This window comes from Eschscholzia californica, unplaced genomic scaffold (assembly GCF_041429995.1).
Source record: "Eschscholzia californica isolate CP2 unplaced genomic scaffold, dmEscCali1.0.p SCAF_6, whole genome shotgun sequence".
Classification (NCBI taxonomy): domain Eukaryota; kingdom Viridiplantae; phylum Streptophyta; class Magnoliopsida; order Ranunculales; family Papaveraceae; genus Eschscholzia; species Eschscholzia californica.
Window position 1 is genome coordinate 25218041 of NW_028238483.1, and position 71541 is coordinate 25289581.

The following is a 71541-nucleotide window of genomic DNA, read 5'->3' on the forward strand; positions in this document are numbered from 1 at the left end:
AGTATAGGTCATCTCCACTCATTGCCAATTGGTTTTGAGTTGGATGGCCACAAACTCAACAATCCGCTACCACCACGATCACTATCACTCTTCAGCCTTTTTCTTTCCTTTATCTTCTTCCTTCTCTCTCTTTGTTCATCATTCACTATCTCTTACTTCTTCATTCTCTTTCTCTACTTTGTAGTTCTAGCGGAGGAGAAATCCATTCATCGAAATCCTCCCAGATCCTAAATTCCAGACGAATATGGAATTTGGGAGAAAATGTAGACGAACAGTTTGTCTGGGATCTAAGAAACCCATACAAACGGTTCGTATAAAATCTAAACCCAAAATGAATTGTTATTCTAGGTAATCTGGTATATACAAGGATTTTGGGAAGGGAATCCCTCTTCTTCGACACTATAGAGTGTAAATAAAGAAACTGAGCGAAAGAGACAGAGAGAGAGAGGAAAAGAATTGAGAAACATAGTAGGAGACGAAGAAGATAGAGAATATTGTGGTGGTGGTGGTGATGGTTGAAGGAGAAGAGAGAAGAACAAGCAAAAAAATATTGTTTCATTTTTATTTTTGAACTTCTTGGAATGGGAAGTGTCGTCCGGGCATCGTTGGTGACCCTTCTCCTAAGACAAAAAGAGAAGATAAATCAACCCAAGATAAATAGGTTAGAATATTTGAAAGAAAGAGTAAATAGAGAAAGAATCAGTCAAATGTTAAAATTGACTTAATTAAATTGATTAGCGAAAAAACTCAACAGGGAGTCATATTAAAGGTTGTTCATCTTTAAGGGGTCATTTTAGAAAATTAATCATATATAAGAGGCCAAAATGTAATAGTCTCAAAAGAAACCATCTGTGGAAAATCTCATTGTTTATATCATGGACCGATTAGACCCTTGGGGTCTTGGAGTAAAGACATATTAGTAATAAGTTAACGAGCAATCTCCGCCGACCTAGCTAACCGAGGTGGATTATAGTAGTTGCCTAGAATTACTTTTTTTTTCTTTGCCTAGAATTACTTATCAAAGTTAAAGTACTCTCAAACCAAGTTGTCCTTAAAATAGTATTTCACATATCTTATTTGTATATAGTTTGTTTTTTTTGTTGAAGGAATTGTATATAGTTTGTTTGTAGTAAGATGGGACTTACAATAATATGTTTGTCCATGTCAGTAGGAGTCCAGTTACTTCTAAAAGGAAGTCGATTAATATGCTAAAAGAATGTCAGTTTCTCTCTGGTGAAGAGATGTGTTTTATTTTAAATTTGGTTCACCAGACTCAAATAGCGCAACAGTTGTTCAGTCCTACTCGATGGCGATGCATGTGTTCCTGCAACTAGATAGATATTTACCACGACCACCTTGTAGTGTGCTAGATGGTATTGTTTGTATACAATAACATAAATTCTGCCTAGTTTTTTTTTGTTGATATAAATTCTGCCTAGTTGGTAATAGAAAAATAAGTAATTAATGATATTGTTGTTTGTTAAGAGATTATTTTTGGTGTTTGCTTGACATGTACTCCATACAAATAATGTAAATTCTTCCAAGTTGATAATAAAAGAAAAATAAGTAATTATTTATGGTCCAAACAATTTACATATTTCTGACTTATTTACAAAAGATTCTTGTTCTTCATTTTCTAGTTGTCTGAAAGGAGATCTGTTTGGATGTAATCAAAAATCCTAATAAAGAGTAAAGAGTAAAGACTAAACTCTTTACAGATGTACGAAAACGAAAAAGAAGAAGGGGGAGGGCTTCAATTGTATGAAACAGTAAATTTAGAACCCATCTAAGTCATCCTAATAAATATATTGATCCTTTACAGATGTATCAACTTTTAATTTAAGGATAATCTTATGGGGGTTAATGAGTTAATCAATCGAGTCCAGCCCCAACCCTACCTAGAGAAAGTCACTTTTATGAGGCTTTTTGGTTTGTTAAATGGTTTCTTTCACTCTTTCTTCTAGGTAGGCATGCAAAGAATTCTATATTTTATGAACAGTCCATTAAATTGAATATATTCATGATGCTCCCTTAATCTTTAACTTTTTTAGTTTTTCTTTCACAAAAAAAACTACTCCATTGTAAAGCATATAAACTGATATTTTTGTCGTTTGAAAGGTTGACTCCAATTCAACGAAGTCATTACAAAAGCATTTTTACATCATCAAGATGTGATAGACACGATAACTGTCTGAAACTAACCTTCACTATGAATCAAACTTGAGACCTCCAGAATTTTGAATAAGTCTTAGTGAAACTAAGGTAAAATAAAATCCTTTTGTTTTGTGTATTTGATGGGATTTGATTGCTATATAGCACTGGTTGATGTAGAAAAGATATCAAAATGGAGTGGTTCATTAAATTAGCTTTTCTTTGTTTTTGTTGCAATTTGATTAACTTAGCTTGAAAATGAAGAAATCTTGTAATGGTGGACTAAGTGCTTTTAATGGCAACTTTATATTTTTGGTGGCATTGTCTTTTGGATTTTTCCCATGTTTAAAGTTGAGGTTCATTTTAGAGTAGATTTAGGGAGTCAAAAAAGTACTTCAGTTGTTGAATGTTGTTGTAGTGGCAACCAATTAACTAACAATCACTTCATAAGATTGATTGGGTTGTGTTTGGCTGTAAATACATGCTTTCCAGTTAAAGAAACCAAAATATAATCACAATTTACCAAGAGGTTCTCCGGCCATTGACTATTTTTTTTTTTTGACAGAAAAGCTAATTTCATAAATAACATCCTGAGGATGACAAGAGTACAAGCTTATAAATCCAAAAAAAGGATCAAACATAACATTCAGACAAAGTTATGGGTTCAACAGGGATTGCGCCAACTCATGTGGGGCAGAGTTAGCTTCTCTGAGACAGTGTTTTATTGCCACCTCTCTATCCGTTAGATAGCCACGTATTCGATCAAGATCATTTATCAATCTCCAAGGGGAAGCATCTCGTCCATCCAAAATTAGGTTAACCAGGACCAAGGAGTCCGTCTCTATTTCGAATCTCTGCAGCCCCAATCTCTCAGCTACAAGAAACCCTAGCTCCATTCCCCTTAGTTCACTATGAAGAGATGAAACCGGTGGGAAACTTTGTACTTCTGAATCTATCGTCTCTCCTCTCCAATTTTTTGCGACTGCTGCTGCTGCTGCTCTGTCCCTCTTGAAAGCTCCATCAACATTGATCTTGATTCGTCCATATAATGGTGGGTTCCAAGCTTTGTCCTGTAAAATATTCGAAAAAGAAGAAAACACAGATAATGAAGGAAATCTTTTGAGGTCTAAAGAAATGTTGTGCCAAGTGCGATGCAAATCGAAATCTTGGTTTTGGAAGTGCTTTTCATTCCTGGCTTTCCACCAATGCCACAACAGATAAGTGTACTTGTACCATAACTCGTTCGAATCCTTTCCTTTATTTAGAATTTCTTTGAGGTTTTGAATAGGATCTTCTTTTAAATCTGTGAAATCGATATCCTGCAACGAGAGAATGAATGCTTTAAATGTCTTGCATGTCCCAAATAGATGGGTATTTGATTCGATCTCATCATCTGGACACATCTTGCAATTTTGATTCGTCTGTTGGATTATGTGATTCATATTTGATAAAGTTGCAATCCCATTATGTATTAACCTCCATATAAACAATTGTACCTTCGGATCCATCTCTTTCTTTTTCCAGAATTTCGACCAAGGGAAATCACCAATTTCATTCGGTAATATTGGTCTGACTTTAATGGTTGTATAAAACGATTTTGTTGTGAATCGTCTTTGTTCTGTATTCTTCCAAATGAGTCTGTCCCTTTCACCTGTTGAAGAAATTGTGATGTTGGTTATAGCAATGATTGATTCTGTAGTGAAAAATTGCTGTAGCAGATTTATTTTCCAAATTTTGGAATTTGTATCAATCAAGTCTGCGACCCATGTTAAATTTTGTGGTAGATTCTGAGTGAGTGTTGGAATATGTTCTCTCATTTCAGGAATCCATCTATCCTCCATTATTCTAGTGTCCGAACCATCTCCAATCATCCATATGGTGTTATTTTGTAAAGTTGTTCGAACTTGAAGCAATGACTTCCAAAATGGTGATGCAGGTGAATTTTTATTTACACTCCAATAGTCTTCCTTCTGTAGGTACTTAGCACTTAATAATTTAACCCATATTGCATGTTTGTTTGTGAGAAATCTCCAAGCCATTTTTGCTATAAGAGATTCATTGACCTCCTTTAAAGATCTTATGCCTAGGCCTCCATGCTTTTTAGAACTTGTTATTATATCCCAATTGATAAAATGTATCTTCCTATCATGTATCCCATGTCCCCATCAAAATGATCTTTCTTCCCTCTCTAATTGATTAAGTACACCTTGTGGTAATAGTTGATAGCTAAATGGATACACACAGAATGGACTTAATACTGATTTTATAAGTACTGTCCTACCTGCCTGTGATATAAATTTTTGTTTCCATCCTGCTAGAGTTTTCTTAAATTTGTCCTGTAGCCATCAAAACTTTTTATTCTATTACCTGGTTTTAGAATTAGAGCTCCAAGATACTTTGCTTGGTCTGTCATGATGGGTGCTTTCAATGTATTGACAAACTGTTGTTTGAGATCAGGAGTGACTCCAGAGCTAAAGTAAATGGATGATTTTTCGTAATTCACTGTCTGTCCTGAAAACCTGGAATATAATTCCATAAATTCTATAATAGAAGTGAGATTAGCTGATGTTGCCTTACCAAAAATTATCAAATCATCTGTAAACAGAAGGTGTGAGATTGAAGGACAAGATGAATTTATTTTGTATCCTGTAAACAAACAATTTGACTCATAGTAATAAATAAGAAGGGAGAGGGCCTGAGAGGTAAGAATAAAAAGGTAAGGGGATAAGAGGCATCCTTGACGAAGGCCCCTTGTGCCCCTGAAATTACCATAAAGTCGACCATTTAGCTGAATGCTAAATTTAGGTGTTGTGATACACTGTAAAATGAGATTGAGAAAGGGGCCAGACAGGCCCATGGCTTTAAGCACCGGCCATTGACTATTAAGAGATCATTGATTGTATATCAATTTCTTCTCTCTTTTTTAAAATTTTGTATTTTCTCTGATGGGTTCTTCAAACGAAAAAGCGCTTAAGAATTTTGATTAAACTCATCCTGATGTTGTCAGATTTGGGATTTATTTTTTCCTTAAAACATGATACCTAAGATTTGATTTTTCCAAATAATGAAATTGAAACAATCACAAGAATTAACATTTTCAACAATTTCATTTGCTTTCTGAGCTTCTCCTTATATAGTTTCTAGTTTCCACTAGATTTATAGGCGAAGAGCCGAAGACCTCCTATTAAACATGAGTATGACTCGTATTACTTAAACCTATCAAGCTAAAGCTAACCAAATTACCAAAGACGTGTGCCAACAAATCCAATGAATACGAATTTGACAGATATGGGAAGTAAAAGATGTTAACTTTTTTTTTTTTTTGTTGAAAATAAAAGATGTTAACTTGAAAATGAAGAAATATTGTTATTGTCCATTAAATGCTAGTGGCACCTTATACTTGTTGACCTTTTTGGAATTTTCCCATGTTCCACTGGTCTTAAAGGAAACTTAAGTGGTTAAATGATGTTCTAATAGCAACTAATTAACAAACTTAACAACCACTTGAAATGGGTCTCTATCGAGTTTTTCTAAGGGTTGTGTTTGGCTGCAAAGATATGGTATACTCAATCCAGTTACCATCCATGTCTTTGACATCTCCGTTTGGGCTAAAACATTTCTTGATTCCCGAGGTGCCTTTATAAAAAGTGATGGCGCCCATACAATCTCGTCTCCCATTTAGAAATTTTGATTATTGGTTTCATATCCAATGTCAAAATGCAGAATGGGGTCATCTGGTTTGGCCTAGGCCCACTATAATGAAGAAGTTTGATGAAACCTATAGGTTACCCTGTCTTCTTCATACACACATGAGACAAGAGATGGAAACACGAGTCCAGCTGAATGGGTTCATGAGTTTGTTTGGAAAGAATATGCTCTAATTAGCTTCTTTTTGTTCTCTTTGGTTATTGGCTACGTTTCCAGTATCCTTGTTGAGTGCCATAAGACTGTTGGTGCTGTCTTTACCAAACCCAACTACACTTTCATGGGTGTTATTGGCTCTAACCTTGGTAATTATTTTTTTCTCTTTATGTTCGACCGAATCATCTACTTTATTTATTCTAATTTCACGAAGTTATAGAAATTTGGAAGCAATCTGACTCCTTCGTGAAAACAAAAGAAAATAAATATAGGATTTCGTCTTCTCTGTTAGATGAAGAGGAGACCCCTTTGCCAAATCCAACAAACATAATTTTTTTTGAAGTTTTAGAAAAAAGATGAGGAAGGAAGATAATTTTTCGTTTTGATTTTTTAACATTTTAAAATATTTTACTCTTACTTCAAATGTCCATTGAATTAACGTATTTAGAAGTCGGTCTCCTTTCTAATAAGATCAAAATTTAGATGATCTCTTTGAAAAAACAACACCAACAAAATAATCGTCGCTTTCCCAAAATCCATAAATTTATTACAATTTGCAAACAATTGTTTATACAATTACCAAATGTTTGGAAGTTGTTTTTGCCTTCAAACAACATAAGTGGTGATTTTTTTGACATGAAGAGATAGTATAAAAAATACATTAAGATTCATGAATTGAGTAAGTTTAGATTGAAAAAGTTGTTTGTAAATAGCAGTCAATTTAGTTTTTTTCTTTAATACTAACTTTTAAGTGGTTATAAGGTCAAATCTTGTGGGCTACCAAATACACAATTACAACTTCTAGAAGCATGATGTGAGATTATCTCATTTATTAAATTTAAATGATAAAATTTTGATTAACTAATAAGTTCAGGATTACTTTCTTCTAATGTGGTATTTAGGGTAGCAAAATTCTCGAATTATTTCCACAAGATCGGGTGAAAAGGACTCATTTGACATATTTAGCGTATGCATGATAATTTGTGGAGTGGCCAAAATCATTTTCTTTCAAATTCGAGACTTTAGTCAAATGCCACGGTAATCTACCGTTTCTACAGTCATGTCATTTATAAGTTCAAAAAAAAGTCATGTCTTTTACTTAAAATACCATTAAAATGGGTTTTGGAACCACTAAACTTGCATGTGTAATTTTTATTTTTAATTCTATTCCTACTAATTTGATTTTTTTCGAAACAATAATGTGCGAAGGTTTACCTAACGCTTAGTTGTTGATCAGGAAGAGGAGAAACGAAAACCAATCTTATAACTAGAACGAGCACTGGAACTGCAATTCGGCCTCCAAATATTAGGGAAATGATGCAGGGGCACCCCGCATGGAGACTAATTCCATGACCGGACCCGGTCATGGTCCAACCGGCCAAGGAGAGAAGACTTAGAAAGTTCTTATTTTAGTATGTTTATTAATTAATTTTGGTTTAGGAATTATGCTATTTTAATATTTCCAATAATTGGAAAGGTCCAGAGTTAGTCCAGTTATTTAGGCAAGTTGCAGTATTTAATTATTTAGGAATTCTAATTCAAGTCTATCTAGGAAAGTCCAAAACCCTATAAGAGGGATATCTAGTTTGTCTATTATTTTCAGATTTGAGAAAAAAACCCCATTGAAGTTTTAATAAAGTTTATTATTTAGAGTTATTTGATCTTTAATTTCATTGTTCTTATTTAGTTATTTCATATCTTTAATTCCGCTGCGTTTCTACATCAAGTGGTATCAGAGCCATAATTTTTTTTTTCTTCATCACTTTTATCATCATGGTTAATACTACTACTACTACACCAACTAAGGAGAAATCACCAACTTTCTCTTCTGAATGGGACAACATTAAAGAAGGGCTATCTGCAGGAAGAAAATTGGAAGAAGGGTTCAATGAGTACAAGAAGGAAACAACAAAAAAATTCGACAAAATCGATAAAAGATTCGATCAACTCAATGACTCAATCACCATCATCTCCAAACAACATGAAGGTATGTGTAAAAACCAAACTCCACCTCCTACCACTATCACACATCAACCCTCACCACTAACGGGCACCACCACCACCACAACCACTCGGTTTCCCCCTCTAGGTTTCTCCTCCGAACCGACGACACCACTCTTCGGCCACACCATTAGCCACCCTCCACCGATTATAACACCACCCTTCACCACCTCCTATCAGGGCCGTGGCTGAGAATTTCGGGGCCCCGTGCGAAATACCAATTTAGGCCTTTCGTACTACAAAAGATAGTCCAATAAATCGGCTACATAGGTAAAAAAATGCTATATTTGAGTATGAGAATGTTTCGATCTTAATATAAATCAAACATGACCATGGGAGAATGAGACTTTTAGTGAGTTTGACTGGTTTACAAGATATAAGAAAATGATTTCTCTGTACAAAATATAGGTTAGAATTTAAGTGTTTTTTTACCACGACATCTTTTATGTATATATACATATTGTCGAAATTTTACAAACATCTTAGATTTTTGTTTCTTAAAACACTTTAAAAGATGAAAAGAATGCATATAAAATAATGAAATAACTAAGAAAAAGTTCAACATAAATACAGTACCTAAAGTTCAACCATGAAAACTAGGAAAAAAAGGAAAAAAATGTGTCTTCTTTAGGCCTTTCGTACTACAAAAGATAGTCCAATAAATCGGCTACATAGGTAAAAAAAATGCTATATTTGAGTATGAGAATGTTTCGATCTTAATATAAATCAAACATGACCATGGGAGAATGAGACTTTTAGTGAGTTTGACTGGTTTACAAGATATAAGAAAATGATTTCTCTGTACAAAATATAGGTTAGAATTTAAGTGTTTTTTTACCACGACATCTTTTGTGTATATATACATATTGTCGAAATTTTACAAACATCTTAGATTTTTGTTTCTTAAAACACTTTAAAAGATGAAAAGAATGCATATAAAATAATGAAATAACTAAGAAAAAGTTCAACATAAATACAGTACCTAAAGTTCAACCATAAAAACTAGGAAAAAAAGGAAAAAAATGTGTCTTCTATGTGACTCGAACCAGGGTATGTATCATGGAAACCCACCTGGTTACCAACTGAGCTGCTAGAGCTGCCGTGATAATCTAGATACCTTTAACTATATACATAGGACGGATTTAGGTAAGAGAAGAGAAAGTGGGCCCTTTGTGGTGGGGGGCCCTGTGCGGGCGCACAGCCCGCACCCCCCCATCCACAGCTCTACCTCCTATTCACCAAACACATTTTTTCCAACACCTAGCTACCCCCCCTATACCCACTTTTCAACACCACCATCATTCTCCTTCCCCGAGTCGACGACAACACCACACCGACCACCACCCGAGAGCCACCTCTCGGCCGATCACAATACCCTCACCACTCCACAAACCAACAACCGAAACATCACCAACCTAACCCAACCAATTGGCCCTTTAGGAACCGTTACGACCCAACAAGATCCACGTACCCTTTACCTGTATAACCGATACCCATCATTCCCAACAAACCCAATCGAAACCAACCAACCGTACCATCAACATCACTACCAATACAACCCTCATACCGAAACACGATCAACCACCACACCTTTTGATCCGGTCACACCACCTTCACAACACCGTCGCCCCCTTGAAACCGAACCACACCACAACCTCCCTTTCCAACCCGACAACACTACCAACCAACGTCATCAAAACCACCCGGTCAACCGAAACCGAGACCACCTCTCCACCAATTCTCTAAACCGTGACCTTACTACCACTCTCACCCGTCCAACCAACATACAACAACGACAAACTTTGGGAGTACAAAGCAACCAAACCGAACGTGATCACTACATTCCACCCACCGACATCGAATCTCCAAATCCTAGTTCATCATACCGTATTCGAATGGAGGTACCTTCATATGATGGTTCGATTAATATTGAAGATTTCTTGGATTACGTCTCTAGACTTGAGATATTTTTTGATGTTATGCAAGTTGAAGGCCCTGAACAGGTACGTTGTGTAACTGGTTATTTATCTAAAACTGCTCTTACTTGGTGGAAACAGGAATCTGAGAATCTTCGTTTATTAAACCTTCCACCTATTTCTTCATGGTTAGAATTGAAACCATTAATGTTCTCCCGTTTTCTCCCTCCGGATTATGAGAACCAACTATGTGTTGATTATTTACGTTGCCGCCAAGGAAGACGTTCCGTTGAGGAATATGCTTCGGAATTCCAAAGACTTATTACTAGACTTAATCTCCCAGATTCAGAGTCAATGAAAGTAGAAAAATTCAAGGACGGACTTCGTAATGATATTAAAGATTTGGTTAATTTGAGAGCTTTTAATTCGGTTTCTGAATGTATTAGTGTAGCTCGGTCTTTTGAATCTGATTCACGTTCAATTTTTCGAGGACATAGTACGAGAAATCAAACAGTCAGAACTCTACCAGATGAATTAGATCAATCAAAGCAGGCGGAAGACGGTACTAAATCACTAACAGAAAATCCTTATAAAAAGCCTCCACCAGTTAAATGTTATCGTTGTTTTGAAACAGGCCACTATTCTAATGCTTGCCCCTTTCGCGGTAAAGCTAATTTGGTAGAAAAGAAAGCTGATTCGGATACAGATGAGGATCAATTTGAACGAATTAACACTATTCCCGACAATGGTGATAGGGTTATGTTACTCACTCGACGAGTTCTTTTCACACCTTTCAAGAGGAATTTATCTCAACGAAAGAATTTGTTCGTTACACGGGGAATAGTACTGAATAAAGTTTGTACTATTGTGATTGACAATGGTTGTGTAGAGAATTTGATTTCTACTAAACTAGTCACTTTCTTGGGTATTCCTACAGTGATTAAATCAACACCATATAAAACAGCTTGGATTCAGTCCGGTACTACTACAAGAGTTGATCATGTGTGTACTATTAATCTTTCTATTGGTTCTTCTTATGTGTCTACAGTTAATTGTGATGTTACAGATATGGATTTATGCCACATCATATTAGGACGGCCATGGCAATCTGATGTTGATGCCACTTACCGTGGTCGTTCGAATGTTTATGAATTTCCATGGAAGAAGAAGATTGTGACATTATTACCAATTGAAGATGGATCGGAGGAATTACATTCTCTTCACAAACGGTTCGGGACGAACCTCTTGAGGGAAGAGGATGCTGATGCAGGGGCACCCGGCATGGAGACTAATTCCGTGACCGGACCCGGTCATGGTCCAACCGGCCAAGGAGAGAAGACTTAGAAAGTTCCTATTTTAGTATGTTTATTAATTAATTTTGGTTTAGGAATTATGCTATTTTAATATTTCCAATAATTGGAAAGGTCCAGAGTTAGTCCAGTTATTTAGGCAAGTTGCAGTATTTAATTATTTAGGAATTCTAATTCAAGTCTATCTAGGAAAGTCCAAAACCCTATAAGAGGGATATCTAGTTTGTCTAATATTTTCAGATTTGAGAAAAAACCCCATTGAAGTTTTAATAAAGTTTATTATTTAGAGTTATTTGATCTTTAATTTCATTGTTCTTATTTAGTTATTTCATATCTTTAATTCCGCTGCGTTTCTACATCAGGAAAGCTTCCAAGCACTTGGAGACATCGCATTCGCGTATTTCTACTCGGTCATCCTAATTGAAATTCAGGTACAGACTAGAACGAAATAGGAAAGGTTAAGCCACTACCACCCCATTCGGGATATATATAATGCTTCATTCTGTGCTAATATCTGATTTTCCTCATAAATAGGACACGATTGTGCGGCCACCACCAGAAGCGAAAACCATGAAAAAAGCAAGCCTAGCAAGTCTGACAATCACCACTACCTTTTACATGATCTGTGGATACATGGGTTATGCTTCATTCGGCGATTGTGCTTTCTACAACCCAAATCGGCTGCTTGACATCGCTAATGTCCCAATATTAGTCTCTTTTATTGGTGCATACCAAGCGGACTGCCAACCAATCTTTGCCCTCGTCGAGAAATGGGCAGCACAAAAATGTCCTACGATGGACTTCAACACAAAAGACTTCGAAGTACCAATCCGTGGATATGGCCCTTACGATCTCAGCCTATTTAGACTCATCTGTCGAACCACATTTGCTGTACTCACTACAATTATACCAAAATTTCTTCCATTCTTCGACGACATAGTGAGGATTCTTGGAGCCTTTGGTTTTCGGCCTCTGACCGTTTACTTACCCATGGAGATGTATATCGAGTACAAAAGAAGATACCTAAGTGGAGTACAAGATGGCTTCCCCTTCAAACCCTTAGCCTTGTTTGTCTTAAAATCTTTGTTGCAGCTCTTGCAGGATCGGTCTCGGGGGTGTCATCCTTGATCTCTAGGTGTACAAGCTCTTCAAAACTACCTATTGCTCATGAATTATTATCGATGATATAAATTGTTGATGTTGCAATTGAGTTTTCGGCATAGCTAGATATTAATGCATGCCTTGATATATTCTATGTTCATAACAATAGCTTCTTTAAGTTGTTGTTATTCCTGTTGACTTCTCCGGATGTACTCTGTTGTTGTGCCTATTAAAATTAAAAAAGAGGGAATTGGAGTTTTTCATGTGATATCCAATGTCAGTGGTTTATAATAAATTTACAAGTTAAATTTGAATACATCTTTATTATAGATTATAAAAGCCCTCTAATCAATAATTACTAGCAATAAGGAATTAACATTTCAAACATGTAAGAACTTTGTTACTAGAATGACTGAAGAGCAAGAGCAGCAGTTGAAATAGAGGCATCTGGAAGAACATGTAATAATTTAACTGGATTCTGAACTAATCTAATCATTCATTGATTTGTGATATAAAGTGTATAAATAAAGTTAAGGCAGAAATAAATAGACTTTCAGATCTTCTAGGACAGCTTGAGGGCAAATCCAACGTGGGGCTCGGCCCTGAATTTTGGGAGTCCCGGGACTTTGTCTCAATTCCAACGTCGGGGTTTCCAAATCCAAAATATGTGCACGTGTGGTGTATGCGTGTGGGATTTGTGTTTTAATTTTCACCCATTAAATTATTGGTTCTAATATCGTTATTTTACTTATTTTTTCTGTTTTTCGATTATGTGTTTGTGAGGGAGTTATTATGAATTTGGTTTTCAATCAATGAAGTGTTATTTACAAAAAAAATCAATGAAATTCTATTTCAAAAAAAATTACATCAAAAAAGATTTACATTTAAAAAAATTAAAATATTTTATTACATTTAAGAAAAGAAAAATAATAATAAAAAAAAAAATGGGGTGGGGGGACCCACCCCAAAGTGTACTCCCAACTAGCCGTTGGGAACTCCCAACAGCTACTTTTGGGGGCTGGGAGCCCCCCAGCCCCGAACTCCCGAATTGAGCTACCAAAATTTGAATTTTGGGAGCCCAACCCCCATACACAGGATTTGCCCTTAAGGGTCTTTAAGATCTCACTTTGTACTAAAGTCAAAATCAAATTTATGGTAGGTGATATTTAAATAGAACAGATGGTGCCCAAAAATCTCCTCCTGTTGACCTAGGGTAGGCTGCCAGATCCAATGACAATACAGAAGAGACATTGGTTTGGCCTAGGCCAATTATAATGAAAAGCATAAGGGCCACAAGATCAGCAGGTTCAGATCCACTAGTAAGAAAAATGGATTTAGGAATGTCTTCATAAGGATTCACAATGTAGGTAGATATATAAACCATGATAACATAACCATCACAAACTTGTTACAGGAAAAAAATAGTACATGCTGAAAAAAAAAACAATAAAAACACTTGGACAAACTTAAGTTTTATTCAGTTTTAGCTTGACAAAAAGCTCAATGGGATCGATCTTAACGACCGATGTAGGGGCAACCAGAGTTATTTACAGACGATATTGTCAGATTTGTGTCTCAGTTACGAGTTCGTTACGGGACTCTTTGTTGCCTTGTTAGACCAACGACCTTAATTACAATCTCATAGATTCTATTAGTAGGCTTGAGTTAGGGAGAAGAACCGTAGTTAGAGCGACTTGGTGGAGTTGTTGGAGGTGTTGGCTTCGGAATATAAGGCATAAGAGGAGTTCCATGCTCTATCGGTCCTGCGTGTATGTTAGCTTTTGAACTTGGAGCTGGATCAATCTGTGGGTAATCCTCCACATCAAAATTATTTGCATTATCCCTTTTCTTCTCAGCACTACCTCTTCTCGGTTTCATATAGCTTTTCATGATTCCCTGCAAAAGGGGGAGGGGGGGACGAAGTAAAGACAATTTAATCGCATAATCCATTGTTGTTGATGTCGATCTATACTCGTGTATTAGAAGAACCATATATATGTATATTATACCTTCAATTTTCTGTTATGTTTCAATTTCGTAATCACATCGATCTCATAGTTAGGATAGACAATATCTGCATTAACAAATGCAAATTGTAGTCATTAAAGTGATTTAAGTAGATGGATAGCAAAAATTGTCAATGTACATGGTTAAATTCGTGTTTTCTTTTGGTTGTGTGTCTACTCCAAAATCCAAAGCTGACATTTTTGATACTTGATGGGAATAGAAATCTATCATTTATTAAATTTTATATCAAAAAGTAAAAAAGTAAAGTTAATATAGGAATGAATGGGCTTTCGAACCTCATGAAAATGATTTTAAGAGTCTTTAAATGATCTATAGAGCTCAAAATGTCTTTCATGGAGACAATTATAGTGTTTACTCAATTCATAATGTTTCGTATAACGAGTGTACCCGTGCATGTCCCGTATAAAAGAAAATTACTCTTTTCGATTACTTGTACTAGTTCGGAACCTTAACGACAATTGGGTATTTCTTGAATCAAAACTACCATCCATACCTCAAAATTAGGGTAGTTAGACAAATAAAACTTTAAATAAAGATATACATGTAGTCTAACTTACCCAAAACAACATTCATTAATTTTCAGTGGAGATGGAGAGACCACTTACCATGAAAGGACAAGCTTGTGTTGTTGCTGTTGCTATTGAAGGAAAGAAACATGAAATTTGTTCCTACCAACATGAGCAAAACGCATACCACAAAAACCCTCATTAAAGAAAGTTCCCCCAAAACTAGTACTACTGAAACTGAAAAGGGAAAGGAATAAAGATTCAAACTGGGACTTTGGTTCTTTATTTTGTTCTCTCAGAAACCCTTATCTCTATCTAGATCAAACCCATTTTGGATAAGAGAAACTAAATTCCTAATTCATTTGAGAATTTATGGTTACCACCAAGAAATCAGTGGAGGAATTAACAGCATTTCAGAAATCTCTGATACCCAACCAAACAACCCATCACACTTGTATTAATGTTTTTTTTCATTTGCATTCAATTAGAAGGAGCTTGGTGCATGTGGTGGGTCATCTACTCTCTCTCTCTCCTCCTTAATTCCTTCTTCAATGAAGTGAAGGGACATACATGTGTTTGTGTTGTAAAAACAAGAGAGTGTGAAGAGATTTTAAAGCTTGGGGGTGGTCAGTGCCTCAGTGGTGGGAAGATGAGCCTCTCTGCCATGGATATATGATTAGGCCTAAGGACGTCAGGCTATTTGCCACAACATTTTTCCCCAATAAAACCACAAGATTTTTGTAGACACTTTTTTTCAATGTGAGAGGCCCAAGTCTTACATAACATGTTTATAAATGTTGAGTGAAATATTGTCAACTTTGACCAAGTCAAGAAGTTAAAATATTGGTCAAATCACACACGTAGAAACTATTACTACAGTCATCAAGGATAGATCCGACAGAGCCCTGCCATCTATGACCTAACATGGGAGGTTGACATGAGTTTTTTAAGCGTCTTAACTTCGAGATAAACCAGATCAGTTAGAGACTCTGTTTTAGGTCTGAGAACAATCAGAGAAGTCTTCGGAAATCAGTTCAGAACCTAGAGTCCGTCTTGTCTCGAGATACGAAAAGGTGGATACGAGCTAAGATTTACCTAACCTAAGCCCTGATCTGAGTTGAGGTCTAGAGAAGAAAAAACAATAAAACGAGCCCAGTTCGCATAAGCTTCGAGAAGAGTTTAAACAATGGTAAGTGATGTAGAAGGCTAATGCACGCCAAAAATTGACTTTTTACACACGAATAGTTCAATATGACTTGCAGGCGGAAAACAAACACGTAATTTGTGCCCACACTCGTATCCCTTTCATTCTACTTTAGTGATGGGACACTACTTTGGTGATGAACTCGTCAAGAGTCTGAAATCGGGGTGTTGCTCTCTTTAATTCCCCACCTCTTCAAAATAGTTGATGGAGACCATTAACCAGATACGGGTCTCACAACCAAGTTACCTAGATTTAGGAACTGGGTATTTTAACTGTTTAGGAGTTTAGAGGCTTATTTAATTAGGAGTTTTCAAGTTTTGATCTTTTATTTGTTTCTAAATTAAGATTAGTACCAACCAAGGAAACTAAAGTTTAATAATTAATTCCTTCGCGATTTGTGTTTATCGAGAACAATCTAAAACTTTATACATATAGTCTAGTATGTCCTAGTTATTTACACCTTGAAATATTATCAATCAAGTTTATCGTTTTTATTGTTATTTTATCACCTCATTTAGTTCGTTTATCATAGTTTTAATGGCGAATTTCATTACTATATCAGTTTATCTCTTCCGCAACAATCTACATCATTAATTGACAAAGAAATTGGATGGTGAACAAGTTAGATAGTTTATAATTATGTTTTCATATCCAAGGGAGCCTTGAGCTACTCTATATCCGAGACATGTTTGACAATGTTCGGATATTGCATTGTGTAAAGTACTCTTAACCACAAAGCGCCTACACTCCAAAATTACCGTAAAAAGATTAAATCTCATTTCTTATGTGCAAGAGTTAAGCGGAAATAAATAGTATAAATCACTCGAAAATTAGTCATCATGATCTGAAGGGGGGAATGTCTGAAGGTCCGAAGGACGGGAAAGCATCGTCCCTCTCTTTCTCTCTCTTTTCTATATTTTTCTCCCCCAAAAAACACCGAAAAATCTCCAAAAAAATTGGGGCGAAGAAGAAGAAATAGAAACAACGAAGCTCAAACTCATCGATCAAATTAGGTCAACTTCATTTTTCCCCTTTTCAGTTTTTTGATTCAATTAGTTGATTTCTACATTGTTTGATTTGGGGTTTTCTTTCTGTTCGTTATGTTCTCATTCTCGAAATTTCAAGCTTTTATTTTTTAATTTCAGAATCTAAATTAGAGGTCTAAAATTATCATCAATTCTTACTTCTGTTTAGTGAAGTTATTATCAAATTGAGCAAATATAGTAGTTCTTAGGTTTATGTTCTTTTTCCCCCATGTTTATTAGTTCATAAATTACTTGGATCATGTTGCTAAATTTTTGTTATTTTGTTTCAGAATTCACATATCAAGCAAAAGAACAGTAAGAATTTTAGCTGATTTGACTGTTTTTCATGCAATACGCCTCGCTGTATCAATTTTCAGAAACTAGGGTTTTGGTACTCTGATCGGAAAAGGAAAGGTGAAAACCCTCATTTCTGGGGTAATTTTTGGGTTTCAAAAGTAACTTCATTTTGATGATTTTGAGGTGTTAGATTCGAAAATGTCGTTGTCTAGGCAGTTTTCTAGGATTGACACTTCAGAGCTTAAAGCTCGAATCATCAAAAAATTAGGGCATCAGAAAGCAGAAAGGTACTTCCATCATCTCAATAGATTACTCAGTTTGAAGCTTCGGAAATCTGAATTTAATAAGCTGTGCATTAGTATAGTTGGAAAGGAGAATATTTCGATTCACAATGAGTTTATAAGATCAATTATCAAGAATGCTTTCATGGGTAAGTCACCGCCTCCGAAAGGAAGTGATTTACAAGTATCATCGAATGTTAAAATTGCAAATGGGTATCGAAGTAGTAATTTTCAGTCGCTCAATGTAGACGTTTTTCCTCCATCACCTCGCAAGGTGAGGTCTTCAAATCTTCGAAATTGCAAGTTTAAGGATCGTCCGAGTCCTCTTGGACCCCATGGGAAGTCGTATAGTACCACATGTGATGAGTCTGTTCCTAGATCACAAGAACAGCAAAGTGCTACTGAATTGGTTTCTCTCACTGGTAGACCGCCAGTTGAGGTTTTCTCCGTGGAAGAAGGAGAAGAGGTTGAACAAAGTGCTGGTAGTCCAGCAGTCCAAAGTAGAAGTCCTGTTACGGCTCCATTTGGGATCCCCATGAACACGGGTTTGGCGCGGAAATCCATTCGTAACATCTCTATAACTCCATTTCATCCTGAGACTTGTCATAATATTTATGAGCTACCTGATTCCAAGTCTTTGAAGAAAAGATTGGAGAAGAAGTTGGAAATGGAAGGTCTTGGGGTCTCAATGGACTGTGTTAACCTATTGAATAATGGTTTAGATGTATACTTGAAACGGTTGATCAAGCCGTGCATAGAATTAGCTCGATCAAGGCATTCAAATGTTCACCCAAAGCAACTTAACGGTCATATCATGCAGGGCTTAAATGGAGTTCGGCGCAACATATACATGGAAAGACAACCTCAAGCCATTTCCGCATCATTGATTGATTTTCAGTCATCAATGGAGTTAAATCCACAAATACTTGGCGAAGACTGGTCTATACAGCTTGAGAGGGTTTCCTTGCGGACATCAGAAGAATAAAAATTTCAGAAAATCTTCACCTTGGTCTGTTATTCAATTTTTACTAGCAACCCAAACAAATAAGTTAACAATTGCCGAGGGTTATTTATGATTCACAACAAAGGGTTGCATACAAGTACAATAGAGATGATTCCTACTCATGGAATGGCAAAATATAAACCTCAGGATTCAGGTATAGCTCTAGAAGTCTTCATTAGTTAAATTTTATTTTTCTCTTATATTGCTCATTTGTCGAATGCCGAATCAGTTCATGTAAATAAGGTTCTTTATGCCTTTCTCATTTACATTATATCTTTGAACTTTTCTTTTGTAACTTTGTTTAGCTTGATAGTGGCAGTAACAAGTATTCTTCATTCGGATGTCCAATTCTTCAGCAACTCTTAAGGAACTGCTCATGAATATTGATTGTTGTTGTTGACCTAATTCTCTTGAATCATTTTCTACTTCTCTCTGTTACTTCTCTTTTTCTATCTGGTATTCTGTGACTTCATGTCAATTTTACTAATATTGTAACAATATGGCTAACCCAAAAACAAAAAATAAGCACTTAATAACTGGGACACTTCATTACTTTCAGCTTGCTTTGTTAGTTTCTCCACGCAGACATGCCGTTTAAGGTTTATACAGGATCAATGTTACCAAATACTGTACACTTCTTGCTTACCACGTACTCGGATTTCTGTACTATTTTCGAGTGGGTCTGTGATCCAGTCAGTACTCCAAGTTTGGCGTGTTGGAATCTTTAGTCTTGAGTAACCAAATTTCTTCGTAAAAATATATAAGCTCGATTATTTGAGTAGTTAAAAATCTATACCTCTAGCCGTCTAGTGTACTGATACCCGTATCATGTATCAAAGTGACATGCATACCAGGTAACTTAGAATTGAAAATCGGATTGTCATTTAATAACCCAATTTAGACATGTTGTCTTGGAATTGCAGAAAAACCTACTACTAGCTTTTCATTGGAGCATTTGCTGTTGGATTATTGATTTTTTTTTTTTTTTTTTGTATATATTAGACAGCTATGCCACTCCACAGCTAGATAACAAAACCAGCTAAGAAACTCCTATTGGGCAGTTGTTTTGTGATGGACCGAAGTCTGAAATCTGAATTGAAGTATGTGCATATTACTTGACAATTGAGACTTAGGTTGTGTTTGTTTTTTCTTTGTGAGTCTGAATCTGAACTACTGAATCTGAATTGGCTGAACTGAAATAGCTGAATCTGAAAAATCTGAATTATTTTCCAAGTTTTTCATATCTGAATAGTTAAATCTGAATTATAGGTTTGACATATATACCCTCATGTATCTCTCTTAAAAAAAACCCTAATTTCTTCTTACCTTTCTCATTCTCTTCCTGCTCACTCTCTCTCCTTCCCTTTCTCTCTCTACCCAGCAGATCACAAAACCTAAATAATGAACACATAACCCTAAACCCATCTCTCAAATACGATCAAAATTTGGTCTGACTATGTTCTATTAAGGATTTAGATATGTATATGTAGCAAAACCAGCCCACAATCCCAAGGGATCCATTAAAGCTTTTCATCTATGACCTATATCTCTGGTTGATTGAAAAACCCTAGGGGTCCAAGAAAACCCTCACAGATTCGACGAGTTTTCACATACTTTTCTACAATGGCTTTCGTGGGGTTTCTTGTGGTTGTCTTCGTGGTGTTTTCTATGACGGCGGCGTGGTGGTGGTAGTGGTTTTCGGTGGTGGTATATAGTAGTGATCTGTGGTGGTGGTGGACTTTGATGGTGGTGGACTGTGGTGGTGGTGGTCTTTGGTGGTGGTGGTGGTGGTGGTGGTTTTGTTTTGGTGGTGGTGGTGGTTTGTTTTGGTGGTGGAGAAAAAAGATTGTTCTAAATATATGGGCATATATGACATTTTACATATTTCAGAATTTATGTCTTCATTTCAGACTTGTTTTGAAGTCTGAATTAAATGGGCTCTAATTCAGCCAATTCAGACAAATGCACGATTCAGCTTAATTTTTAGATTTCACTAATGAAAAAAACAAACATCTGAAAAGTTAAAAAAACAAACACAACGTTAGTTTTTTGAGCTGGAAACATTTGCATTAAGAAGAAGACTTGTTTTAAAATCTCTCTCTGTTTGTGGGAAAGATCAAAGCATGTAAAACAACTACATAATCTTATTCAGTTTCAGAGGTCAGATTATTAAGAAAAGCAAACACAACTTTGTCTGGTTCTTCTTTATATAGTAAAACATATAACAGTTGGTGAATATCTTCTGTATATTCCAATTTTGCATCAAAATGTGGTTCATGCTTAAGTAAGTGAATGGTATATAACCTGCAAAATGCGCCAACAAAAACAATATATCCCATTATTATCTTCACTGCCGGATTTGATTCCCCCTCTATCCTGCAATTTGCTACGATTCACTAGTTTGCAAATCGAGATCGTGGTCTGTACATGAAGGTACGTTCTTCGTATCTATTACTAGTATTCTATGTATGTTGGCTTATCCATTTCATAAGAAGAAAATGTACATACTCTGAGAGGTAAGTTTGATAACAGAGTATCGATTACACTGTCGAAGTTTAGAAAAGTATAATCAACATTTTGACATCACTATTTAGGGATTGACATTAGACAGTCTTTACACAGCTGTAAGCTTGCTTAAATGATGTTATCTCATAAGAAATTGAGAGGTCAGATAAGTCAAAATTATGAAGAGATGACTTGCCAACTTTTCAATTTTATAACATAAGTCAGTGTCACCCACAACTTCATACACAAATAAAAATATACTAAAATTACAAAAACTAATTTTTTTTATAATTCAAAATCAATTAATGATCTTATTTGATATCAATCGATGACCTTATTACAAATAAAACAAATATATAAATAGCTAAACATTTGAAACCACAATTTGCATGGTACAAAGATATTAACAGTGCATATTCAAACTTGATCCTCCTTTTTTTCACTCTAATTGAATCGGTCACAGAATCGACGAATGTTTCCTTGGTTGCCAGTCTTAACTCCAACTCGGCCGAGTTTGATCATGGCAGTAGTAAAGGCTTGGTTAAAAGCACCGGCATTGGTGGCCCAAGCATTAACAGTATTTTTGGATCGGCCGTCGGTGAACAGGACCTGGTCTGAGGTAAATAAACCCTTACCTTGTTGGAGGTTCTTGTAGTATTGGTTGTCAAAAGCCCTTGGAGTGACAGGGTCCATGTTAATTGCTATCAATGGGTTCACATTTCTTGGGCACATTTGTTGAAGTTGAACTGCATAGGCTTTGTTTAGTGTTGGGTCGATCGGGTTTGAATATATTCTGTTTGAGAATTTACTGCAGTGTGAAAACCCTAGTGTATGTGCACCTGCAAAAGAACAAAACAACTCGATCGGTTGTTGAAAACTGCAAAAAACTATAGAAAAAACCTAACAGGTCCATCTGTCTTGCGATCTAATCAGAAGACGATTTAATTAATAGAGAGTAAAAATGGTCCAGCCAGCCAAATTTGGCTGCTGTGGTAACACACAGAATGCACATGTAGGATGTCAATATACAAACTCTAGGGCCGCCTGTCTGGGATAATTTGTACGTATCAAAATGTCCAAACAAAAAAACATTAATCTATTGGTCAAACATCTCATCATAAATCATAAATATAATAAAACCCAGTCTCCCCTTATTTCTTTTTTGTTGATAACTTAAACTCCAAGATTTGAACTGAAAAATAATGGGGCCAATTCAACCTTAGAGTAGGTTGGCATGTCATGATGCTTAATATGACTTCTTAAACAACTTATTTAATCTGTTTAGATGCATCATTAGACAAAAGTAACATGTGAAAAGTGTTCAAGCTTAAACTCTAACTTAGTTAAACTGGTCGAGCGAGCTTAACTCAGTTTTTTTCTGTCGCCACTCGCCAGCGATGGCAGGTCAATCGTTGTCCTTGACGTTTCTAACAACTTGTTCTGACGAGTAAGAAAGAGAAAGTACAGAGGAAAATATTTTTGAAATAAAGGCGAAAAAAGGAGAAAAAAAATGATCAACTTTGACCATGGATAGAGAGGGAGATTACTTTCTTATATAGATTTCATTTTTCCGATACCGAACCAAGATTCTAGAACCATCTCTATTTGGGGTAGTTTTAAATCTTTTGTTCCTCTAAGCAAGCCAAAATTGACAAAACCCAAAGTTTGTTGTAATTAACTAGTTATATACAATTATGCAAGTAGATTATATCAATTAAAAATGTTAATTTAGTTTACCTGAGAGAGCTACCATGTCTGCTTGATTAAGACCCTTTTGACCAAACAGAGCATTAAGTTGATTCAGATTGAATGTTGGTTGAGGTAGATTTCCATTAACACTTGAAGAAGTTGAGACTAATCCATCCTTTCTCCCTAATTCCACTGTCCATGATGGTCCTCCAGCCTGTATTTTACGATTGATTAGGACAAAATTATCGTAATTAATCAAGAACGCGTAATAACTTTAACTTCTAATCAAATTACTAACCGCAACTACGACATCTCTAGTTGCAATAGCAAGAATATCAGCACAAGAAACTTTATTTGCACCACACTGAGCATCAACAGCTGTTTTTGCTTTGATAACAGTATCAAATCCGTCTCCTGCTAACGACAAGTTATCTGGATGATCTTTTTCAGCTGTATTAGACCCGGCCGATTGAATAATTACCGAAGAATCACATCCCTTCAAATCAAGAAAACTCAATAATAAGTACTTACAAAATCTTGAACTAGAAAAATAATTGATTAGCATGTAATACCAACACATTTTGCGGTTTTACGTGGTAATTTATATCTAATAATAATGAAAAATACTCACATTAACGAAGCAATCGTGTAAGAAAAGACGTAAAGTTGCTGGAATGGTAACAAAAGTCTGACTGACTTTAGTATTAACGACCCCTTTAACGATACTTTCGACATTCGAACAAGTGCCAGAATAGAAATTTGGACGAAGTTGAGCTGAAATTAAGTAGGAATTTATAGCTAGGATACACAAAATTATAGCAAAATTGAATTTACCCATCTTTAACTAACAAGAAGAAGAAATGATCAAAATGAAGATCAAGAAATAGAGAGAAAAGAAAAGATGGATGAGATTAGAAGTAAATGAGTAGGCAAATATTTATAGGAGCTGGGGTTGGGGAATATTTTACAGGCATGAATGTGTCAAAAAGGTGGAAACATATAATAAAGAAATATTCTTCAATGGCCGCCTTATGTTTGTCTCTAGGACTGACTTGTATTACTTACTCCCTTCCCCTAGTTTATCTTCAATTTTTTGGGGGTTTCTTTTAGAGAGAGAGAAAGGGAAGTTAGATGGAGAGATGAGAAGAAGTTTCTGTTTTCAAATGTTAGAACCCTATTATTGGTTAGGGCCACTTAACTAATTTGTCATGAACCATGACTTGTTTGACTTGGTTACTAAAAGTGTATTCTTTTTTGTTTATTTGTTTGATTTGTTGTTTCTTAGTAATTTTCTTTCAAAGAAATCGACTACGTGCCACAAATATAATGGTAGGTTAAGATAATAAGATGACTAATATGAGTAGGTTAAGTGTCAAAAATGATGTTAATTCGTAAAACAAGTTTAAAGATTTCATATATTTTCTAGTTTGGCAATTGGGGGAAGAGCACAAAAAGAGGAGCAAATAAGTATAACGAAACCAATTTAGAAGTCTACAAGGCTAGACTCTCAAGAAGGACAACAACAACCTATTGCCTAATCGCCTATGAATGACTTAAATATTTAATAAAAAAACTTACTATACACATCAATAATTTGAGAAATTTCTTTTGTTATCTTCTTCAATCTTTGGTGTAGATTGATAGGTAGTTGAAAAATTGCTTTCAATCAAAGAATGAAGGTAATTACATTTTTAGCCTTGTATATATAGCACCAACCTTTGATTGATAAGTTACTAGCTAGTTAGGTTTTCCTTTTTATGTTAGAGGAAATGTATTTTTGACTGATATGCTATATAAGCAAAGAAGGTAATATCTAGTGCTTACCCATAAAACTCTCCAAATAGTTTGGTGGCTTGGCCATTCTAGTTTATTGATCTTTCTCAAGTTCTTATAAACTTTTTATGCTGAGTGGAAACAAAAGAACTGAGTTCCAAGTAAAAGAAGGAAATAGTAAAAGAAGAAAAAGTAAAAGAAAAATAAACATTATCTCACATTTTGTTTTGTTGCGAAACATTATCTCACATTAGCTACGTGCAAAAAGTTCTAAGTAACCAGAGTTTTGAACAAATATATTTATTTTTTATTAAAACAAATATTTTAAATAAATGTTGGTTTTCAAGGATTTAGTAAAAATGAGTCTAAACATTATAACCTCAACTCGGCCGTGGAGGGGGGAAGAGTAGAGTGATTCCAACTTTGGTTTTGGAGGAGAAGAGATCAATATTAATACTACCTCACATTGTGGAAGACAGTTTTTTTTTGAATTGTGATCGTGCCTCGAACCCTTGACCTATAAGGAGGAAGACTAAATCTCTTGCCCCTCCAACCAAGAGTTGTTAACAAAATGTCTATGTTTGGTGGGTCATTTGGACTCTTTAAAATGATTTCTACCAATTGAGCTAAATTAAATAACTTGTTTGTCGAAGAGAGTTAATTTGTACTTGCAGCAAAAACCTAGAATTAGTGATCCACGGACCAAGGAATGAAATATCGGTTTCGGTGGAAATTTCGGTCGGTCCAAAATTAGAAACGCTTCGTAGAAACGTTTCGGTCAGTGTGGAAATCTTACAAATTTACAGAAATGATAGAAACATGATGCAATTATGTATACCAAGATTATTAAACCATAACGAAACACAAAAATGATGTTTAAAATTATCCATTAGTTTGAGGGAGTATTAACAATTACACAGTTATTTCCGGGGGTAAATTGAATAACTTTTTGGCTATAACACCCAAAAGATAACATTCTTACTAATAATAGTAAATAGTTAACAAACTATGTTAGTTTAAGAAGGTATCGTCAATCACTCGCTTACACAGTTATATCAGAGGTGTTACTAAGATAAAATCAATTTAGGTAGTGAAGTCATGGCATAAAGCATTCAAGTAGATTTAAAAAGCATTAAAAACATAGTATAAAATCAAGAGAGGTCAAAGAGAAATGAAGATGAAAAAGAAAAAGGAAGGGATATGTTTCTAATATTAGTTTCTCCAGGTTTTATGCTAGATTTCTACTATGTCGGTCAAAATTTCCATCATGTCGGTGGAAATTTCGATATTTTCAACTATTTCGGTGGAAATTTCGATCATGTCGGTGGAAACTATGCAGGAAATAGTTGTAAGTGTTACTTCGTGCACCTAATCTGATTTTAGGAAACGTTTCGCGAAATTTCGGTGAAATTTCGGGAAGTTTCATTCCTTGCCACGGACCACTAGTAATTGAGTTAAAACCTTCTTAGACAAGCCTCTTTAACACTTGCAATACACCAATAAGTCTAATCCTATGGGTTCAACAAAAACAAAGTCTAATTCTATGGCATAAATAAACTTCATTTTCTAGATGTTAGTGGATCAGAGTCAAGTGTAGTGGTGTTGCTTTCATTGATTGTGTGGTGAAAGTTATTTTCTATGGTCCGTTTTGGACAACACCAATAGTGCTGCGAATCTTTTGAAGACACCGGGTGGGTGAGACATTTCCTTTTTCACAAAAAAAACCACGTGCAAAACTACCATCAACAAAATTGGGACAGTGATCCGCGTTTCGGATAAACAAGAAAAGTTTTTTGGGTCGCCAGTTGGAGACGGCCGGCGACGGGCGCGATTTTAATGTCTTTTCATCTTCTCTGTCCCTCTCCCTTTCTCCATCCTCCACTCTCTAGATTCTGAAGGAATGGTCCCTTTGTCGGAACCCTTCGTCTGGATTTGAAGTCCAGGTTCAGGCGAAGGGGTCCTCTTCGCCGGAACTACAGAAGAGATTAGAGAGGGGAAGAAAGAGAGAAGAGAGATAGAAGAGAAAAGAGAGTGAGGCAGAGAGATGACGACCAGAGTTATTATCGCCTTAATAGTTGCCGGAATTTTTATTTCCACCCAAAACTTTCTTCTCCGATTTTTTTTATTTCCCCAAAACATCAAACCGAGAAAATACCCACTCATGTTACAACTTCTTTTTTGTTGAAGATGTCAACCAAATATATACTTCCGAAAAGAGATCCAAAACATGTACTTGGGCTGTAAGATTTCGTTTGGGTACGTGAAGAGTTTATGTTAAGATAGATAGGACGGTCTTTCCAAAAAAAAGATAGATAGGGCGTTTTAGGAAAAGAAAGAATTGCAAATTGAGGTGGTTGTGGTATAAGGGGGGGTGGTCGGGTGGTAATAAAGTGATTGAGAGTTGAGACTTGTAGAATTCTGGTGGAGTTGGTGCTGATGAAATTAGTTGTGGCGGTTAAGTTGTGGTCGTGATGATAGTGGTGGAACGAAGGTGGTGTTGGTAGAGTTGCAACATGTGTGCGATACAATGGTGTTGGTGGAGGTGTGGTGATGGCGATGGTACTCGTATAGTGGTTATATTATTATGGTGCTAGAGTGATTCGCACCAGGTGGTGTTGTGAGAGAGGTGGTGGTGATTAATAGTGGTTGAGTTGTGTCTATGATGATGGTGGTGGCGGAGTTGTGTCTATGATGATGGTGGTGGTGGAGTTGTGTCCGTGATGATGATGGTCGAATAGAGGTAGAGTTGGTTATGTTGTTCATAACGGTGGTAGTGGTGGAAAGCGTCAGTGGAGGTGTGGTAATGCTGGTACAGAGGGGGTACCTTGGCGGTGGTACAATGGCGATGGAGTGGTGGTAGAGTTGTGGCAGAGGTAAAGTGGTTGTGGTGTAGTTGTGGCACAGGTAAAGTGGTTGTGGTGTAGTTGCGGTAGAGGTGGTGAAGTAGTTGTGCTGATGGTGAATGAATTAGTGATGGTGACACATAGGGGAGAGATTTTTTCTTTTTCATAATCTTATTTTGAGAGCAGTTATGCAAGCGGGAAATGTTATACGGAGTAATTACTTTGTGGATGACATAGTGATTCATTTTAGGGTTATTTCCCATATGGCCCCCTACTTTGTGACCAGCTTCCCGCCTGGCCCCCCACTTTACGAGAAATACCCATATGGCCCCCTTCCGTTATAACACCGTTACTCTCTCTCTTCCATTTCTTTTCTCTCTCTTCCAACATGTTTTCTCTCTCTGCCACCTCGTAAAAACCAGCCACCTCATCACCTTCTCCGGCAAGGTCGCCGGCCGGCCAAATTTCCGGCCGGCGACCTTCAAATATAAAAAAAAAAAAAATTCTTTTTTTCTCTCTCTTCTCTCTCTCTCTAAAAACATGTCATTCTCTCACTTTAGCATCTCCCTACACAAAAACTAACCGTATTTTTGTTTAGATGAGAAAACATGTCATTCTCTCACTTTAGCATCTCCCTACACAAAAACTATGTAATTGCTTTTGCTTTTTGAAAAAGATTAGAAGTACTATCATTTAACCCAAATAGGAATCATGGTAGAAAATAACTTTCTTTTTTTAGCATAGTGCCTTCACCCACCACTAAAGCACTAACAAACACTATCTTCTTCATCTTTTCTATTATCCCTCTTCATCTTCATCATCACGGACACATCACTATTTTTTAAAGTAACCTTCTCTAGGTCGAAAGAGAGGTACGTTCTTCTTCATCTTGTCGTTACTGCAAACGTGAGAGGGATACATTCTCAAGTTTATTAGACCTATTTTCAGCAAAGAAAAAAAAAAGTTTATTAGACATAAAAAAAAGGATGTATTGGTTTACACCCTTATTTTCAACCCAAGCCATGATGAAAATCCAACTTAATTATGTGAAAAGATCACACAAGTGTGAGCTGTTGTTTCAGACAGAAATTTTATCAATTATTAGAAAGAGACTCGTATGATTAATTGGTCGGTTTCTTTATATCTTTCTTCTTTCTCTCTCTCTCTCTCTCTTGTGGGGAGTATTTTATTCATTAATTTCTTGTAATCTTTATATGACTAGGCACGTAGAAAGTAAACATGTAATATAAATGTTGCCCCCCCCCCCCCCCCCCATTTAAATTGGGAGATATGAAACAATACATCAATGTATTAAGCCTGTAAGTTAAACTTAAGTAGTTGTGTTACTCTTTATTTTTCGTTTATATTTTTGACTTTCAAATATTAAAATCGCCTTCTAATGATATATGTCTTTCTCAAATTTTTTTGGTGAAACGATTTCTTAAACTAAAAAAATTGAAACTGTTTCATACACAACAAAGCTCAACACAAAACGATTTTTCGTCTTTCTGATGTTCTCTCACTTTATCTTGTCGTCTTATGAGATGAGATGGAATAGGATGATCTTGTGTTCAACCTCTTAGCCCTGTTCATATTGTGGGGAAGAAAATGTGGAGTGGACACCTCAACATAATGAGGTAGTTTTTTTTTTTTGAGGAAAGTAATACCATAAACATAAAAACGTTACATAGTTCACCCTATCAACAAGTGAAAGGGGTCAAAATGTAAACAAATCTAACCATAGTGCTTAAACCGAAGTCTTCAAACTCAAGGCGTTGACGAGTCAGCGGCCAAGTTGTGTGTCAACGTGTTGTTCTCACGAGGGCAGTAGGCAAGAGTTACATGCAATTGACGCGTGCGCTCCCGTATGTCGTTGATTAGCGAATAAAAACAATGTTGCAGTGTTAGCAAAAAATCCTTTCCAATATTTGCACAGCCAGAGGGACCAATCTTGAAGTATATCAACAGGGGCCTCAACACAAATGAGATATCCTATGTTTGTCATTACTTCATTCCTTTACGTTCTAACAGACAAAGTGATACTGAAGTCGTATGTATTTTGTTTTCGAGTGAAATAATGGATTTCTTGCTTATTGCAAAGTGCTCTAACCATCACAAAACAAAATCATTTTTTCTTTAGCTACAACATCTCCACTACTACCACATCACTGCACAACCAGCACCATCATCACCAGCTCCACCACTTCTACTACCAATCTACCATCACCACCATACAGGATCTCCACTGCACCACTACTAGACCACAACCACCAAAACACCTCACAACCCCACCATCATCCACTAAATCTCATCTTCGACAACCATCACTAAAATTGTATATATGTAAAATCATATACAAACTAAAACACAACTACACATGTACCCGGATGAAAACTAAATAGTTTGACTATGTTGCTTAACTAACTTTATAATTAACAAATAAACTTTTTGTAATTTTTTTATTTTCATTTAAACATAAGCTCTTCTAATACAAGTGAAAAAGAACATATATTTATAATTTATTTGGTGTTGCCAAAAATTTGCTCTTCTAATTATTACAGAAGAACAAAGAAAGGCATGAGAAAGAACAAAAAGTCTCATGGAAGCTACAAACTACACAGGAGATAATTACGAATCTTAACTTATATATGCAGATATTATATATACTTCACGTTTTCAAATTGAACTCTATTATTATTATTAATGTAGCAATGACTAATGAGATATGAGTAGATGTCTCCCGTAAATTGAGTTAGTCAATACCCATTTCTTCTGCAAAAACTTCGAAATCAACGTATATATTAGGAGGATGCTACAGCAACACCCCAAGACCTGAATGAGTGTCACAAGAGAGATTTCTACATCATTCACCGAGCCACATTGGATTGGCGTGCCACAACCCAATATTTAATACTCCCTCCGTCCCAAATTAAGAGTCCCATATTGGGAATCCAACTTATTTTCACATTTTCTCTTCTTCCATGTTTACCCTTATTTATTTGATAATTTTTCTTGAACTAATTCAAAGATTACAAATTTTATTCTAGAAATACATGTAACCATATTAATTTCTCACTTGGTTAATCTAGGGGTGGGAATTTTGCCCATAAGCCCGAACCCGCCCACGGGCACCCGAGCCCAACGAGGACCATGGACACCCGCGCCCATCTCGGGCACAACCCGCCCAGCCCGCCAAATTTTGGTGGGCGGGCACGGGTTAAAACCTCTACCCGCGCACCCGCCCGCACCCACTTAAGCTCACCCAATGATAACCAACCAAATTACATCAACTTTATTAGTTGATGAAACCCAACCGTCCATGTTGCTAGGCTTAGTTGAGATGGTAAATAATATGTTTAAGGGCAATCACACGAACCCAATGCATTTCCAGTGGCCCAAGAGAATTCCTAGTTGAATACTGAAGTAGTCTTTGGCTTTGTGGGAACAAAGAGTGGGATAAGTTTTATTATATCTCATGAGAATTCTTCATTAGTTTTCAATGTGAGATTAAATTCCTAAAAGGAACAATACAAATAATGTCTAGTTTTAATCTCACATTGTCTCTTTAGAATCAGGAAAGGTGTTTGGAGATTTTATAAAAGGAGAGGAAAAAGTGAATTTTTTCAAGTCATGAGATTACCCGCTACCCGCCCGCCCATACCCGAATTACCCGAGCTTCTTAATGGGCTTGGGCGGGTAATGGACAAGGCAAATTTCAAAATTAACCGCCCGATTAACCCGCTTACCCTAATAGCCATTGAAGTTTTGTGCCCGACCCGCCCAGCCCGATGCTTCAAGTGCCCATGGGGGCCCATACCCGCCCGATTCCCACCCCTAGGTTAATCTAAAAAGAGTGGATTTGTTCATTGGAAAACAATTTTTTGTATTGGAAATAATCAAATGTCTTAATTAGCTTAACTAATGCACCACATATTGGAAACATATAAGAAAGGGTATTTATGGAAAAGTAAGGAATTTTATGTGATAAAAAAGGAATGAGACTCTTAATTTGGGACATCCAAAAAAGGAATAGTGGACTCTTAATTTAGGACGGAGGGAGTAGTTTTTTGGGAGATTTGCTGTTTGGACCCCTTTCTTATTATTGACTTGCTGTTTGGACTCCCTTGTGTTGCACTTTGGACTCCCTTTTTCAAAAAATAGGTTAAATATAACCGCTCTAAAATACTTTGGTCTATTTTACCCTTCTTCTCCTTCATGCTATTATTACCTAACACCTCCTCCTCTTCTTCCTAAATTACAGTTAAAACTGGAAACCACCTCTTCCAAACAAACCCAAAACCACTATTCCCTAATAGATAAACTTAAGATCTCTATGCTCATCAAGGTCAAATATTAAAGGAAACCAGATCTCTTTTTTCTCATCTTTATTGATCTCCTTCTTACTCTCAGATCCATGAAAGGAACATGATAAATAACACATCTAATCGCCCATGGTGCCAACAAAATTGTTTTTTACCGGTTTCATCATTGGACTTCTTTCTCTCTCAATAGTTATAAAAGATAATAAAATTGTTATTTTGAATAGATCCCCTACTGTGATTTTTTTTTTGAACATTAACATCCCATGAAATTCAAAAAGTCTTCACAAAAATCATCTAGGTCAGAGTCAGAATATGTAAACATCAGTTAACTTCCTTACACACACATACCCACTTCGTGAAACATAAACATGATGATGAGTGAAGTATCTTGATTGGAATACAAAACAGAGTATCCTTAGAAAAAAAGACATACCCTAACAATCTACTTAATTCACCTAAACTTTGAAATCAATTTCTAATCTGTAACAATCAAGCCAAAAGTTTGGCATCTCTCAGTAATTAAGATGATTAAATCTGGTTTATATTTTGTTGGACTGAATTCTTTAAGAAAAAGATTGGACTTCATTGGAATTCTTTCTCTTTGGGTGAAGCTTATAAATGAGGGAGTCCAAACTGTAATATTGATTATGTAAGGGTAAAGTAGGAATTTTTGTAAGTATAACTTTGGAGATGGAATATTCTCAAAATATTCCGTTAAAAGGGAGTCCAAAGTGCAACACTGGAAAAAGGGAGTCCAAACAGCAAGTCAATAATAAGAAAGGGAGCCAAACAGCAAATCTCCCTAGTTTTTTTGGTGTGTTTGGATAACATTTCTTTAAGGACGGAAACATTTCATCTAACACTTGAAATGATTAAAGAAGTAATTAAGATTGATATCTACTGTTGTGTAATCCCTATTGCTATTAGGGACTTATGCTAATTATCGAAGGACGTTAGTATATTCTTAAAAGGAAAAAAAATACACGTGGTTTTTAGATGCCTTACATCTTCACCTAAAAACCATTGACATCATTTCAACAAATTAAAAAAAAAATCATTGGCATCTTGATTCTTTTAATCAAATAATTGACATCTTGATTGATAATCAAATTTGAAAGAGACCACTTACTCTTAAGATAATCATGTCACTGTCATTTTAAGATACGTACACTACATGTATATAATTAACTAATTATAGTATTGAAAATGAAATTCATAATTGTTGAATATAAAGCGTGGACTCATTGATTTCTGAACAATTAATGGGACAAATTGGTATCCGTGACCCACCACGCTAATTAGCATACACCTCTACATTAGCTTCTTATGCATGTAAAGATTTTTTCTTCGCCCGATAAATCTTATTCATTCCTTAGAGACACATCTATATTTAGTTCATAACGAATTACCAACTTCTAAATTAATAGGGTAACATGGCTGCTACATTCATGCGAAAATGACCAGATTTGATGACGTGGTGTGCTCGTTTTCTAATCCCCGACTCCCAATCATGTCAAGTCATCAGTCATGGTCAGGCAACGGCCCATTTATAAGCATGCAAACTTTCTTTCTTTTTTTGATAAAAAGTCGCAACCATTTATAAGCATGCATCTTTAAAAATTGAAAATAGAAAGGATTTATGTAAATAGGCAAGATGTCTCTTCCGACTAATGTGTTTATCCACATACGAATTTTAGTATTAAAGATGCAGAACCAAAGTTACGTCTATAGTAATTTCACCCAAAATTGGATTATTTAATTAATTAAATAATTTTCCAACATTATCTTCATTCGTGTTGACGTCGACTTCTATAGTTCAACCAGGATTATTGTATCACTTTTTTTTTTGTATATCTTATTCTACTACCAAAGATCTTCTCTTACAATGGACAAGAGAGCAAAAATAAGCCAGTTGTTGCAAAAAAAAAAAACATTAAATTTTGCTAGATAGTATCACAAAAATGTACCCAAGAAAATAAATTGTTTGACTAGTCAAAATTAGTGGACCTTGAGGCTAATGTTTTTGACTCACTAGACAGAAAATTGAAGAATACAGTGAACTTCATGTAAAGAAACAAAATGTGCATGTTCTCAACTAAACAATAAAAATTATATATATATATAGAGGCCAAGTTTGAAAAACAACCCTAATCTAATTTTTCTTTTGGCATGTCAGTGTCAACCCTATTACCCTAACATGGTCTGATTGGAATCGATTTTGTTATTAGCTTAAAATAAAAGGTCAACTATAATTTTCAACATAGTATCTTCAATCTTATCTCTCTTATTTATTTGCAAAGGTAAGTAAAACGATTATAAAATGTGAAAATGTAAAACCAATTTCGTCCTTAAATAATACATAGGAAAAGATGTTTTAAGAAAATTTCATGAACGTAGATGTTAGGAATGTATCAGACTAAATTGGTTGAACTTTGTGTTGATTGAGTCGAAACCAATGCTTAAATACAACATAGTTGTTAGTGTTGGGGATATGCCTCAGATCACTTTGTCATAGTATTTTCATTTATCAAATAAGATTATGTTGTGTAAGACTACACATAGACTTATCAACTATCATTATCGAAACAAAAGTGTTTGTCTTAAGATCATAAGATACTACCTAAAATGACTAGCCTAGTAGTGTTTTCTCAATGCGAGAACGATCCTTAGGGTACATATAACATCACGTGAATAAACTATGGACAAAGATGTAATCGACATGCATGAATGCACCAATTAAGAACACCGTAAGGCAAAACTTTTGTTGTAAAAGACTTGTATTTTTATCATTTTTCATTACGTAGGAACATTTAGTTATGTCCGTTTCGGCGGAACTGGCCTGTCAATAATTTACGTTTTAATTGCGAAACGAAGAGTTCCATTAAGACCTCAACTACTCCAAAATTCTATAAGCGCCTCTATTATTGGTAGAATACATTTCTTGGAGCTTTTTTTTTTTTATAAAGTATTGCTTAGAGCTTCACAATGGAACGTGCATTGGGTTAAATCAAAAGCAAAAAATATAATTTAATGAAGGACGTAAGAAAGATAAATTTTAAGGCACATAGGATGCGAGATAACAGACATGCTATGTGTGTCCTAGTGGCTAGTGCCCCATGCCCCGCTCCGATCAATGGGAGGTTCTTGTACCACATATTCAATGTTTACTTTTTTAACATCGGATCTCGATTATTTGAATATCTGACCCAAAATGTTACATTACATCAGTTCAACAAAAAAAAATTCTTACATCACTAATACTCTTGTAGTGAGTGGAAAAATCTTTTTATTTTTATCCTATAACTCAATCTTTCTCTCTCTTCCCCTTTCTCTACTCTCAGGATATTCATTAACTAGCCCGCCCATTTTGTGCTCAAGAGTTGTTGTTCTTTGTATGAAGGCCAAGATATAAGAAAACTATACCTTAATTGGTGGCAGTTTACACGAATGAGAGCCAAAATGAAGGAGGAAAGGCAACACAATGGGCAAAGGAATCAGAAGAAAAAAGAATGTCACCAAATGGGTAATGGGCCATATCCTACCGAACATAGTTGAAAGATTAATTCGTGAGCTACCAAAATGTTTAAGTATTTTGGGGACTTCTCCCGCACTAAATGACTAAATGTTTGGACCATCTATTTGATAGTTTAATCATTTATATAGATAAAATTGTTATCTTGCAAAGGAATATACACTAAGAACACCTATCCACTCCGTTCGTGATCTTTATTCGCCATCAGTAGATCTGTATATGAAATCCGACATCTGTACACGAATAATTCACATTTGATCTTAAAGTGCTTTGAGATCTTTTTTTGTTGAAAGTGTGACAATTTTTTTTTTTTTTTTTTGAAATGTTAACACATTTTAAGAAGTATGATTCTGTGTCTCGAACTCTTTACCTAGAGAGTGGAAACCAATTTAGTGATCAATCCTTGAATGCATTGATGGAAGAACTCGATCTCGGTACCTTATATTCCCTTTCGCAAACTAAACCTAAGGCTCGTAGTCGTACCACTGAACTAGGCATGAATAGATAATATGGCAAAACTTAGCTCAACAAAAATCAAATTGGTTGAAAGCCTAGCAGTGACCAAAGAACCAGTGTGGGTTCCACTAGAGTCCAAGGTGGCAGTTCTATCACTAGTGAATGGATTGTTTTAGAGAAATAGAGGGAGGGCCACTCACACTCAGTTACTCACTCAGCTAGACCAGAGAGAGAGAGAGGTTCCCAAACGTTCCACGAGTGTTTCAAGCAGATACTCAACTAACCTCTCTTGTTTTTTCTTAGCCATAATATTCGAATAAGGAAATAAAAAATATCAGTACAATTTATTAATCAATTTCCCCTCTTTCCAATCTCTAATTCTCTCATTCATTCTCAAATTCATTCATCTTCTCAATCAAAATCAAAAGATGATTTCTCACACTTCTTCTTCTTCACTAGGTACTATTGTTAGTTATCATCATCATCATCCATGGCTATCATCAACTCCATCTGTAACAATTTCAATACCTAGAACACAAATTTCTTCTTCTTCTTCTTCTTCTAGTAAGAGAAAGTTGAAAACTAGGTTAGCAATTTTAGTACCTAGAGCTGCAATTGTAGAAGCAAGACCAGTACTAACACCTGTTAGAAGAGATAGAAGCGGAGGAGGAAATAATGCGATTCAAGTCGTTGAAGCAATTTCAGATAAAAATTCATCAACAAGCTCAATTGATCGTGCTAACGATATGCAAGCTGAAGCTCGAGCTATGACTCGTGCTGCTGATGCTTCTGTTTATAGTCCTGAATTTCTTGCCCTTAAATACCGTTCTCGCCCTTTCAAGGTTCTCTTTCTCTCTCTATAACTTTCTCTCTCTAGATTTCTTTCACTCTGATTCTGATTGGATTTGGTTTTTGTTTAGGTAATTAGAAGAACATTAGAGGTATTGACAGGTCTTGGTAGTTTCGCAATCAAAGTGTTGTTAGATGAGAGGAATGGTCAGGTAGATCGTAATAAGAGGATCCGAGCAATTGAGCTGAGGAAGATTTTTACTAGATTGGGACCTACTTTTGTTAAAATAGGGCAAGGATTATCTACTAGACCTGACCTTTGCCCTCCTGAATATCTTGAAGAACTCTCTGAATTGCAGGTAATGATATTAACCTTGTTATCAATCTCAATTTCAATTTTACAAATCTCAATGTCTGATTAAACCTAATAATACTCAGTAAGATGAAAACTGGTAAATTCTATGTCAAATTGAACTCATAGGGTACATTCTGAATTCTGATAAATGGGAAATTAGAAACCTTTTACATATTATATACTTATCGAATTTGTATTTGTAGTATTGTGTTCGTGTTGTTCTACATTCAGATAAATGAAATATATATTTCTGTTTCGTTCTACACGACTTATCAGCATAGTAGTCTCTCCACGGCCTCAAACCTAATTTCTTGACCAGTTTGGATTTGCCACTTTTGCGGAGGCAATGGTGCATTTTGATCCACGGTGCAAACTTTTTTTTTTCTATATGAAAAAGGTCGGTGGAGAATCAGATGTAGCTTCAGAATTAGGAGGTGGTCTACAATAGCAACCAACCCCGAGGGGAACAAGGATTACAGAGGCATATTCGGTTGAAACTGTAGGTGCTTCCTTGGCACAGTTTTGGACATCGCAACCACCAACTTAGCACTAGCAGGACTTGGTGGTAGGAAATGATCCGAAATGCTTCCAAATTCTAGGGCTCAATCATAAGATATTCTACCCACCAAACCACTTGGAACTTGGAAGTGAGCATTATACCACTAGACCTTTGCTCTCTGTTGGTGGTTCAAAGTTCAGGCGAAGACCTTCAAATTCTTTGCTAAATTAGTGAAATTAAAGAACTACCATCTGAAATTTGAATAATTGGGAAACTACAAAGCTTTAAGAGGATCTGATGGGGATTTGACTGCATTTTTTTTGTTTGTATTACCATGGTGTAGAAACTTTGGTAGATAATCTTAATGAAACTTTCTTTCCTCTCGCACTTAAAACTTAACTTATTGCTGGATTGGTAAATTTAGCATCACGCATTTATTATTGACCAGGATGCTCTGCCGACGTTTCCAGATGTTGAGGCATTTTCATGCATCGAGAGAGAGTTGGGATTGCCTTTGGACTCAATTTTCTCATCGATATCTCCATCCCCAATTGCAGCAGCCAGTTTAGGCCAAGTATACAAAGCTCAATTGAAGTATTCCGGGCAGGTTGTTGCTGTAAAGGTGCAACGTCCTGGTATTGAAGAAGCTATAGGATTGGACTTTTTCTTGATAAGAGGTGTGGGAATTCTTATTAATAAATATGCTGATTTTATCACCAGTGACATTGTTGCTCTTATAGATGAATTTGCCCGTCGAGTTTATCAAGAACTTAACTACGTTCAGGTTAGTTTACTATAAAGTGATCGTTATCCTTGTTCTCATTCTTTTGAGCATTACAATATATTTAGTCTCTACGAGTCCTTTTCTTTCCCAAATTGGTAATTTGCAGTTTGGCAAGGTCACTTTTCTGAGTTCATTTACATAGGCATGGCTCCTCTCCTCTGTTTAGACTTCAATTCTGGCATTCCTATGCAGGAGGGTAAGAATGCGAGACGATTTAAAAAGCTGTATGCTGATAAAGCAGAAGTTCTTGTGCCTGATATCTTCTGGGATTACACCAGTGGAAAAGTATTAACAATGGACTGGGTAACTGGTGTCAAACTAAATGAGCAAGAAGCAATTGAGGGGCAAGGTTTGAAGGTCTTGGATCTGGTTAACACGGGTATCCAGTGCAGCCTTAGGCAGCTGCTGGAGTATGGATATTTTCATGCTGACCCTCACCCGGGTAATCTCTTGGCAACACCTGATGGGAAGCTCGCATTTCTGGATTTCGGAATGATGAGTGAAACACCAGAAGACGCAAGATTTGCTATTATTGGTCATGTTGTTCACATGGTTAATCGAGATTATGAAGCTATGGCTCGTGACTACTATGCATTGGATTTCTTGTCACCAGATGTTGATGTTTCTCCAATTGTGCCAGCACTCAGGAACTTCTTCGACGACGCACTTAATTCGACCGTGAGTGAACTCAACTTCAAAACAATTGTGGATGGTTTAGGTGCCGTTCTATATCAATATCCATTTGATGGTAAGTCCTGAAGTTTCTTAACAATGATTTCCAAAGTTTATCATGTAAGTTGGTTTGCAGTTGTGGGAACTACTTAAAAGTTGCGAACTTAACCTTGAGACCAGATGGCTAAATGAGTTAAACTTATAAGAGTATGCTTGGCAAATCATTAATAAGACAAATTTATGAAAGCCGACAACTTTACTTTCTTGTGTAGAATGAAACTGATGACTTTGTTGTTCACACTTTGTGCAGTCCCACCATATTACGCGTTGATATTGAGGTCACTTACAGTACTGGAAGGTTTAGCCATTTCTGCAGATCCTAATTTTAAAGTGCTAGCTGCTTCGTATCCTTATTTTGCTAAAAGGCTTCTAACAGATCCAAACCCGTATCTCAGAGATGCTCTTATTGAGTTGTTGTTCAAGGATGGCAAGTTCAGGTAAGCTTTCGTCATACCCATTCCTTTTTCATGTACGCAGATTTCACCATGTGTTATTCTAGTGAAATCAGTTAACCTTTTACGTCGATGCAGGTGGAATAGACTTGAAAACTTACTTGTTCAGGGACGCAAAGATAGAGATTTTGCTTCAAAAGACGCTCTACAACCAGTTCTGAAGTTATTACTCGGCCCAGAGGGTGAAGAGCTAAGAACTTTAGTTATTAAAGAGGCAATTCGTGTAAATGAAGCTATTGTACTAGGCACGGTTATTGATACATACAATTCCCTTCCCGGGTTTTTGAGACCTCTAGTTCCTAATGGCAATGGAGCTGGACCTCTTACAATGAGTAGCAGTGAACAAGAAAGCATGTTGGAACTTCGAGATAGAGTTCTGAGAATATGGGGGCTTCTACAATCCTCTGAGAGCTTCGATCCATCCATTTTACAGCCTATTGTACAGGTAAGTGAATAATATGATTACTTTATTAGGACTTATAGAGTTCGGTTGCCTGCTTATTTTGGATCCTCTGTAGTAAGTGAATCATATGATTGCTTTACTGGGATTTGTGGACACCGACAATTCAACTTCTTAGTATCTCAGAGATAATCCTGAAATTTATTTTGGAGCTGTTTGAATCATTACCCAAACTTGGATGACTCAAGGAGACTTTTAAGTTTTGAACATTGTTGTTACTCTACAATCTACTACCCTGGGAGTACTACCTAAATATCCAATTTAGGACATGACTTTCACAACCGAGCTACCTAAGATGGTGCTGAATTTGAAAACTAGCAAAACTCTAAACTTTTCATTTTATCACAAGTTCTCCGAAGTAGACTGTCAGAGATGGGGGAATAAGCCTTTATCTGCACATAGTACACCATTATGAAACGTAATCGCATCTTCCACCTAGACCATCGCCATCACGTCACGTATAACATATATCTCCATGTCCCCATGGTTGGGCAAAAAATGTCTCATATGTGTAACAGTATAACATATTTGATGACCTGAATAAGAATTCAAGAGGGGATTCTAACAGGTGAATTTTTCGAATGTGACTTTCCTTTATCTGCAAAATATATCCCTTCAGAATTAGAGAGAGAAACACCAAGTACAAGAGAGCCTTCATACGTCTGGAGAAAACACAACTTCTTACCATTTGTGGTTGCCGTAGTATCTAATACCTTTCTTTTGGAGTAGAATGCTTTTTAAGCTTGAATTGGAAAACCAAATAAATGCACTACTGGTGATACTGATTTGCTTCTGAAATTTGGTTTTCATTGATGAGCAGATTCTTCAAGAACCCGAAGCTCGTGATCTTGGGGGTCGTGTTGTTGGAGGAATAACTCAACGTCTTGCTGCGCGCTTTCTACAACAAGTTTTACGGTCACCAGCAACAGTTCCTTCATCCACATAGAAGCTGTAAACTACTGATTCAGAGGTATACTTATACATTATTATGTAACATGAAAAAAAAAAGGTAATTGTGTAGTCTGTTCAAAATTCTTTGTTGATAACTTATAAATCAATTAAATGGGGTCACTTGAAAGTACTTTTGTTCTCCGAGATGAATCTGCTTACAGTCTTTCCCAGAGTGTCTGCATAATAGATAGGAATTACTACTTCCAAAACTTAAAAAGTTGATGTTGGATAAGTAAGATAAACACGAATCGTGTTAAAATTCCGTAACTTGACCAAGTGCAATTAGTTTTCATTGTAAGAACGAAGATGGGACTCGGTTTCTCTTTTGCTAGTTCTTGATTGTCTGTATGTTATATTGTTAGAACTTAGAATTGAAGATACTTCTTAAAAGCTACCATTAAGAGTGATTTTTTGACTTCATTCAATAATCATATGCACCTAACTCATTCAAATAGGTTTCTATTAGGGCTTAGGTTCAGACAAAGATGATGAAGCCCAAAGATAAACTACTTGTTGGAGAAGTACGAGTCGTATTTAGGATGGCGTCTCCCTCAAATCTGATTCTTGATGAATGAATATTCTTATTTGAAGTTTTGACGAAACCAGTTAAATGTAACCAAAATTCTGATAAGTTAAGGGATTAAACGGTAATATGAGCAGCTTAGTTTGGTGGTCGCCTTCAACTAAGTGAAAGTCTAGACCCAAGCTCCATGTTGATGCACTCAAACGAAATAATCCTAATTATGGCTCTATCTCGACCCTCTAAGATCTTACAGTCATAACTGCGACGCACCAGTTTTTGACGTAAATGTTACATTTATCCGTGAACTGTCCTTTGGCAACAGTCACATATACATGCCCCTAATAACTTAATCCATTTCAACTTCAATTTTATACTCTGTTCTTCTCGTGCGTCAAGGTTAAACAAAATAACAATATAAGATCTCAAGGAGATTTTTATGAGCTGAATTAAAATCCTCTCGAGTTGAGAGTGAAGTCACAGCATTTTCAAGTTCCGATTGTTTTTTTATTTGAAGCACATCGAATCGAAATGTCATTTGTTGTATCCTGAGAAACAAATGTCAGTAACTGTGTGGTACTACACTAAAGTATTAAGGGAAAATGAATGTCCCCTCGACGAGGTCATTTTATTATAATCCTCCAAATTTTTTTCCTTTTTCATTAATTTGATTTTTGAATCAAAGAAATTCTGTTTTTCAAATCAGAGAGTACTAATTTAAAAATACTGAATAACAAAATAAAAAAGACTATAATTCCTATTTTCAATCTTAATAGTGAGTTGAGCACGAATTATCTGGTTCAGATAATTGACATTGTCGGCTAAAAATACGAAGACATTGAATTGCTCTCTTCTTTAGTCTTTCTTCATTAATTCGGAAAGAGTATGTTCAGTGCCATTGAAATCAAAGTAGGAACTAGCCTCTAAAATACCTTCATTTAGTGAATTGGTTAGCCAAACTCATTGAAGCAGTACATCGAAACCAACAAAAAATTTGTATGCTTTTAAGAGCGGTATCTCGAAAAGGAAAATAGATAGTTGACTAGCTGTATTTCTTGTTTTTTTCATTCTGCTTCTCCTTAGAGCAACTCCAATGGCAGTCTGTCTTAAGCCGAAAAAATCACTTTTTCACCCAAAAATTTTGACCTCAGTTCAGCCTCTAAAATTCAGCTTCAGCCTCTAAAATTCAGGTACAGCCTCAGCCTCTCTTGAGGCCGAAAATTTAAATTTGAATTTCCCTCTTTTCTACCATATTAAATATCTCTAATCATCCAACCACCAAATTAAATATCTCATATTTCTCTATAAATACATCTCCCTTTCTCTACAAACTCATCAAACTTCATCTTCTTCTTTCTCATCAAACTTCATCTGCTTCCTTCTCTACCATGGATCCTTTAAATCCCATAAATCCTTTGAATCCCATGAATTCCAATTTTACTTTATTAATGTTGATGTTTGAAGAAGATGAATGGGCTCGAAGTAGAGATGACGATGATCGTAGAATGTTAGAAGAAATGGAAAATAACGTTACATGAAAACGTTCTCGTCATGTTGATTCTGTTTTGGGTCGCCAAACTATAGATCGTAATAGACAACTCGATCATGAAAACATCATGAGAGACTATTTCAATGAAACCCGAACTTATGATGACACATTGTTTCGCACACGCTACAGGATGAATCGTGGTTTATTTTTGCGTATTCTCAATGTTGTTGGGGGATACAACCCCAAATTTACTGAAGGAGTTGATGCAGTGGGGCAAAAAGGATTGTCACCTCATAAAAAAATAACGTTGTAATGAGGATGCTTGCATATGGATGTGCGACCGACGTACAAGACGAATATTGTCGGATTGGTAAGTCTACTGTCATTGAATCTTTAAGAGAATTTCTAATAGGAGTCATCCATGTGTTCGACCCTAGATACTTGAGAGATCCGAATGAGTTAGATATATCTAGACTCCTAGCACTTGGTGAATCGCAAGGATTTGGAATGCTAGGGAGTATTGATTGTATGCATCGGGAATGGAGTAAATGCCCCGCCTCATGGACGGATCCTACACTGGCCAGGTCAAAACCCCAACTATCATCCTAGAAGCAGTTGCATCGTCAGACCTCCATATATGACATGCATTTTTAGGGATGCTTGGATCCTGCAATGACATTAATGTTCTTGAACGTTCACCGGTTTTTGATAAACTGTTAAGGGATGAGAGTCCCCCAGTTAGTTATGTAGTTAATGGCACACAATATAATATGGGTTATTATCTTGCTGATGGGATATACCCTCCATGGGGTACTTTAGTTAAAACTATTGCTAATCCACATAGTCCAAAAGAAGCATATTTTGCCAAAAGACAAGAGTCCGTTCGAAAAGACGTCGAACGAGCTTTTGGTGTACTGTAAGCTCGTTGGGGAATTATTCGGGGACCGTCACGTTGGTGGGACGTAAAGACCATGAGTGATATTATGAAGGCATGTATCATAATGCATAACATGATTATTGAAGACGACGGTCCAAATGCTACAATCAATATTGAGGGATGTGAAATGGGACCGATAGAGCGTGGAGAAGATTTATTGGACGAAGTGCTTGAACGTGTAGGTCGAATTAGAAGTCAGGATACTCATTCTCGGTTGAAGACAGATCTTGTTGAACACTTATGGAATACGAGATCTAACGATGACAATGAATAGATTTTGGTCGTTGGATTATTAATAATGTGTTTTGGATCGTTGGATTATTAGTAATATGTTTTGATCGTTGGATTATTAACGCAAAAGTCGATTTGTATTAATATATTTTTATTATTAATGTTGGTTTTGATTTTTAAGTTATTTTTAATTTTTTTTTATTTTTAATTTTATATTTAATTTGTAGTTATTTTCATTTTACAAAAAAAAAAATTTAAGCAAGATGTTGGACCGTTGGGGACTGCTTCAGTCGCCCCTAATGTTAGGGGCGACTGAAGCATCGGTTGGGACCTCCGCCCCAGCCAACCCGCGTTGGAGGGTCGGACGCATGTCATAAATTTGAATTTATAGCCTGCGTCCGACCCGCGTTGGAGATGCTCTTAGAAGCTCTGCTTCTCCTTAGAAGCGGAAAAAAAAAAGAAAAATGAGAAAAAGTCTATGTACATGGAAAAGTTTCAACTTAACAACTTCACACGTGCTTCTATCAAATGCGAGAAAGCTGAATATTGGGAAGTGTAAAACTAGGAAAATTAGGGTCTTAACATGAACAAAAATGATTTATAAATGGGTGGTTCATTCCTTTAAAATCTAGGGTGTTGTACAATTTGTATGTAAATTAATATGAATTTCCGATAGACCTGCGCTTTCGGAGGTCTGCAACGAGTTTTAAGAATGTGGCCTACACGCATTTCACAAGAAAAAAAATTATATTGGAACTTTTTACATTTTTCTTGCACATAATGTGAGTTTAAACATGAAAAACTTGTGTTCATAACTTGTAATCGCAATAGAACGATCTGATTGAGTTACTCGGAGATCGATATATGGACATACCTTAGTCGATCTCCCTATCAAGTGGTTTAACGAGGAACTCGACGAGTCAATAGCTCATTCAATTTTCCGTTTTTAACCAAAGAAAGAAAGTATTAGAAAATGATTATCTGAGAAATTAACACAAAGGAATTTCAATCTTATTTTTTTGGTGCTTAGGGTGATAGTGTTGGTTTGGTCTGATGGTGGTGGTGGAGGTTTAGTATTGGTTGTGGTTGTGGTGTTGAAATTTGGTGTTGGTGGCGGTAGTTGTGGTAGTGGAGGTACAGTGGTAGAAAGTTTAGTGATCATCGTGGTAGTAGTGGAGCTACAACTTTCACAGTAATCGTTGTGGTGGTGGTAGAAGTGTGAACTAAGTAAGTTAAAAAAACGATTTAATGGTAGTGGTTATAGTGTTGAAGTTTAGTACTAGTAATGGTGGTGGTACAGTGTTAGAGGAGGTTTAGTAATTGCGGTTGTGTTAGAAGTGTCAACTAAAATAATAAAAAAATATACAATTTAAAAAGAAAAAAATGTTTATGATTGAGATTGATCCTAAATTACTAAGACTCTGTAACATGCTTACTACCAATTGAACGAGAGTAACTTACTTTTGAGTTTCGTAAATATTTTCTTTATAGAGATAAAACAAATGGGGTCCTTAATTCTTTCTTTGTAGGCTCTATGTGAGGCCAGGGGACTCGAAGCGAGGCTTTGCCTGCTTGTACCACAGGGTCGGTCCTGGACGGAAGCTAAACATTGTTTTCCTGAATTATAGTGCATTATAGTCATCTAAAGCAAGAGCTCTATGTACTGTGGAGTTTTTTATATCATCGAGACGTTGAATGTTTTTTTTTGTTGAACTTTCCATACATTAATTAGAATAAACGTTATTACAATATTTATCAACTAAAATACAAGGGATATTATTCCACGTTTTGCTTCTATTCTTCTTTCTTGCCCATTTTGCTAGCTTGTCTGCCTGCGAGTTGAGTTCTCTTCTGGTGTATTTGAATTGAACTACATCAAATTCTCTTCTGATTTCTCGAATTCTTCGGATGTGGATCAAAGGTTGCCAGTGAACTGAATGCCTTTTATTCTGGATGTGTTTGATTAGATTCAAGTTATCGCTTTCTATGATTATTGGCTTGTGATTCTGTTCTTTCGCCCATACGAGGCCATCTAAGATGGCCATTGCTTCACTATTTCTCGCCCTCGAGGTTTTCACTTGAGCTTCTATAAATTTGGATTCTGCATTATGTGCAATTAAGCTAATATCAGAATTGGATGTTACAGCAATAAAAAATGCATCCACATTAATCTTAATGAAAGATTTTGTTGGCGGTTGCCATTTTCCATGAGATTTTTGATTGTTTTTCTCAGGTTTTCTGTTTGGTTTTGGGAATGCTTTGATCATTCTGATGATCTTACCAAGATCATTTATCTCATGTTGGAAACAGTGGTCACATCTCACTTTCCATAAGATCCAAAGGATGCTCACGAAATGAATATTTTCACTAGTGTAACAAAGTTGGTTATTGTCTTGCCACGAGAAAATCCAATCTGAAATCGATGTAATGTTTTCAGATATAATATTAAAATTAAACCAAATGTTCTTAGCCATTGCACAGTGTAACAGTGCATGTTCAATTGTTCCAGTGTTCATACAATTCGGGCAGGTGATGTTATTGTCGATGTATTTACCTATTCTGTCTCTCACAGGGAGAGCTTTTGTACAGATTTTCCAGATGAAATTTTTTATTCGCGGAATAGTAGGAAGAGACCAGATGAAATTCCAGTTAGGCGAGTTAGAAGTGGGGCTGATATTGTTAGTGCTAAGATGTTGGTACATAGATTTAATAGTGAAGTTACCTGATTTGGTGAACTTCCATTTGAGCTGATCTTTACCCTCGCTGTTCACCGGGATAGCTTTGATCAGATTTTGAGTCGTGATATCAAAGTTGGCATTGAGAACCTCGTTGTTCCATTTGTTGTTCGTAATAAGTTGGGCCACCTTGTTTAGGCTGGATTGATTGGTGTTCGTCACTGATCCATTGACTTCAAGGATCCAGTTATCGTCCCATATGTTGATATCTTCACCAGAGTGCACTTCCCATGTGGCCAGATCATCAATGAGATTGTAGTGCTTCCTGATAGTTTTCCAGCTCCACGAGTGATGAGGTTCTGCTGGACCAGGTTTTTCAGAGTAGGGAAAGTATTTAGCTTTAAGGAGTTTAGCCCACAATGCTTCTGGTTCAGTCTTGAGCCTCCAAGCAATCTTTGAGAGCAGAGCGGTGTTGTCAAGTTCAGGCAAGTGAATCCCTAGGCCTCCGAGATTCTTCGGAAGGCAGATATATGACCAAGCTTTGGTGCATATACCTTTCGACTTACCCCACCAAAAAGTCCGTTGAGCGGACTTGAATGGGATACTAATGACATATGGTTTCCTCAAAAGCGAGGCTGAATGAATGAGATACTAATGACATAAGCTTCAAAAGTAACACGAGTACAATTGTAAGCTATCTAAGGCTATTTTTGGTTGATGCTAAAGATAGTCCCGCCCACCTTTTTTTGTGTGTTTGAAAGATAGTCCCGCGCACCTTGAGAACTAATAGCATATTGGCATATAGCCCTTCCTTTCATTAGTGTGTTTAGCTAGCGCATTGCCTGGCTGTTCGCACTAGCAAGTGCTGGCAGGCAATTGGGCTCATGGGAGCTTATGTGATTTTGCAGCGTGGCCATGACCACTGGAGCCTTGGACTCTTGGAGGCATTTGATGTAATCTGTGAATATCTACTAATAGGATACGTTACATAAGGAGGATCGAAAATAAGAGATCCGGCGGTCAAGATAAGTTGCAGAAATAATATACGTGTGTAACACGTGTATGTACGTGACGGATCGAGAAGACGAGATCCGACGATCAAGAAGAATTCAGAATATATTCACATATCTTCTAATATCTTCACGTATCTTCAAATATATTCTGAATTCTTCTTGATCGTCGGATCTCGTCTTCTCGATCCGTCACGTACATACACGTGTTACACACGTATATTATTTCTGCAACTTATCTTGACCGCCGGATCTCTTATTTTCGATCCTCCTTATGTAACGTATCCTATTATCTACATTAGAAATTTAGGAACATATTGAAATTGACACAATAGTCTTGTTAGTAGATCATTTTCTACGTAAAATGATGATCTTAATATTTGAAATCTTAATATTTGAATCCAGAAAACACATATTTTTAAAAATTAAAGGACGCCTTATGAATAGTTTTTTTTTTTTGACAGTCAACTTATGTTAGGACTTTACAAAACTATTTTATAGAATAATATGACTGTTAGTAACAAAATTTTGAACTTAAAATAATTCTATTTAAAAAAAAAACACAGTTACTTACTTAAAATTTGTTTGCAATCCATACATACTTTTTTTTAATTAATTACAAGTCCAAATTCCAACAAAAAGTTGACAAAAGTCCCATAACAACACCAGATCTCTTTCCATGATCCAAGATGACAAACCTGATTTGTAAAATTACATGCTTAAATTGGCAAAGTAAACGAAGTTCTTAGACGAGAACAACATATAGATTTGCATTACTTCCCACACTTATCATGCTCAAAGCATTCTTAACCATTTCCATGAAAAATGATCTTGGTGCGAAGTGGTAGTTTCACCATTGCTTTTTCATGACATTTGATTATATAATGTTATACCTAGTAAATTGTCCATATTTAAAAGCTTATCCTTGTCATGATTTAGATTCAAAATTTAGTAGAAATATGAAGGTTTGATCTAGTATTAAGCGATTACTGTGTTATAAAATACAAACATGAAATGTTGGAAGAAACTGTATGGGATTATAACTTGTCAAGGATAAAGTATATCTTTAAATAAATAATGAAATTAACCATGTTAAGCCAAGTTTATAAACTTTTATCGACTCAACTTTCTTATCTGATTCGAATCGAAGAATTTAATCAGAGTTCTTCATGAGTCAAGTTCATGGTAAAAGTTTACCTAGCACTTGCAAAACAAATCTTTGATCACGTCTAAAATAGTTACCACATTTCCTTATAGATACAAAATATCAAAGTGGTGCAGCGTAAGCATGGTGGGCCCATAACCTTCTTGGCAAGCTTCTTACCTGGGTTGAGTTTTCGTGTAAAATGAATTGTTCGACGTTAAATGTTGGAAGAAACTGTATGCGACTATAATTTGTTAGTATAAACTATATCTTTACATAAATAGTGAAACTAACAATGTTAACCCAAGTCTATTTTAGCAAAGAAATTTCTCATTAGTCTCTCTACAGGAGATTCTTATTCTCGAGATTTAGTCTCAATTTCGTTTTTAGACTCCCTCTCTTTTATCAATTTTCATCTTTTCAGTCATGGCAGACACGAACACACAGTTTCTTCAACAGTTCGAAGCATTAACCACCATCGAACAGCCACCGGCGATGGTAGAAGTGGCGGAAAACACCAACCAAGAAGTGGATATGATTAAGACAGGCGTTGTGTGGATACAGAGTACCAAAAGAATCGACATCGGACAAGCAATGATGAGACTAGCCAGGGTTATCCATGGTCCGAACAAGTTTGTGATAACGGAGGTAAAGGAAAATACTTTCATTATACGTTTCCTCACAGCAACGGAACTTGATTTGGCGTTGGATAGCTCTCCCTGGGTTATACAGGAGGAACTTATGGTATTTCAACCTTGCCGAGGAGATTGTCCTCCAGGAGAACTCAAATTTGATACGGCCTGCTTCTGGACACAATTCCATGGAATCCCGCTAGGTCTTCTCAATTGTGAGACAGTCAATAGGTGTGCAGCAGCATTAGGAAACTACCGGCAGACGACTCCAGAGGAAGCGGCAAAGTGGAGCTTATTTGGAAGGGCTAAGATCGAGTTTTCTCTAAACAAACCTCTTCCTCAAATTGTTTATCTGAAAATTTCAAATTCAAAGTTAGTTGCAATTGAAATCAGGGTAGAAAAACTACCCCGATTTTGTCAGTCATGTGGTTATCTCGGCCACACTATCAAGTTCTGTCCAACCATGTTAGCGTTTGGAGACCTCCTTAAACAGCGTCTCTCTTTTGAACAGAGTCAATTAGTTAAGAAAGCAATGGAACCCAAATACAAAGATAATTTTAAGGTTCCATTAAATGCCAAATCCCTAGGCAGAGAGTTGGGATCTCTAGGACTGGAGCGACTTTCAATCGTCTCAACCGGGAACACGAATTTGGAAATTCCAAATGAAGGGCCCGAGACAGTGAGACAGACACCAAATATCCGAACTAATTTTGGTGAACTTTTGTCAAGTCTCTCGCAGGTCAAAAGGAGCAAAGTCCAAACGTCAGAAGGAGTAACATCGATTAATGTTGGCGGAGAAGACCCAAGAGTACTAGAAACTGATCAACAGGTCACTCATTACGCTGTCATTCCAGACCCCAACATTCAACCAATCTCCCTGGAAGGACAGCATGTGGAACGCTCCAAAAAACATTATAAAAGGACAGCCAGACAAGCACTACAGGAGCAGGAAGAACGGGTCCCGGCAACCCAAATGCCGGATGTACCATGAATCTACTAGCGTGGAATTGTCGGGGTCTAGGGAACGCCCCGACAAAAGAGACTCTCTCTCAGTTCCTAGGAGCGATTAAACCACAGCTAGTTTTTCTCTCCGAAACTAGAATTTCTAATTATGTTGTATTTCCGTGTTTTTCTAAGTTTAAGTTACAAAATTATGTTGATATTCCGGCCACGGGTAGAAGTGGTGGCCTATTGTTGCATTGGTCCGATGATATCGAGGTCGTTGTCAACTCTTCGTCTATAAACTATATTCATATTACTATTACTACTCAATATCAAACAGACCCGTGGGACTTATTCTGTGTCTATGGCCCTCCGAGAGTACAAGATAGACAACCATTCTGGTCTAACCTGTTAGATAAAATTAAAAATGTAGCGAATCCATACTGTTGTATAGGCGATCTAAACGCCATGAGTTCTAGGTCGGACAAGTGGGGAGGTAGTTCTACTATCCCTTTTTTGACTAACTTTCAGCATTTCATTAGCGAGGCCAATCTCCTGGACCTAGGGTTCAACGGACCAGCCTACACCTGGACCAATAGTAAGGCTTTACATCATCTAACTAGGGAGAGGCTAGACCGTGTTCTATGTGACGCTTCTTGGTTGTCGAAATTCCCTGAATCTGGGGTCTTTCACCTTCCGAGGTATAATAGCGATCATGCCCCTATTTTGCTTAGACTGGCTGTTCAGGGCAATGTGATCCACACTATCTCAAATTTCGAGGCTTACTGGACTAAACACAATGATTATAAGACAACTTTTGCTGAGAGTTGGGAAAACATTCAGGAAACGTTTCTTAAGAAGATTTCCTTAGTTAAAGACAACATTCAAACCTGGAGTAAAAGGGCCTTCGGCATTCTGAAAAATAGACTTAAAATTTTGAGAAAACGACTTGCAGATATTCAAAGTCTTGCACCGACAGAGGACCTACTTCTTATAGAGAGCAGCATCCAAGAGGAGATAATGCACCTCGAGGAAGTCCAGAAAACAAAAGCTGAACAAAGGACAAGATCAAAGTGGGCCCTCAACGGAGATAGGAACACCAAAGCTTTTCACATAGCTATGTCTACGAGGCGACAGAAAAACAGAATACACCAACTTCGCCTAACTTCAGGACAACTCTCCACAAATGAAGGTGACATTTGCAATGAACTAATAAACTTTTTTCAGAACTTGTTTCAGGCAGAACACGTGACGGATCCACCAACTGAGATTATCAAAGCATATAAGGTATTCTCGGATGAAGCCCTGACCCATATCTCTAGGGTTCCTTCAGATGAGGAAATCAAGGCCGTTGTTTTTGAGATGGGGTCGATGAAAAGTCCGGGTCCGGACGGGTTACCCGGAAATTTTTTCCAACACAATTGGGAGGTGCTAGGGGCAGAACTGATTATTTTCATTAAGGAGACTTTCACCACGGGGTCTTTCGATCCAACCCTCAATGAGACAACAATAGCCTTGATCCCTAAGATCAGAAACCCGAGTAAGGCCTCGGACTTCAGACCGATTTCCCTCTGCAACTCAGTATACAAATTCATCACGAAAATCATTGCAAATAGATTGAGACCATATCTCGAGGACAACATTATGTGGACACAAAATGCGTTCGTTCCCGGGCGCCAAATCATGGACAATATAATCATTACTCAAGAGCTGTTGCATTCGATGAACTTAACAAAAAGGAAAAAAGGGGTGTTCACGCTAAAGATGGACATGGCTAAGGCATATGACAGGGTCAACTGGGATTTTCTCTACACAGTCCTCTCTGCCACGGGACTCCAAGGTACGATCCTCAATTTAATTAAATGTTGTATTACTACCACCCGGTTCAAGATTAAGGTCAATGGGAATTTGGTGGGTGATTTTTCGGCCTCTCGGGGCCTGAGACAAGGGTGCCCATTATCACCCTATCTCTTTATTCTAACCTCCCAATCACTCTCCCTCTTAATTTCTCATTATGAAAATCAAAAGAAATTTACAGGGTTTAAGATCAATCAAGCCTGTCCGAGCATCACTCATCTTTTATTTGCGGACGACTTGATTGTCTTTGGTAATGCTAACAAGGAAAACCTAGAAAACATATTACAATTAATTGCTCAATATGAGGCCTTCTCGGGGCAAAAGGTAAATTTTGAAAAATCTTCAGTTCTGTTTAGTAGAGGGGTCCCAGGTACAATTCAGCAACTCTATGTCGATCAACTCCGAGCACCAAAAATGACGGACCAGGCAAAATATCTCGGAGCTCTCCTTTTAAAACCAGGTAACCGTATTAAAAGTCATGAGTGGCTTATAGACAAATTTCAAAAATCTTTGTCAGGATGGAAGGAAAAATTGATCTCGCAAGCTGGACGTACTGTCTTGATAAAATCTGTGCTAGGGCCGTACTGCACATACCCATTTAGCTACCAATTATTGCCTACAGGGGTCATTGACAAACTCGAACAGGCGGAACGTAATTTTTGGTGGGGCCACGAAGAACATGAAAAGAAAATACATTTTATCAGGTGGGATATTATTAGTAGCCCTAAACACAAAGGTGGCCTGGGTATTAGGTCCCTGGCCCAAGTAAACGAAGCACTCATAGCAAAATTGGCTTGGAGACTATTGACACACCCCACAGACACTTGGGTCAAGATTCTAAAGGGAAAGTACTTGACCTATGATGACTTTTGGTCATCCCCTCTCCCACCCTCCCCTTCTCCATTTTGGAGATCCATTATGCATACTAGAGACACATTGGAGAGGAATGTTCTGTGGATCATAGGGGACGGTTCGAACGTCAAAATTCAGATGGATCCATGGATCCTCAACACCCCTACCCACAGACCAGTAATGATTAAAGAACTTCCATCTAACATCTTTTGGGTTGCAGATTTAATCATAAAGCATACAAATAGCTGGAATGTTCAGCTTATCAACAAGTATTTTGATAGTCAGACAGCTCAGGAAATTATAGGGATGAAGATCTCAGCTAGAAACCAAAAGGATAAGCTAATATGGATTCCTACTGAAGGGGGCAAGTTCTCGACCAAGTCGTACTATACAGAAATTAAAAGCTTACCTCAGCTTAGTGATAAAGCCGAAGAATTTCCATGGAAACCCTTTTGGAAAATGAAAGAAATGAAACCAAATGTACAAATCTTTATTTGGAAACTAATCCACGACGGTCTAGCAAATTTAAGCAATATAGGGAAGAGAATCGATTCAATACCTATTACATGCAGGATGTGTGATTCAAATGAACCCGAGACAGTCGAACATCTTTTCGGCTACTGTCCAAAGTTCCAACAGTTGTTAGGGTTAGTAGGTGAAACAGAAAGGTATCAAATAGGATCACATCCAATAGACCTACTAAAATCGATCCTAAAATCAAACCAAAACAGAGAATACAGATGGTATTGCTTAACTACACTCATGTGGAATTGGTGGAAAGGAAGAAATGAACTTATCTTTCGAAATAGAGAGCTGGATCTGAAGAGATGTTGGTGGCAGACAAGAGATGAACTCAGGTATGCGTCGATTACTTCTAACCCCCTTTTATCGCTTCACATGATGTCTGCAGATGGATGGTGTCCCCCACCGGCTGGATTTACAAAGATTAACTTCGATGGGTCTCACAAAGAAACAAGAGCTGCATGTGCAGCAGTAGCTAGAGATGAAAATGGAACCATTATAGAGATTAGGACAGATCTATTTACACCTATATCGCCGCTGCACAGTGAGCTCTTAGGGCTCCGGTCGGCTGTGGAGATTATGGAGGACAGGAAGGAAGCCTTTTATATAGTTGAAGGGGATTCTAGGGTTGCCCTAGATTTAATCTCGGCCGTAGATCCGTTCATCCCTTGGAGACTGCTGGATTTGATCAACGACTTGAGGGACCGCGCGCGACAGCTACATGTCACGTTTACTTATTGTCCACGTGACCTCAATTCGATGGCTCATGACTTAGCTGCTGACTCATCTCGGCGAGTTGCGTAATTTCGGTTTTTAGTATTGTGGTTAGCTTGTTTTGCATTTTGACCCCTATCTTTAGTTGATGGGGTGAACTATGTAACTTTTATTGGTATTAATGGAATGGATTTCAAAAAAAAAACAATGTTAACCCAAGTTTATAAACTTTGGTCAATTTAACATAGGGAGGTCATCTCAACATAGGGAGGACTCATCTGTGTTGGAAAGAATTGTTGACGTCAAATGTATTTTGAGATGAAAATGGAAAACTAAATCAAATAAATCAACTTCGTGATATACCAACTCTGCGATAAGAATTTAAGTGCTCTAACTAAAGATGGATCAATTAATGATCGGAAAATGGATGTCTACATGAATAAACAACCTCTAACCCAAACTGCTACATGAATAGCTGTTTATCATATGCCCAATAGCTTCTTGATTTAACATAATTCTAAAAAAGAATGTTGTAAAGAACAATGGAAAAAGATTTGAGGGATCCAAAATAGTCTTCTTCCCAATAATTAAAAGGGATAGTGAGAGGTGGGTCACCTCTCTCCCTCTCTCTCTCTCCCTCTCTCTCTGTGAGAGAGAGATAAAGTGGGAAGTGAAGGAGTTGTGAAGTCGGTCTTGAATCTCTTGACCACACCAACAAGGATCCGAGTCAGCCATGACAAGTATTCAGAACCAACTAACTTGAATAAGATACTATCATTTTGTGCTTGCTCTTGTAATGCTATTCAGGGGACCCAATTTAAGGACTAAATTAAGGAGACATAGTGACGTATGGAAAGTGACATGACCAGTCCCAGACAAGTACCTTTTGAACTTAGAAAGACCGACATATGGTAGTTAATATGGTCCGAAGTCTACTGACTAATTTAGTCGATTTCTTTTTAATAGATTTATTAAATTGTTCTAATCCAACTTTACCCAGAGATGGCAATAGAGTGAGGTATGTAAGTGTTATTTTCAGGTTTACCAAGTGTGGTTGTTTGCAGTAGCATTTGTAGCGTCTTCTTCAAAAATAAAACAAAAGCGCTACAATATCGATAATTGTCAAGACTTCTATTATTATGATGATGTTGGAGGGATTGTTCGCTTCTAACGATGGGAGTGATAGTTACATTTCTTAGGAGAGCACCCAGAGTACAAATTACAGATGTGAAATCAACCTTACTAAGTGTTGAAGTTTATGAATTGTGCTCATATAGCATTCCCTAAGAACAAATTCTTGTGTTATTGGACTCAATTTTGGGCAACAAAAATAAATGTGAGTTACAGTTGAGACTGGTTCTTTACATAAATGTTAGGCAGACTAATCACTGGAGGATTATTAAGTTTCTGATCTTCTACCTCACATTTGTCAAACACGAGTAGCATAATTTCGTTCAACAAAAAGATAAAGAAAAAGTATGGTCCATTTCTAGGTCCACATTTGTGGATTCACCAAATCTATGGGTACGCCGGCACTTTGAAGAAGTAAAAAAAATTCCAGGATGCAAAGACTTTATCAAAAATTAACTAATATCAACTGACTAATATCTTTTTTCTAAATTTCTTTTTGTTCTCTAAAATTCCACCACCATTTTTTATCAGTTTCAGTAATGGTTTATGGCAAACGAAACGACCTGACAACCTATAAATTAAAGCCTTTAAATAATACAACACTAAAATAATCACTAATAAGCGTTTGTAAATATAATACATACACTATCACTGGTATCACTGTGCAAACTTGGTCGCTAACATAGATAAACATGGTCCGGGTACCCTCCCCTCACATTTCCCATAAAAACAAAACCTCAAACCATTGATTGTGAAAGGTTTTTGGTAAAAACATGGGTTAATTCCATTTTGGCCCCCTAAAGATGACCAACTCACAAAATGACCCCCTAAAGATGACCAGCTTCTATTTTGACCTCCTCTTTCATTTTTCCGTCAGACATATGTGAGGTGGCTTTTCTTGCCAAAAGTGCCCTTACATCATATGCTCTTGTCAGCACAATCTTTTGCATTTTTCAAGAACTAAGAGAAATAAATGAAATAAATGGATTTTTTCTCTTTTTATCTATGCTTTCTCTCTCTCTCTAGAACTATCTTATTTTCTCAATCTTTTTTATCTTTGCTTATGAACAGTTTGAGATCTCATGAGAAACCTTAGAAACCCAAATCATTGGCCGATCACTTAGTATAAAACCTAAACTGAATGTTGGATAACAATAATGAGGTTTATACGTACTTTTGATTGTGAATATTTCAATTCTCTAACCTTTACTCATTTCTCTTTAAATTCTTCCATTTGGTTGTAAATTCACAACAATGTCTGGAGTTTCATTTGCTACTTTGCTATTAGTTATAGTGGAGATCGATTTTACAATCCGCCAGCCATGATAATACATCAACAAAAATTGATGGAGCAACAGAAGCAAGAACCCAACAACAAAAAAGAACAACTTTAGATTAGTTTTTGAAATCGATTTTATTATCGTACATAACTTCAATTAGTACTTTGTTGTCATCCAGTTCCAATCCCCTAGAGTCTGCTTAGACCAATCCTCATTACCTCTCAACAAGTATAATTCTTTAGATGTGTTGACTTGTACGAGAAGTATTTCCTTTTTTGTTCTATTTTTGAAGGTTTGTTGTGTCACATATTAATTGACGATATAATTTTTGAGTCTATAGACCAAAAATAGGGTCTTAATAGGAGATTTAATCCTCTATGATCCTAAAAAGGATTTCAAAACCTAAATAATAATTTAAATGGATATCTAGTCCTTTTGGTCTCATCTAGAGAGAAAACACAAATCCATATAATACATATTAAAGATTTAATACCTATATTAACCTTCTTTAATATCAAAACGTGATTTACATTCTAAACTGTTAAAGATATTTTTTCCATTTTTATCTCAACTTTCTCACTCCAATCACGTTTGAATTGTAACTAACTACTATGTTGATAATATTCCGTAACTGAAATCCGGTAACTTTCCATCTCTCTCTCTAAAAACGAAATCTTCATTAAACATAAATTAAACTCACCACCAGCTGTTAAAAATTCCATTGTTTAATATTCAATCAAGAGCTTTCATCAAAACCTCCATTGTTATTTAGGTTTTATACTGTTTATCTCTTTTTCTAGCCATTGTTATTCAGGTTTAAAATCTTATCTTTATTGCTTTATAGGCTAAAGATTCATATAGAATCGTTGAAAACATCAAATCTTGATTTAGGTCTTTCTTTTCTTGTTTTCCATTTCAATAACTTTGAATCTGTTTTGCTGTAATCTTAACTACCTTCGAATGGAAGATTTATATTTTCTCTCTCTAAAACTTTCATAACTCTTTAAGATCTTTGATGTTTATTTCTTATTTAATGATTTGTTCAATGTTAGTATGTTATTTCTCCTTTCAATGTTCATTGTATATTTCTTCAGATCTACGTTAAATCCTCTTCTTTTTTTGTTTTTTTTTGCAGATCAGAATCATCTGTCCGTACAGTTCTTGATCTTTGTGATTATCCACACTTATTCCTATAACAGAATATAAAGTACAGGTACTTTACGATAACTTTTCATGTTTTCTGATAAAATTTGCTAATAATATCTTGATGTTTATCCTTTCTGATTCTTGTAACAGAATAAAAATTACAGTTACGTTACGATAAATTACCATACTTTCTGATACAATCTGCATACATTTCACGTAAGATGGTAGTATTAATGATCAAAGGTTCGTAAAGTATGAAAAATTTATCCAACATTACACGTCCTTTTTTTACCAGAACAGTAGTCATGACAAGCATATAAAACTTCTCTTAACCTAATAAAAAATTGTACTTTTTCATACATGATACATAATTTATTGATCTGTACCTGTTATTTATGATCCATCTCATTTGATTTTTATTAAATGTTTCATTATTAATGTATGTAAATTTGATTATAATTTTTTTTAACTAATACATATGTTTTTTTTTCTTGTAGTAAACCAGCACTGATGGAATTTCTTACAGAATCATCACATAAACTATAGAAGTATAAATTATGATGAAGAAGATTGTTTCTATGATCCTGTTTGGACAACGGAGTCTTACGTGAAGACTTACAAGGAACATATAAACCCTGCCCCTAACTTCGATGAACCATGTACATTTAATGAAGAGTCAAAAACACTACCATGTTTGATTCGCCGTAAACCTGGAAGACCAAAGACAGTAAGGATCGAGAGATTGGGCAACATTCTGACGGAGTTTGTTTTTAAGTTACCTAGTCTACTATGTTCTTTTCATTTACAATAAAACACAGATTACTGTTCAATAAAATTTCCTTTCAGTCGTACAAAGGTTGTGTTGTTTTCTATACAGTATACATAATTTATGATAAATCACATACTTTATAACAAAAAACATGATTTCAGATTTACATTTCCTAACAAGTTACTATAATTTATGGTACATAATGGATAATCTAAGTATTCAATGGTACATAATGGATTCAATGGTACATAATGGATTCAATGGTACATTTCCTAACATGACATAAAAAACAAGTAATTTATGTCAGAAAATAATCTAAGTATTTAATGGTACATAATGGATGACACACACGCATATGATAAATTACGTTGTATACATGACAAATGATGATTTCCTCGTCATAAATAACACATAATTTACGAACTTGTTTCATAATTTGTATTCGATGTGTGTTTATGTATGAGTAAAAAATGAAAGTTAATTGAGAGAAAGTTGATATATATGTTTTGAATATGAACCCCCAAATCACGCTAATTGATCTTAGAAAATATACTCTTTCCAAATCTGAAAATTAAGTGAGAGAAAGTGATATATAGATTTGGTTTCCAAATCTGAAAGGATGAGAGAGAAAATCTGTTTTGGAAAATATCCGTTTTCCAAATCTGTTTTGAAAAATCTGTTTTGGAAAATATCCTTGATCCGTTACTTCCTATTAAATCTTTTCAGTTTGTAACATAAATATCTCCCCCAAATCACGCCCCCTGGTTTGGGAAACTTTCCGGATTCATTCCGAAATTTAACAACCCCGAATTTTTTAGACGAGGGACATGGAGGGTATTTATCAATAAAGTATGAGTTATTTATGCCCTTATTGTAAAAGGACTAAATGTCCATATTTTGGGAAGATTGGTCTATATACCTATTATGAAAATGATTTTGGTCTATATACCCATGGACTCTTGACGATATTGGGTATCGAGCAGTAGAAAGCCCATCATGGGATTTTGGTTGAAGCTTCAACCAATTGAAAATTAAGCCGAAGCAAGACACCTATCATGGATCGAGACGAGGTTTCCAATCAATTAAAGCAATCTATTGAATCTCCATCAAAATAAGATTTAACCGAAGCAAAAAATCGCTCTCGGATCTAGACGAGGTTTCCAATCGATTAAAGCTATCGATTGAATCTCCACTGAAGCAAGAAACACTCGGCTCGATCAAGGTGAGGGTTTCAATCAATCGAGTAAGAAGAAAATATAATCTCAGTGAGTTTGATTCATTTGAAGTTTTTGTTAAATTAGGGTTTTATAGGACCCTCTTTAGACAGGGATATAAAGAACTTGATTAGAGCACTTAGGAATGTAAGTGGGTTAATGATGTGAATTCCATAATATTGGTTTAATGGAGGTTTTGGAATTTTAATGGAAGTTTTGGAGTTTCAATGGAGTTTTTGTTGTTTTAATGGAGTGGTTGAAAGTGAAGAGAGAAAAAGTAATAATGAGTTTTGGTACTTAAAAAATCAACTGACAAGATATGGTGTAGGGGCATCTTTGGCACGAAAAGTAACCTCATCAATGTTCGACGAAAAAAATGACAGAAAAATGAAAAAAAGAGGTCAAAATAGGAGCTGGTCATCTTTAGGGAGCCATTTTGGTGAGTTGGTCATCTTTAGGGGGCCAAAATAAAATTAACCCTAAAAACATTTAACATGTACACTATTGCCACGGTATAACTACATAAACTTCCTCGGTAACCTAGATAAACATGGTCCTCCTGCCCTCACTCACATTTTATCACACTTGAGTATAGAGGTGGCAATGTTATAAGCCACTACAACTAAAATTCAACGAATCAAAGGGCAACAAAATTTGTGATTTGAAACAGGAAAAAAAATCGAAATTTTGGAGAATTTTGGAAAGAAAGTTTCGTGCAGAAACAAAAATTTGTTGTTTCCTCCAAACATATATCCCCCACTCTTGAAGTTTTTATTACTTCTTTCTTCATCTTCTTTCCCGCCACCAACTTCGATTATTAAACCGACGACAATGATTCTCGACAATAATTCCGTCATCTCGTTCGTCGCCCATCTCTCTTTGCTCTCTTCTCTTCTATCTCCTCTATCCGCTCTTTTTGTTCCAGACGAAGGGTCCTGACAAAAATACCATTCTTTTCACCGAAACTTAGAGAGAAAAGAGAGACATAGAAGAGAGAAGACAAAGAAGAGAGTGAAGATGAGCTATAAAGTTGTCGGCTATCTCTTACTGGCGACCTATAGGATGCATTTGCTGATTTTTTTTTTTGTGTTTAAAACTCTTATTTTCTCAAAATACCCACACAACAATATTGTGATGGTATCCTCATTTTACACATCTCCCCAATTATTGTTTCCCGCATCAGCTTTTGTTTATGTGACCACTTTGTAGGGCGGGGAATATAAATTCCGCGCTCCCCTTGAAACTGTCCCTTTCCGTCTTCCTCTTTTTTTCTCTCTCTCTCTCTGTCTATAAACTATCCATTTTCTATCTCTAAAGCGGCAGTGTCTTTTCCTATAGCACCGGAGCAACGATTCAAAAGCTGATAAACCTTTCCTCTTCTAGTTCGGGTTAGATTAAGAAGGCTCAATAATAGAACAAGGATAAAAGAAATCATCTTCGAATTTTGATTTTATTCTCTCAGTCTCAACCGATCCTCAAATTTAGAGACTGAAACAAAACCACAGGTTCAGATCGGAGTGAGCTCTGTCTCAAAATGGTGAAAGATACAGAATTTTACGATGTTTTGGGGATTAATCCTTCAGCTACTGAAACTGAAATTAAAAAAGCTTATTACATCAAGGTATGGCCAATTTTTCGTTTAATTTGTCTTTCTTCATTAATAATACTAATCTTTCAGTCGATTGAGAAGAGGAATTGATAGATAGAGAGAGAAACAGGATAGATCATTTCATTTTATAGTGATCTGGTATGTCTTAGAAGAAGAAGAAGAAGAAAATTAGGTTTTTGAGGAGGAAATGCTACCTTAAAGGAGGGTAACTGTGGATTTTGATGTTAAATTCAAAACCGGAGAAGGAACTTTTAATTGAAATGAAGTAGAGATATTAGGTTTAGGGTTTGGTCACTGGTAGGCCCTTATACTTAAATATTGGTTGGTAGGCTCATTAAATTTAATTGAAAATTTATGCTTATTTTCTCCCTATGTTTCCTTTGTTTATATCAGGTCCTAAAGATGCTTCCTTGATAGAGCATTTGATAACTTTACGAAGATTAAGACATTTTTTCTGCCATTTTTTCTCTCTTCTTTGTTTGTAACTGAGGCAACTTATTTCTTAGCAAAAAACATAGTATTTGCCCAATTTAGGAGTAATTCAGAAGATATCCAGTCACATTTTATATCCTATTCTAATACTTGATTCTAACCCCATTTAGTAAAAATAATGATAACGTGGATAGTTTGTAGAGATCTATGTATGATTGAAGATTCTATTTGTTGCCATAATTTTGTATATTTACGTTAGTGATGTTTTATTTTGAAACCACCTTCCCCCGTATGTAACTAGGGTCAAATGAGGTGCTACTTGCTAGCATTTTACTATCTGGTTGTCAAACTTCGTGAGATCCAGAATTTTTCTTCTTGTTGTTAGTCCAGCCGAAGGGAAGTACCACACAATAAATTAAGTATGGAAGATTGAAGGGATTATTGTCAAACTTTGCATCTCCAGGGTCATTACTTATTAGTACTAAAGAAAGTTGTTGGCCGAAGCTAATAACAGTATGACTGCCTAGTTGCTTGATCTTTGTAATTTTGCCTAAACTTGGTAGGTTAATTGTCCTATGATGAGTATAGGGATTTCTATTACTATTTAGAGGCTTCTTTCTTGATTTGGTAAACATTTAAATTTATAGCAGTCATCCAGATGTAGCGTCAGAACCGCAGTTCATTTAGAGAAAAGATCGCTTATTTCTGAGATGTTCATTACCTTCTCCAAGAATACCTTTTCCAAGGAATTGGATAAAAAGATCGTTTATTTCTCAAAATAGAGAAAACGAAGTTGGAGTTAGTGGTCGCGGTGTCGTTCGACAACTGTTTCTTCGTTCAACAACTGTTTCTTTAAGCTTGAAAGAAACTTATTGTACTCTTCAACACCAAGTTAAATGTAAACATGAACTCTTATCAATATTGTGCAGTGAAACTCTCATGCCTGTTCAGAATGTTGTCAAGTTTATATCTACTCGTTACTTTTTTTATTTGAAAATTGATTTATATCATCTTTTGTGCTGTAGGCACGGCAGGTCCACCCAGATAAAAATCCGAACGATCCTCTAGCAGCCCAAAAGTTCCAGGTAAGCATAACATCTTTTTGGATAGTATGGTAAATACTCTTCTGTATTTCGATATAGCCAATAACAAGTTCTTGTAAGGAAAGATAAAAAGAGGAAAAAGAAAAGAGTTGAAGAGAATAGGAATGAGATGATAATTTCATATATATGTTTAAGAAAATAATATCAAGATTTTGTGCCTTAATTGTTCTCTTTGAATGGAAGTGAATTTATCTACTAACGAGACTGCCAAGGTTCTTGTTTTTTTTATATATCGGTATAATGTTCATTATATTATTAGTTAATGAAGATGGTTTCAGGTCTTGGGCGAGGCTTACCAAGTACTTAGTGATCCAACACAACGACAGGCTTATGATACTTATGGAAAATCTGGAATTTCAACGTAAGTTTCCCTTTCTGTACCATTTTGGATAATGCATCTCAATTCAACAGAAACAAAAACCCAGATACTGATGTTAATACTCAATAACTAATTTATTTTCTGGACGACTATTTCAGCGATGCGATCATTGATCCAGCAGCTATTTTCGCAATGCTTTTTGGAAGTGAACTTTTTGAAGAATATATTGGCCAGCTTGCTATGGCATCTATGGCTTCGCTTGACATTTTTACGGAAGGAGAACAATTTGATGCCAAGAAGGTTCAAGAAAAAATGAGGGTAAGATTTTGTATGTATTCTCTTTGAATCCTATCTCGACTCTTAACTTTCATAGCCGTCAACACGTGTCTAGACCTGACAAAAGTTAAATGACATGGTGAGATTGTGTTGGGCGAGGTTAAATCACGCTTTACTCAATGCTTTCATCTGTCAGATAATAGTTCAAAAACTTAAAACTCTATTACGAGCTGAATAGCTGGGGAAATTTTCTTCTCCGTGATATGCCAGAAAGAATATAACTCTCCCACCCTTGCTACTTGCTAACACGATGTGCTGAGAACTAACTTCGGTCGGCCATTCAATAAAGTAAGCATTAATTTGGAATAGTATCTTAGTGTCCTCAATTTTCCTTGATATAGGCAAGGTTAACTGTCATTAGGAGTGCCCAATTTAGTTGCAAAACTTAATAAGGTTCAACACTTCAACTTGGCTCAGAAATCAAACCTCTGTGTTACTTTATTAACAATATACTAGACTCATAAGACATTTGTCTTACATCAAGCATATTATCTTAGTCTACTATATCATTAATAAAGTAATATGAGGTTTGATCTCTGAGCCATTTAAAGTAAGGTAGAAATCTACTCATTTCAGCGTGCTAGATTTGGCTTAAAGAGCTAAAATAGAATCATGGTTATTCAGAGTAGATAACTGGTTTAGCAACTGGCTTTCTTGCTTATGCTACCAACTGATCTCTGTTAGCATCTCCCTTGAAACTTCACATCTACATGCTTCAATGCTTGAATTGTTTCAGTTTCAGCTTAACTATTTTGCATTGTTAAAATCCGATACGCAAAAAACTTGAATTTCCTTTCAGTTCTTTTAACAAATTATTCTGCCACAGTCGGTTCAAAAAGAAAGGGAAGAGAAGCTTGCAGAAACACTAAAAGATCGGCTGAACCAGTACGTACAAGGAAATAAAGACGCCTTTATTAGTCATGCTGAAGCAGAGGTGTCTAGGCTCTCTAATGCTGGTAGTGCTTTAGTCCCAACTTCTTTCTCATGTTTATCATTTAAGCATTTCCATATGTCCAAACAAGTCTTATGTGGTGTCCATGACTTTGTACCCTTTAGTTATAGATATAGTGTTGAAGCATTTGATATCTTAAGGAGGCAACACATATTAAATTTTTGTGGTCGTATATTCCTGATATGCCTTCCAGAGAACAATGGGACCATCAAGGTCGTTGACTAATTCTAATTTGTTTTTGCATGAGGTAGACATCTTTTGTAATGTGCATTTTTCCTTACAAAAACTATAGGTGCAACAAAATTATAACAGTTATACAACAAGATTTTAATTCATTGACATGGTTTTCTTCAAAATTATCGTTTCAATAATTTGTTGCAAAAACAACCAAAAGTAGAAAAATGGAATCTGTTGTATAAATGGTGTACCCAGCCCAGGTACTAAACTTCCTAAAAGTTTTGCCGAAACCGTCAAAGTTTTTTGGTTTCCACAGATGTGGAAATGCAATCACAGTTACAAGCTATTTTTCCAAGATTTCAGTTGAAATTGGTCAAACTTATGGGATATTCCGAGTATGCCGAACTACTAAAAAAATAAAAGAGAAAGAGAGGATGAAGAAAATTACCAAAATTTGATTCATAAAGTTTTTTCTTGATAAATTTTCTTCATTAGTCAAGAAATGTGTAGATTTTGATTTTTCTTTCTCCCTTTTCGATTTTAAACCTTGATTAGTAAACCCTAGGAGAGATTTGAGTGAAAGAACTGAAACAAGGAGGAAGAAAGAAGCAAGAAGTCGGGTACAGAGATATGAGATGTTTTTGAAAACCTAATTTCTAGCAGATTTTGTTGTAACAGAAAGCATGTTTTTTCATGTATGTGCTATTCAAATGAAAGAAATATGCAAAAAAATGTAAGGGTACTCTCTCGTGCACAAAGGTTTGCTTAATTAGTGAGCAACTATAGAGCTTTCTATTTGGCTGTTATTTCTTTTGAAAAAACGTACAAAACGTGGTTTTGGATTAGCTAATTAACTATTAGCTTGTCGTAGTTAAATGTTAGCGTTGATTTGATGAGTAACATGTTAAGTTTTTACGTATTTTATGAAACAGTAATATGAATGATTATCACTTAGATCAACCATTGTTACATTATAGTATTATAGTTAATATAAGTTAACCTACACTGGTATTTTATGGCCATAACCTGATTGTCTGCAACAATCAATGCAAGTAGACAGAAGATGATGTACATCAAAATCTCACATTAAGTGAGTGCGAGAATTACAAAAAGAGTATATGAGTGTCAGACATGGGAGATAGTCCTAACTGTAAGTGTCAATGCTATAACTTAGCAACTTTCTTCTATTTCAAAATCAGATATCCGACATCACATAACTCATCATACATCATATACAAGGGCGTGAGCGACAATGTGTTAACATTTGTTTCAATTAGACCCTTCAGAAGCTTCCTTTTTCTCCATCCATAACGCTCAACTTCATTGTGTGTTTTCTCAATTTTTTTTCTCATGGTCCAAGTTGTGTATCTTTATTATCAGCTTATGGTGTCGATATGTTGAGCACAATTGGCTACATATACGCAAGGCAGGCAGCTAAAGAACTAGGGAAGAAAGCAATATATTTGGGAGTTCCTTTTATTGCTGAGTGGTTTAGAAACAAAGGCCACTTCATCAAATCTCAAGTAACAGCTGCTACAGGTTAATAGATCAAACATTAACTACGAAAACATGGTTACTCATATCTCTTTGGGTTTGTCATTCATTTTTCTCTATACCCATGATAGGTGCAATTGCTTTGATTCAACTTCAGGAGGACATGAAGAAACAACTCAGTAGTGAGGGAAATTACTCCGAAGAAGAGCTTGAAGAATACACAGCGGCTCACAAAGAGTTGATGATTGATTCTCTTTGGAAACTTAATGTTGCCGATATTGAAGCAACTTTATCACGAGTCTGTCAGATGGTTCGTTTTCTTTGCTGGAATTAGGTTTTTTCTTTCTCTAGAAGTCGAGCAACATGGATTTGGGTTTGATCTTCTCACCAATAAATTTGGTCAATATATTCGGCTTGGTTCTTTTTAGGTTCTTCAAGACAACTCTGTGAAGAAAGAGGAGCTTCGTGCTCGTGCCAAGGGGTTGAAGACTCTTGGAAAGGTCTTTCAGGTATGATATCTGGCATTTATGTATACTTCTGAACGTATAATATTCATTTTAACTTATTCATTGTGATGTTGTTTTATACTTAGAGGGTAAAGTCGAATGGTGGGATCGAAGGTGACGCTCCAGTTCAAAAGCTAAATGAAAGTGATCGAAGCCATAACAGTAGTTCTCCAGAAACTTCTCCCAAATCTCCACCTCCCGCTTATGCAGCTCCAACACCCCAGGTATTTCTCTCGTATGCATGATCTTGAGCAGTTATTTTCACAAGCTTGCAGGTTTTGGAGTCGATTTTGAATGAGTAAACTAATTGAAAAACCGATCGTCTTCATTGATTGAAGATGAATAATGAGAATATTTTGGGTAACCCTCTTTTTTGGGTTGGTTTTCTGGAAGTTGCTATTTGTGAAAAGTGAGGCTCACGGGAAGCTAATGTATTTAGGGCCCATTTTTTAGGAGTAGTCCCACACTCCCACATAGGCAAAGGGGTGCTGTCATGACCACAAACTTCATACGGTATTAGGGCGAGGCTCACATGTGATTGGCCAAACGCCAATCTTGTCATCTACAAAAAAGACATGTGTTAAGATCAAGGAACGCCATACTCGAGAGAGCGTGTAAGATTAGAGCCGTATAGGCAAAGGATACTCTCATGCCCGAGAATATATATCTAGGGCATCTTCACTCATTGTGCCATCATACAACCGCAGTCTCATCCAATAAAGATCTAACTTGTCAAAATTAATTAGTAAAAAACTAGATTGCCTACTTCAATAACTGAATTAAGCACTTGGAGAGTTCACAAGATTATAATTTGACACGACCTCAAAAAGCTTGTCCGAACATTTTAAAAGCCGAAGTCAATCGAGAGTAATTACTTATAACCTGGAGGATGTGTACTTGAAATTCGAAAATTTGTTAGATACCTGTGAGTTTTTTTTTGTTGAAACAAGTTGGATACCTGTGAGTTGTTACTACCTTTTTACTTAGTTTTGTTATTACTACTTTAGAGCTGAAACACTTACTTTAGAGCAATCGATATTCTATTATTTAGTTTTGTTATTACTACTTATTTTACAGATTCAACCGATAAATACTGACTTGTTTCTTTTAATCTCTTGCAACTGGACCGATAATTAGAGTCCATATGTGGAAGCTCCCCAGTTTGCAAATGCTCAGGTTAATTTTAACTTCCCCATGCCAAGTGCTCCTCCTGGAGTACAGAGACAAGCTTCTTCTACAGGCAAGGAATGAATGATCTGATCTCACATTTTATGTGAGTTTCCTCATTTATACCCCATTATATATTGTTAGGAAGGAAGGGGGTTTTGAATTGCTCATTTTGAATTTTATTTTTTCGTTTTTATCGAGTAGAATTACAAAAAATGGAACCAATCCTACCAGAAGGGGAAAATATATACAGGATGAGGGAGTGATATGCAAGATCATTTGTTCTAGCTAAAATTTATCTTGTAATTTATATGGTCTCTATTATTGGGTTTAGGTTTTGGAGCATTTGTCCTTACCATTGTATATATTGATGTTCTTGATTGATGCTTCTTTTATTCTATAAAAATTTATGTCCTCCCTAAATAATTGTCTCATGGCAACATTAACTAAAAATCCAAAGGTTAGAAACTCGATTTTAAAAAAGATTGTACAATTTTTAAAACCTTGATCGATGATGAACTAACTGAGATGTTTTGCAAAAACTTTGAAGTCGAAGGGAAAACAATACATAGGGTGGAAATTCAATAACATTAGATGTCTAAAGCTTCTCCATATGTTATTTCTTTATGAATAACTCCATCTGATCATATCAACTGACTAATCATTAGGTTAGTTATGGGTCTACGAAAGAAAACGCCTGTAGGGACAATCTGGTTTCCAAATAGGTGTATACTATCACTACCATATAGCATATAGGTAGAGAAAGATATATCCCTTTATGCACTGCCTTGAATGGAACAAGAGTTTATGTATTCTTTTCAGTACTTTCGAAAAATATAATTTATGTATTCTTTTCAGTACTTTAAAAAAATATAAATGTCAACAACTAGAAAAGATGGTGCATTTCAACAAAAAAAAAGAAAAGATGGTGCAGAAGAATGTTTTTTTTTTTTGAGTGAAAATAAGATACCATATATCATATTGTTTCCATTACAAATAAAAAGGAAAACTAATTGAACAATAAGATGACCTTAGACAATTAATCAAGGCTAATTAACTCTATTGACGCGAGTTCGTGGGCCATGACGTTGGCCGTTCTTTTGCAGCATGCAAATTGGACGTGGAAGCAAGAGGCGTAGCCACGTAGCTCGCTGAGATGAGAGATCATATTCCACGGAACCATTGGATCAGGATCCATTAAGAATTCCCATAAAACCCTACAATCCATCTTAGAGGGTGTTTGATTTTTGCACTTATTAAGTGATTTTCACTTAATAAGTGCGGGCCGACAATTTTAGGCCGTTTGTTTTTTCACTTAATAAGTGAATATCACTTGTAAGTGGGGCCAAAGTAAGTGCAAAAAAGTAAGCTCCAACTTGGAACTTATTCTTTTTGCACTTACTTTTTAAGTGCTCAAAAAGACATTTCTATCCCTACCGAATATAATAAGAGGGAATGGGCGGGACGTCCAAAATTGGGCCGAAAAAGAGGGCCCAATCCATTCGTACGCAAAAATGCGTTCCCAGTCCAACGCGTCAGAGGGCGATGGAAAATTACTGAAGGATCCGTTTTCTTTATCGAATTTACGAAGAATGCCATCTAGAAAATTACGAAATTGCCACTCTGAAAAACACGGGATTCTCCACTCCGAATTTTACTTTCTCTCTCTACTGTTTTACTTTCTCTCTCTACTGTTTTACTTTCTCTCTCTAATTCTCTTTCCAGATTTATTTCTCTTTATTTATTTAACCAAATCCTAATTTCTCTCCTAATTTAACCAATTTCTAACTAATTTAGATTTTCTCTCCCTCTAATTCCTTTTATCTCTCCAATCTCAACAAATTCCTCTCTTTTCAAAATTTTCTCTTCAATCTAAACAAATAATTCCAGATTGGTTCAAAATTTTTTTTTTTTTTTCTAGATTTGTTTCTTATCTCAAATTTCGAATTTTTCAAGATTGATTCAAATTTCAAATTTTTCTCTCTAACTTTCCAGATTTATTAATTTAACCAATTCCTAATTTATCTCAAATTTTAACCAATTTCTAACTAATTTCAAATTTCTTTCTAACTAATTTCTCTCAATTTTTTTTCCAGATTGGTTCTTGTTTACGGAAATTGTTTAATTTACTGAGGATTTCTTGTGTACTAGAACTTTTGTGTTGGGAAATTTTCTGGTTTACCAGAAACTGTTTAATTTACTGGGGATTTCTTGTGTATTAGACACTTTAGTGTTGGCAAATTTTCTGGTTTACCGGAAACTGTTTAATTTACTGGGGATTTCTTGTGTACTAGACGCTTTAGTGTTGAGAAATTTTCTGGTTTACCGGAAACTGTTTAATTTACTGAGGATTTCTTGTGTACTAGACACTTTTGTGTTGGGAAATTTTCTGGTTTACCGAAAACTGTTTAATTTACTGGGGATTTCTTGTGTACTAGACGCTTTAGTGTTGGGAAATTTTCTGGTTTACCGGAAACTGTTTAATTTACTGAGGATTTTTTGTGTACTAGACACTTTTGTGTTGGGAAATTTTCTGGTTTACCGGAAACTGTTTAATTTACTGGGCGTTTCTCTCTAGATTTTTCCTATTTTCTTTCTCTCTAAATTTTATTCCTTTTTCATATTTTCTCTCCAGATTTTTCTCTTCCCATATTTCCTATTTTCATTCTTTTTATTTCTGTTTAAACATGTTTTCTCTCTCCAATCTTACTACTTTCCTTTTCTCAAAAAGATAGAGATGATGGCAAGAATATAATCGATTCCGAAATATTTATATATAGATAGAAAATTTACATATCTTCTTCTTCTGTTTCTCTAAAAAATTTAGAGAGAGAAAGAAAAAAAATATTCCAGATTTCAAAAATCTTTCCAAAATCTGGGCGGGGGGCTTAATTACTTTAGATGGAATCTTTCAAAAATCTGGGCGGGAGTTTTAATTTTCGCCCTTAATCCCAAATTTTCAAAATTTGAACGAAATAAGAAAGAATCAGCGTTTTTGAGAAGGTTTTAGAGAGAGAAACAAAGAAAAAACAGAGTATTTATCGGGATTTAGATATATTTAGAGAGAAAGATGTTGTTTTGCGATAATCTAGAGAGAGAAAGAGTCAGTTAAGAGAGTTTAAAGATATTCAGGTGAGATTTTACGGGATTTAAAGAGATGGAATGAGTGTTTAACGTCAAAACCACGGGGGGGTAAAAGAGGAATAAAAAAACAAAAAAACAAAAAACTCTTAGCTGTCCCTGACATTGGGACCTAAAACGCATTTCGGTCCGAGTTTGGGCTGAACGCGTATTGATGTGGCAAAATTTGGACCATTCCCTCATTTTTTGATATAATAATTACCAATGTAATTATAACTAAAAAGAAAATCTTAAACAATTGATAAGTAAAAAAAATCTTTTTATGACTTTATCAATGACCCTTTTCCTTCTTCACTCATCCTTCACCTAAGCTTTTCTCTTAAAAAAATTTCACATCTTTTCCTTCAATAATCACGGAACCACTCAAACTCCATGATGCAATGTAAGTTCTTTCTCCTTCATAATTTTTAATTA

The 71541-nt window shown here is 36.0% G+C and overlaps 6 protein-coding genes and 1 pseudogene across 6 annotated transcripts; 5 read left to right on the forward strand and 2 right to left on the reverse strand.

Moving 5' to 3' along the window:
• Positions 1–5868: 5868 nt before the first annotated feature.
• Positions 5869–12410, forward strand: LOC147532848 (amino acid permease 3-like; annotated as a pseudogene).
• A 1278-nt stretch (positions 12411–13688) lies between these two features.
• Positions 13689–15499, reverse strand: LOC147532849 (Glycosyl hydrolase family 35 protein). Its single transcript, XM_086648492.1, has 3 exons — positions 14974–15499; positions 14350–14414; positions 13689–14236 (listed from the first exon to the last, which is right to left on the reverse strand). The coding sequence occupies exons 1-3, from the start codon at positions 15074–15076 to the stop codon at positions 14006–14008; spliced, it is 399 nt and encodes a 132-aa protein (XP_086504618.1). The 5' UTR covers positions 15077–15499; the 3' UTR covers positions 13689–14005.
• Positions 15500–16924: 1425 nt separating this feature from the next.
• Positions 16925–19089, forward strand: LOC147532850 (uncharacterized). The gene is made up of 2 exons (XM_086648659.1): positions 16925–17091; positions 17394–19089. Exon 2 carries the CDS (start codon positions 17599–17601, stop codon positions 18664–18666), a length of 1068 nt encoding a protein of 355 aa, XP_086504785.1. The 5' UTR covers positions 16925–17091; positions 17394–17598; the 3' UTR covers positions 18667–19089.
• A 2292-nt stretch (positions 19090–21381) lies between these two features.
• On the reverse strand, positions 21382–26158 carry LOC147532851 (peroxidase 51-like). The gene is made up of 5 exons (XM_086648660.1): positions 26088–26158; positions 23510–25183; positions 23177–23374; positions 22927–23092; positions 21382–22028 (listed from the first exon to the last, which is right to left on the reverse strand). Exons 2-5 carry the CDS (start codon positions 23714–23716, stop codon positions 21634–21636), a joined length of 966 nt encoding a protein of 321 aa, XP_086504786.1. The 5' UTR covers positions 23717–25183; positions 26088–26158; the 3' UTR covers positions 21382–21633.
• A 9617-nt stretch (positions 26159–35775) lies between these two features.
• Positions 35776–40956, forward strand: LOC147532852 (Protein kinase superfamily protein). The gene is made up of 7 exons (XM_086645996.1): positions 35776–36646; positions 36725–36952; positions 37896–38231; positions 38424–38979; positions 39214–39400; positions 39494–39860; positions 40696–40956. Exons 1-7 carry the CDS (start codon positions 36233–36235, stop codon positions 40819–40821), a joined length of 2214 nt encoding a protein of 737 aa, XP_086502122.1. The 5' UTR covers positions 35776–36232; the 3' UTR covers positions 40822–40956.
• A 2191-nt stretch (positions 40957–43147) lies between these two features.
• LOC147532853 (uncharacterized) lies at positions 43148–43755 on the forward strand. Its single transcript, XM_086649992.1, has 2 exons — positions 43148–43361; positions 43490–43755. The coding sequence occupies exons 1-2, from the start codon at positions 43148–43150 to the stop codon at positions 43753–43755; spliced, it is 480 nt and encodes a 159-aa protein (XP_086506118.1).
• A 17328-nt stretch (positions 43756–61083) lies between these two features.
• On the forward strand, positions 61084–68409 carry LOC147532854 (chaperone protein dnaJ 10-like). Its single transcript, XM_086647962.1, has 11 exons — positions 61084–61512; positions 62958–63017; positions 63314–63396; positions 63513–63672; positions 64517–64646; positions 66200–66358; positions 66445–66623; positions 66742–66822; positions 66906–67043; positions 67957–68092; positions 68191–68409. The coding sequence occupies exons 1-10, from the start codon at positions 61426–61428 to the stop codon at positions 68068–68070; spliced, it is 1191 nt and encodes a 396-aa protein (XP_086504088.1). The 5' UTR covers positions 61084–61425; the 3' UTR covers positions 68071–68092; positions 68191–68409.
• Positions 68410–71541: the final 3132 nt, after the last annotated feature.

Excerpts from the sequence above, each read along its gene's own strand:
- LOC147532849 (XM_086648492.1), bottom strand. The coding sequence starts at position 15,076 with ATGAGGGTTTTTGTGGTATGCGTTTTGCTCATGTTGGTAGGAACAAAT. Across the intron at positions 14,415-14,973 it reads CACAAGCTTGTCCTTTCATG|ATATTGTCTATCCTAACTAT; the intron begins GTAAGTGGTCTC and ends TTGTTAATGCAG. Across the intron at positions 14,237-14,349 it reads AACATAACAGAAAATTGAAG|GGAATCATGAAAAGCTATAT; the intron begins GTATAATATACA and ends CCCCTTTTGCAG.
- LOC147532850 (XM_086648659.1), top strand. The coding sequence starts at position 17,599 with ATGTCGTTGTCTAGGCAGTTTTCTAGGATTGACACTTCAGAGCTTAAA.
- LOC147532851 (XM_086648660.1), bottom strand. The coding sequence starts at position 23,716 with ATGGGTAAATTCAATTTTGCTATAATTTTGTGTATCCTAGCTATAAAT. Across the intron at positions 23,375-23,509 it reads TACACGATTGCTTCGTTAAT|GGATGTGATTCTTCGGTAAT; the intron begins GTGAGTATTTTT and ends CTTGATTTGAAG. Across the intron at positions 23,093-23,176 it reads CTAGAGATGTCGTAGTTGCG|GCTGGAGGACCATCATGGAC; the intron begins GTTAGTAATTTG and ends CGTAAAATACAG.
- LOC147532852 (XM_086645996.1), top strand. The coding sequence starts at position 36,233 with ATGATTTCTCACACTTCTTCTTCTTCACTAGGTACTATTGTTAGTTAT. Across the intron at positions 36,953-37,895 it reads AAGAACTCTCTGAATTGCAG|GATGCTCTGCCGACGTTTCC; the intron begins GTAATGATATTA and ends ATTATTGACCAG. Across the intron at positions 38,232-38,423 it reads AAGAACTTAACTACGTTCAG|GAGGGTAAGAATGCGAGACG; the intron begins GTTAGTTTACTA and ends ATTCCTATGCAG.
- LOC147532853 (XM_086649992.1), top strand. The coding sequence starts at position 43,148 with ATGAGGATGCTTGCATATGGATGTGCGACCGACGTACAAGACGAATAT. Across the intron at positions 43,362-43,489 it reads AATGCTAGGGAGTATTGATT|GGATGCTTGGATCCTGCAAT; the intron begins GTATGCATCGGG and ends ATGCATTTTTAG.
- LOC147532854 (XM_086647962.1), top strand. The coding sequence starts at position 61,426 with ATGGTGAAAGATACAGAATTTTACGATGTTTTGGGGATTAATCCTTCA. Across the intron at positions 63,397-63,512 it reads GGAAAATCTGGAATTTCAAC|CGATGCGATCATTGATCCAG; the intron begins GTAAGTTTCCCT and ends CGACTATTTCAG. Across the intron at positions 67,044-67,956 it reads ATGCAGCTCCAACACCCCAG|AGTCCATATGTGGAAGCTCC; the intron begins GTATTTCTCTCG and ends ACCGATAATTAG.